Below are 72,089 nucleotides of genomic sequence, written 5' to 3'. Positions count from 1 at the left end.
AGTCTAGGAGAAAGGCTAACAAGAATGGACCCAAGGAAACTTGGGTACCAAAATCAAATTGATTGATTTTGTGGTGTGCAGGAAAATAGAAGAAATCTATGGTACTTGGACAGTGGCTGTTCAAGACACATGACTGGAGATTTCTCCCTGCTCACAGAGTTTAAAGAGAGAGCTGGCCCCAGCATAACCTTTGGAGATGACAGCAAAGGGTTTACTATGGGATATGGCTTGATTTCAACAAGGAATGTCATCATTGAAGAAGTTGCATTAGTTGATGGTCTCAAGCACAACTTACTGAGCATCAGTCAACTATGTGATAGAGGGAATACAGTTTCCTTCAATTCTGAAGCCTGTGTTGTCACTAGTAAGAAAGACAACAAAGTGGTTCTAACTGGAGTTAGAAAAGGAAATGTGTACTTAGCTGACTTCAACTCTACAGATGCAGAATCTATTACTTGTCTCTTCAGCAAAGCAAGTTCAGTTGAGAGTTGGCTATGGCACAAGAAGCTATCCCATTTGAATTTCAAGACAATGAATGATCTAGTCAAAAAGGACTTAGTAAGAGGAATTCCTCTTGTTGAATTCTCAAGGGATGGTCTGTGTGATGCTTGTCAGAAAGGCAAACAAAGGAAAGCATCATTTCAGAAGAAGCTTGAAACAACAATTGATGAACCATTACAGCTGCTACATATGGATTTGTTTGGACCAGTCAATGTATTGTCAATAGCAAGAAAAAGATATTGCTTAGTGATTGTAGATGATTTCTCAAAGTTCTCATGGGTCTATTTTCTTGGATCAAAGGCTGAAGCAAGTGAAATCATTATCAATCACATCAGGCAAGTCAATAATCATCCTGACTTGAAGGTAAGAAACATCAGGAGTGACAATGGAACTGAGTTCAAGAATTTGACATTAAGGCTGTTCTGTGAAGAAAATGGAATCATGCATGAGTTCTCAGCTCCAAGAACACCTCAGCAAAATGGGGTAGTTGAAAGAAAGAACAGATCTTTAATTGAGGCCGCCAGAACAATGCTTGAAGAATCAAAGTTACCAACATATTTTTGGGCTGAAGCTGTTAATTGTGCCTGTTTCACTCAAAATATTTCTTTGATCAATCAAGCTAAAGGCATGACTCCTTATCAGTTGTTCAAGAAAAGAAAACCAACTCTAAACTTTCTTCATGTCTTTGGATGTAAATGTTTTATACTGAGGAATCAATCTGACCATAAAGGGAAGTTTGATGCAAAGGCTGATGAAGGAATATTTGTTGGTTATTCAGCTGGAAAATCTTATAGGGTCTACAATCTAAGAACCAACATTGTTATGGAATCTGTGCATGTTGTGTTTGATGATAAAAAGATTGATGGACTAACAGATGAGGAACATTATGAGAGACTCAAATTTGACAATATTGAAATATATTGTGATGATAGTGAAGAAGAGATTGATGGAGACGACACTTCAAAAGGAATACAAAATTTGCCCCTGAATAATGCACAAAATTCAGCATCCGTTGAAAGACATTGTGCATCATCCGTTGAAGTACTTAATGAAGCATCCGTTGATCATAGCTCATCAACTGATAATCAATTTACATCATTAATTGATGGAACTCCAAGTTCCCTGCAAAGGACCAACAACTCAGGGGGAGTTTCAACAAATCAAAACGCTGTCTCACATCATGACAATACTGAGATCACCTCATCTAGAGCTCATCTTCCACCTCAAAGGAAATGGACCAAGAATCATCCCTTTGAACTGATCATTGGTGATGCATCATCTAAAGTGCAAACAAGAAGAGCTACTCAAGATGAATGTCTGTATAGTAGTTTTCTATCTCAGGAGGAACCTAAGAAAGTGGAAGAAGCCTTATTGGATCCAGATTGGATATTAGCTATGCAGGAAGAGCTAAACCAATTTGAGAAAAACCAAGTTTGGAAGCTGGTACCCAAACCAAAGAACAAGAGTCCTATTGATACAAAATGGGTATTCAGAAATAAGATGGATGAAAATGGCATTATCATAAGGAATAAAGCCAGATTGGTTGCTAAAGGCTATTCTCAGCAAGAGGGAATAGATTTTGATGAGACATATGCTCCTGTTGCAAGACTTGAAGCTATCAGAATCTTTCTAGCCTATGCAGCCCATGCCAATTTCAAAGTCTATCAAATGGATGTCAAGAGTGCATTTCTAAATGGAAAATTAGAGGAAGAAGTCTATGTAAGTCAACCTCCAGGATTTGAAGATCCAAATTTTCCAGACTATGTGTATTATCTGTTGAAAGCACTCTATGGACTGAAGCAAGCACCTAGAGCCTGGTATGAAACATTATCAAAATTTCTTTTGGAGAATCACTTCACTAGAGGTACTGTTGATAAAACTCTCTTCTTTAGAAATGTTAATGGCTCTAGTATACTTGTTCAAATTTATGTAGATGACATAATATTTGGTTCTAAAGATAATAAACTTTGTAAAAAGTTTGCTAAGCTAATGCAAAGTAATTATGAAATGAGCCTAATGGGAGAACTAACCTATTTTCTTGGTTTACAAATTAAACAAGTTAGTAATGGAATTTTCATTAGTCAAACTAAATATATTCATGATCTTTTAAAGAAGTTTGACTTAATGGAATGTTCATCTGCAAAAACTCCCATGGCCACTGCCACCAAACTTGAATTAAATAAGACTGAAAGGTCTGTGGACATTACAAGTTATAGAGGCATGGTTGGTTCACTTTTATATTTAACTGCTAGCAGACCAGATATAATGTTTGCTACATGTCTGTGTGCTAGATTTCAAGCTGATCCTAGGGAGTCTCACTTAATTGCTATCAAGAGAATTTTCAGATATCTCAAGGGTACACCAAATTTAGGAATTTGGTATCCTAGAGAATCTGGCTTTGATCTAATTGGTTATTCAGATGCAGACTATGCAGGTTGCAAAATAGACAGGAAAAGTACAACAGGCTCCTGCCAATTCCTGGGAAACAAGCTTGTATCATGGTTTAGCAAAAAGCAAAATTCAGTCTCTACTTCTACAGCTGAGGCTGAATACATTGCTGCTGGAAGTTGCTGTTCTCAAATGTTATGGATGAGGAATCAACTCCTTGATTATGGACTTCATGTTGATAGAATACCTATCTTTTGTGACAACACAAGTGCCATAGCCATAACAGAGAATCCTGTGCAGCACTCAAGGACCAAGCACATTGATATTAAGTACCACTTCATCAGGGAGCATGTCATGAATGGTACAGTGGAACTACATTTTGTTCCAAGTGAACAACAAATTGCTGACATATTTACCAAGCCACTTGATGAATCAACATTCACAAGATTGGTAAGTGAGCTAGGTATGCTTAATTACTCTTAAAATTCATGTCTTCTTTGCAATTTGAAGTGAAGCCTGAAGTATATTAGTTGCTAGAACAAATTTGACTTTTAACAAAGTTTATTCCATCAACGGATGTTCCCTATCCGTTGAAAGTCAAAATTGCTCTATCAACGGATATTCATTATCCGTTGAAAGACAAGTATATTTCTGGAACTTTTATCCGTCAACGAATAAAACTGAAGTACCTTTCAACGGATGACAATTTACATTATCCGTTGAAATGTCACATCAGACGTTTGAGGTGTCTCACAGCCGTTGATTCTATTTTCTTAACCGTTGATACCATACATACATCTGTATGTATTGGTTTTAAAGGTAGTTATTAGAATACTTACAGTTTATTCTTAAACGGCTGAAATTCACTAACACCTATTTACTGATTAATCCCTTATTTATTTCTTTTTCTTTGAAAGAATATAAGCCCTTCTGATTGTTCATTATTACTTTACACTTTCTTAGAATTTCAAGCATTTACCATTTTCTCTCTGCAAAACCTTCAAGTTATTCTCTGCAATTTCTACTCACAACAATGGCACCAGTCGTGAAGATTATGTCTCAATCTGGGTTCATCTACGAGAAGAACAATTTCATAGCTCTGGTAGAAAAGAATGAAGCCCACTCAGATTATAACAAAATGATGGACTTCATCAAAAACTGTAAACTTAGCTATGCAATGCTGGAAGCCCCAACGATTTTCTGTGAAGTAGTTGAGGAGATTTGGACAACTGCTGAGTTCAACTCCATGGATATGACTATCTCCTTCACTCTCAAAGGTAAAAATCACTGTATTAACTGTGATGACTTACAAGCATGTTTTAAATTACCTGAGAACAATGCCATGACACCACACACTGATAGTGATGTATCCAGCATGTTAGATTCCATAGGTTACTCTCTTAACTCTGCTAATTTAGGGGGTATTAGACGAAAAGGCCTTAGGAAAGAATGGAGTTTTCTTGGGGATGCCTTCATAAAGGTTTTCTCTGGGAAAATTAGTAATTTTGATGCCATAACTTCATCTCTTGTTAATATGTTCTATATGCTTGTTTCTGATAGGTACTTTAACTTTAGCAACTATGTGATGCTAGAATTAGGTACTAGATTAGGTAACAAAGCTAATAGACCTAATAACATCTATTATGCTAGATTCTTTATGTTATTGGCTAACCATGTTGCTGAAAATTTAGTCATTATCAATGAGAATAATAAACTCAAGTGCTGGGCACAAGAGAAAAGAGTTCTTGCAGACTTATTGAGAATGGATCTCAACAGCAGTGTGCAATTGGTATATTTACCAATCATGAATGCACCCCAGGTAGGTGAGGTAATTGCTTCTACAACTCCTACTTCTTCCAACCCCTCTATTTCTTTATCTTCTAGTGTGGCCATGAAATCTGTGTCAATGCCCCAACAGATTTCTACCAAGGTCACCAAATCTAAACTTTCAAAATCCAAGACAAAGAAAACCACCTCTGTTGTTTCTCAAAAGACAACAGTTGTAACAACAACCATTAACCCTGAGGGAAGTGAACAGGGTGTGAGTGGTGAGGGGAGGGGTGAACATCAAAGAAACCCCCAGGATAAGGAAGGAGAGTTGAGTGCTTCCCAAGCTAGCCAAGCCCCAGTTTCTCAAAAAGCTGTGGTGGTTGAAAAGGTTTCTAGCACATCCCTAGTAGCATCCTCCCAAAAGGATGTTACTATTGAAAAGAGTTCCCAACCAGGAACACAGAACAAAAGAGGGAGGGACACTAAAGCCAAACACTCACCTACAAAAGCTTTTATTAGAAGAAAGAAGGCTAGAACCCAATCTTCTATACAGGGTGCACACACTGCACAGATACATCCATCTGTCTCTGTGCCTTCTCAAACTAAGTTTGATGTGACTCCAATAAATGTGGAGTCACAGCCCCATTCTCTCACAATAACTACACATCAATCACCAAATACTTCTTCACCATCTCTGGATGTGGATATGTTATTCCCATCAATTCCTGATTCTCCCTCTTTACAACTCAGGGAGGAGCCCCACTCAAATACAGGTGATCATCATCTTTTAGATGATTTGTTGGATCACCCGCAAATTCTTTCAGATATAATTGAAGGATCTGTATCAACACATATCAAATCAATCTATACAGATTCAACAGTTATATCACTTTCAATTTCATCTTCTTTTCCTTCTTCAACGGATATCACTCATCCGTTGACAAGTGGTTGCTCTTCAACGGATAAGCTTAACAGCAGTTATCCGTTGATAACAACAGTTTCACCTTCAACGGATATTCCACATCCGTTGATAGTCTCTACACAAATAACTGAAATGATTCCAAGTGTAGAAGACATGAATACTGTGCAATCACTTTTAGGATTGAGGGCAGGGACTGAAAATTTGAGTGAGAGGCTGGGTTGCTCCCAGGCAAAAGGAGAGATTGAGAGCACAAAAATGCATGCTATTTCTTCCAGCATGGCAAAAGTCAGTGAGTGGAGTACCACCTTAGAAGGTGAAGGTGAGGGAGTGAGATGTGTGAGCCAGGGGGAGCCCCTGATGCAAGAACATAGAGAAAAAGAGAGAAAAGCAGGTACAGTTGATACAAGGGTGGAACCAGCCATTGCTCATGAGTCAATGATTGTGGATGATGCTGAAAAGGAAAGACAATTTCAGCAACATTACAAAGCTGTAATTGATAACATTTCCTTGGATGCTGACACTTTTACTCATCCTGTGACAGCCTATCAAATGTTGGCTGCTCAGGGCAATGAGGAGGCAGAAAGGACACTACATCTAGTGCACTCAACAGAATCTCTTCAAAGGGATAAAGCTGCTATTAACAGGATGCCTTCTACAGCTGGTGAGCCATCTGAGGAATTTGGAGTAAATTCTGATGATGATGACTCTATTTCTTCTGATGGAAGCATGAACATAGGGGGAGATGAAGACCCTAGTTCCATTCCTAATCTACCTGAATGGGCCTTGACTAAGGAGCATAGAACAGGTGAATTCAATGTCCACTTGGTCAAACAAATCATCTCTATTCAAAAGGCCATTCAGAACACTTCAAATGCAAATATCAAGGCTATCCTCCAAGCTCACCTGGACTCACTGCATCTCATAAAGTTGCAGCAAGTAAAGCAAAATATGAGTCTGGATGATCTCAGGAAAGATATTGCTGACTTGAAATCCTTCACTTCAGAAAAATTGGATTCAGTCATGCCCTATGGTACTTTGCAGGACTTGGTTTCGAGACTGAAAAAGGAATCAGTTACTGAACAAAGGCTGGCCAAGTTGGAAGACAGAGTTCAAGGAATTGAAGATTCTGTGGTCACCCTTCTTCTCAACCAACAATCTCAAACCAATCTCCTAATGCAGCTGGCAAAAGCACAAGGCTTGACCCCTCTCCTTGATGATAACAAAAAGGGGAGAATAAAAGGGAAGGGGAAGGAGAGCCCTCTACAAAGATTCAGATATCTAAAGTGCTAGTTCCTGCCATCACTACCTCTCCAATCATTCAAATCAAGGGAAAACCTGATGGAATTGATTTGATTCAGCTAGCAGCAGCTGAAATACAAATGAAAGAACAATGGAGGAGAATTGATGAAAGGTTGCAATTGGTGTTTGGTTCTACACAAAATAAATCAACATCTGTGAAATTTAGCACAAAGATTGAACCAATCAACATGGAGCTCAAGCCAGTAGGGAGAAATAAGGTTGGAGAGACTTCTTTCAAGAATTTAAAACCTATGGTTCTAAAGCCTAACACTAGATCCAGTATGGACTCCACAAAGAATCCCCTAGACTTTGCTCAGATGCAGGAAGTAGACTTTCCTCTTCCAAAACCTGATGGAGACAAAGTTCTAAGTGCAAGCATCATAAAGAAGAAGGAGACCAAGGACAAGGGTGAGAGAATGAACATGGCCTTTATCTATAGAGAGGGAAAGAGTATCTGTGTGATGCAAGGACATCCCAAATTTCTAAAGGCTAAAAGGGAAGAAACCAGAAGGTTGAAGAAAGAAGCTGTAAAACTCAAGGCTGACAAAAGAGCACAAGCAAAGCTTGAAAAATAGCTAAAGTCAAGCCAAGTTGAAGAAATGAAAGGAATTGAAGTCAGGGGTGAAGAAAAGATTGCTAACTTAGATGAGGTTCTTGGGAGCATATTTGGTGAAAATATGGAAGAAAGAGAGGAATGGCAGAAGGGAAACAGAAGAAAGGCCAAGGCACACAGAAGGAGTGAAGATAACCCTGAAGATACCAAATCTATATCTAAACCACTACCTTCCATACCTGAACCTTTTGTTGCTGATCCCTCAATAAATATCCATGGTGAACCAATCATTCCAAAAGAGGAACCTATTGATTGGGACAACATCACATTGCCTACCTTTTTAACCACTCTACCACTACCAAAGAAACAGAAAAGAAAATCTAAATCTACACCTCCCCTAACCTCTAAGAAATTCACTCAAAAACAAAAACCTAACCCTAAGCCACCCATTTCTAAAGATGATTATGTTCACATCTGTGACATAAAAGAAGCTTCAGACATTAATCTCTATCTGGATGAGCTGGAGGAAGTAAGGGGAATAGCTGCCTACAGACAGCTACCAGAGAGATTGGTGTTCAGATATAAGGGAGCTGGGGAAAGAACATGGCCTCTCTACAGGATTCTAAATGAAGGCTACTCTACCTTGATCAGAGTCTTTTCAGCCATCAAAAAGGATTCTGGCTTTACCAGAACAGCCAAGACTGAAATTCTCAACAAGATTGCCAACATAAGGAAGACTTGGAGGGAACCAAATGCTTTGCCCAGAACCTTACTCATACAAGAAAGGGGAACTAAAATTCACAAATCACCTCATTGGTTGATGGAATTTAGAGATGACAAAGGAGTCAGAAGATTTTTCAGACTTGAAGACCAACTCAAGATTGCCAGCAATGGAACTCTCAAGGAAATGCAATCTAAGTTGGATATCAGTGATGAAGATGAAGCTGAATTCTTCAGACAACTCCAACTCCAAATTGAGGAAAATGACAAAGGGCTAGGAAAGAAAACCAGGGAACAAAGAAGAAAATGATGATTTGCTCAGGCTAGAGGAGCACCCTTGGAAATACTGTAAATCTTCAATTACCTCCTAGTACATACACTTTTGCAGCACTTTTATATTTCTACTTAGTTTCAATTCAAATATTTGTTAAGTGTTTTGTTATCATCAAGTTAACCCTGAATTTATGCCTACAATTCTTATAGACATAAATAGGGGGAGATTGTTAGGAATATATGTGCATTAGTTTGATGATATGTTTAACAAAACACTTAAGTAGAAATTTAGTGTCTGTAGCCTCAACGGATAAGACCACTTTGGCTATCCGTTGATGGTGTAGCTTTACTTAGAAATAAGTCTAGTATTGTAGCATATTTCAGTCTCTGTATTTAAAATGTAATTCTTAGAAGTTGAGAGAAACTATGAGTCATGTTGACTACTAGATGATATGCAGATAGGAAGGCCAATTGTAAATATTTCATGCCTTGTAATTTTGTATAAATGAAGTGGTATCAACGGATGACTTAAAGACCTTCAATGGATGAGAAGCTAAGCTTCAACGGATGTCTCTAAAAGCTTCAACGGATAACATCCTTCAACGGATGAGAGCATCAACGGATGAAAGCTTCAACGGATAACATCCTTCAACGGATGAAGTCATCAACGGATGAAAGCTTCAACGGATGTTCTGCTAATTAGCCGTTGATAAGTGGTAGTTGTACCTACAAACAGAGGCACATGGGTTGACAGAGAAAACTGAGATGTGGTAGCCGTATTTCAGGATCAACAGAAAAAGCAGCCGTTCTTCTTTAGTACAAAGATGCAATAGTCAACAAAGTACTTGATTGAACAGGAAAAGAAGCAAGTGAAGAACTTATTTTACTATTGTAATTTTATATTGTTTTTCACTTGTACACTTGGTAATATATAAACCAAGAAGAAGCTAGTAATTAGAGAGAGATTTTCCAGAGCTGTTAAGAAATATCTTGAGAGAAAATTCATCTAGTTTGTACTAGGATGCAGCTGTGATCAACATTGTTGAACACAGATTTTCTAATATACCATCTCTGGTGGAACAACAAATCCACCAGAAAAGTTTTTAAAGTTTGTTGTGTTTCTTACATTTTGTGTTTGAATATATATCTGTCTGCATTAGCTCAAAGCAATTCATACACTTGTTCATCTAGAACACACTGCTTTAATAAACTTCTCAAAACCTGAAAAAGTTTTGAGATTTACATTCAACCCCCCCCCCCTTCTGTAAATCTCATTGTTAGTCCTCTAGGAATAACAATATGTTAAGGGTTTGGGCCTTGGATTTCAAGGGAAACTTGGATGATCATCTACCGTTGATTGAGTTTTCTTAAAATAATACTTACCATGCTAGCATCGGAATGCCACCATACGAAGCCTTATATGGACGTAAGTGCAGATCACCATTGTATTGGGACGAAGTAGAAGAGAAGAAGGTGTAAGGAACTGAATAATGCAACAGACTAGAGATGCAGTAGCATTGATTCGGAAAAGGTTGGAAGACACCCAAGATAGATAGAGGAAGAATAAAAATTTACATCGAAAGAATATGAATTTTGAGATAGGGTCATTGGTATTGTTGAAGGTATCACCTTGAAAAGGGTTAGTTCGATTTGGACAGAAAGGTAAGCTCAGCCCAAGGTTTATAGGACCATTTGAAGTTTTAAAGCAAATAGAAAAGGTTGCGTACGAGATAGCGTTACCGCCATAATTGCAGCATATTCATAATATGTTCCACGTATCCATGTTGAAGCCATATATCCCTGACTCAAATCAAATAATTGAGTATGAACCAATCGAGCTTCAGTCAGACTTGTCCTATGTGGAACAACCAATCCAGATATTAGATCGTAAGGAGCGTGTACTTAGAAAAAGACTATTCATATAGTTAAAGTACTTTGGAGAAACCCTAGGGTAGAAGAGTCTACCTGGGAGTTAGAGTCAAATATGCTTGACAAATATCCTCACTTGTTTAAGTAGTTAAGATTTCGAGGACAGAATCTTTTTAAGGGGGAAAGGATATAATGACTCGTATATTTTATATTATTTAAATGTGTAATTATTGCGTAATTAATAAAATAAAAAGTTGTATATTGATTTTGACAGCTGTGTTTTATTTATTACTATTTATATGTGATTGTTGGGTTGCGTGGATTATTCGTATGATTGTTTGTTGAACCATATTATTTTTGTTTCGCTTTTAAAAGTGATTTTATGGAAAATTTATTTTCAAAAGTATTTGGATTGTCTTAAAAATTGTTTTTATGATTTCATAATTTCAATAATTATTTTTGGGATTTTATAAAATTTAGAAATCAAAATTTCATTAATAATTTCTCTTTAAATGATTTTCCGATTGCAATTATTTGAAAAATCAGTATTTAATTCCAGAATTTCTCAAAAATTACAAAACTCATGTTTTATTAAGTTTTTAATATTCTGAGAATTTTAAAATTATTTTGGAGATTTTTGGAATTAAATTCATCCGTGCGTTGTTTCATTTTATTGTTAAAATGCGGGTCTAAGTTGCATTTCAAAATTTATTTAAAAATTTTGAAATTCATGTTTTATTAATTTCGGGGTATTTATAAAATTGTAAAACTTGTTTGGCATTTTTCTGGAGTATTTTTGCTCGGAAATTTATTCGTTAAAAATCTATCTTCGGGACAAACCGGACCGCGAATCTTTGTATTTATAAATGCTACGTGTCAGCTATTCAGAATTTGTCAGCTACGTGTACAAATTTGGTGAAGGAGAGAACAAAAAAATAAATTAAAAATCTGTACCCCCCCCTGGTTTCCTCACGCGCCCTCATCTCTCTCTCGATCAAAAAAATCTCTTTCATCTCCCCTCTCTCAAATCTCTCTCGCTCTCACCTCTCCTCCCTATTTCTCTCTCCTCCTATCTTCTCTCCTCTCTTCTCTATTTCCTCATTTCTTTATTCCGTCGCAGCCGCCCCTTTCCTCTACGATTTCCCTTGCTTCTTCGGTGGTTTTTCGGTGATTACTCTAGCTTATTCTTATTTGATTACATGTATATAATTATATATATATGTGCATGCTAGTTCTTCTTGTTATTCTTGCTCCACCGCTGTCCCTCTCCGTTTCCGGTGAGGGTGGTGGCGCGTGGGGTGCCCCTGGCCGTGTGTGTGTGTCATGGGTGTGTGTGTGTGTTAGGGCCCTGGGAGCTGTTGTTTGTGTTGCTGCTTGCGTTTCCGTTTGTTTTTCCGACTGTGCTCCGTTTGTTCCAGTTAGACTGTGGTGCGCATATTTGTTTGGCTTGAAATTGTTTATTAATCTTATTTTTCCTTTTCTGCAGAAATTATTTGAAGGAATATTTATGATATTAATAATAATTCGTGCAGGAAAATACTTTCGAATAATCGGTAGAATTTATTCGGATACCCGAATATTTTCGGGCACCAATAAATTTTTCCGCCGTCCGCGATAATTTTTTACGAGCGGACGGTGGGCGATGATGATTTTTATCTGAGTCCTAAATATTTTAAATAAATAAAATAATTCATATAAATTATTTTTGGAATGTAACTAACTATTCGTGTGGCGATTCGTAGTGGATTATAAGTTATGAATTGGATTTGTTGGGAATTGACGTCGATTGATGTTTCGACGGGTAGGTCTATAAATAGAGGAGTCGCTGTCCAAATTTTTTGAAAATTATGTTAAATAAGAATTGAAACTTGATTTTTACGTGTATTATTATTACGTGTACAATATTATATGAATATGTACGAGTCAGAAATCGTTATCATTGGGTAAGTGTCTAGCGAGGATATGTCAAGCATACCTGGTCGTCTAACCTAGGATGTTTCGATTATGTAGGTTCGAGTCGAAGAACCCAGTTGTTAAACTCGATCTAAAGTCAAGCCAGTGTTAGTTTTAAAGGTTCACAAGGCAAGTACCCCTGAACAAATCTTTTACAGTTCAGTATATATGAATAATTGTTGATATAATTTTCGTACTGGAACGAAATATTTTAAGTTACGTATCCCCCGTGTTTAAATATTTTTTATTAACTTACATTTTGGGGGAAAAGTGACTTATGAAAATGTCTATCTCTAGATTGTGATTAAAACTGGAAATGATTTTGGAAAGTGTGTTGTGATATAATTGTTTTAAAAGAGATAGGTATAAGTGATTTTGGAAACTGGATAAAACGGATCAGATATTGGATGATTGTGTAAGAGGCCCGTAACAGCCCAACGGGTTTGCGTAAGAGGCTAAGTTGGTTGTGCGCCATATTTAAACCGCTTAGTCCAGCGTGACAGAGACCTAGCTAGTCTCTGAGTTCCGGAACAAGTTGTGGTGGGATAGACTGATCAGCTGTCCCTAGGATTCGTCCAATTATATATCTGATTTTAGTTTAGTGGTTCCCGTATCAGAATGGATGATTTTGTGTTTCCTGTAATGGAACAATAGATTTATAAATGAAAATAGCATGCTAAACTTGAACTCTGATATTCACACAGCACACCACTGATGATACGTTTTTATAGAGCATGCTAGTTGTTGATATCCAGTTTATACATGTTTACTTGTTTTCGTAAACGAGTTATGATTTCTATTCATTTACTGTTTTTATATACACTACTTTACTTATTATTCATATAGTGGTACTGTTGAGCAATTGATTCCTCACCCTTGTAGCTTGTTTTTTATTTATATGTTGTAGATGTCTAGAAGACCAGTCAGACCAGGGCAGAATAGAGTGTCAGCCCCCTCCAGTCCCGGCTCCTCTGAGGTAGTTTGTATCAAACCATGAGGTTTGATGAGTTGCTGTAATAAGTTAGAGTGTCGGGTTGTGGAATAAATTAGTTGTAGTGTTGTAACCTAAATAATACTTGAACATGTATCAGATCTTGGTTTGGGATCGTGTTTATATAATAATGTTTAATTAGTAGTTTATATTTGTTGTTTGTTATATTTTAGTGATGTCATCCCCTGACCCCGGGGTTAAGGCCGTCACAGATGGTGAAATGTTTGACAACATCATCAATTGCAAAACTGCTAAGGATTTCTGAGATACATTTTAAGTTATATGTGATGGAACTGAGCAAGTAAGGGAAAACAAAATGTAACTTTTGATTCAGCAGTATGAGAATTTTCATAGTGAAGAAAGTGAGTCACTCACTGACATTTTTAGCAGGTTTCAAAAACTGCTAAATGCTCTAAAGCTGCATGGAAGAGTCTACCAGACAAAGGATTCAAACCTCGAATTCTTTAGATCTCTACCAAAGGAATGGAAGCTTATGACAGTCTCAATTAGAAATTCCCAAGATTAGAAGGAATTTACTCTGGATAGACTGTATGGGATTCTAAAGACCTATGAGCTTGAAATAGAATAAGATGAGCAGCTGGAGAAAGGAAGGAAGAAGGGATGATCAATTGCACTGGTTGCTGAGCAAGGGAGAGAAAGAGGTGAAGGTATAAGCTATGGAATCTGCACCAAACCCTAGAGTTTGTGAAGGCAAGGGAAAAGGGCTAGTAGCTGAACATGAATACCATCTTAGTCAAGATGATATGGATGACATAGATGAACATTTGGCTTTTCTATCCAGAAGGTTTGCCAAGCTCAAATTCAAGAAGAATTTTGGAGCATCCAAGCCAAACAGAAACATGGTTGAAAAGTCAAAATTCAAATGGTTCAAATATGTCTTGAGTGGTCATTTTGCAAGCGAGTGCAGAAAACCTGATTCTGATAAAAAGAAGTTTGAGTCTGCGGATTACAAGAAGTTGAGTGTAATGATGCTATAAATGACATGTCAACAAAATTATATCACTTGCGTGTTACACTCAAATCATTCTCTAAAGAAAACACTAAGATAAAATAGAACAATTATTTTTGAGTGAAAGAAACAATATGTTAGAAAGTCAATTTGTTGAGTTTGAGAAATTAAAGATAGAATGCAAGATTGCTAAAGATGAACTAACTGAATCTTTAAAGAAAGAGGAGATTTTAAGAAAGCAGCTTGAATGAGAACAAGAAGTAATTAAGGCGTGGAAATCATCCAGTGATGTCCATGCTCAAATTACTAAAGTTCAAGGTATAGAGTCTTTCTGTGATGATCCCTGGAAAAAGAGCAAGGAGAAACTGAATCCTAACTTGGAAGAAGGACTTTCAACGAATGTGGATTCGACGGATAATGAAGATTATCCATCGAATGATCAAAAGTATTATCCGTCGAAAGATAAAAAAACACATATGTCGAGTGATAGAAGCTAGTTAGCAAATCCAAGCTAGCTAAGTTTAATGAAAAATATGGATCAGTATCTAAGAACTTTGTTACAGGAGAAACTAGTCAAGTCAAGGGAAATAGGAGAGTAAATGTAGGGCATCTGTCAATCAAGCAATTGAATGACAGGCTGAAGAAAATTGAGGTTAAAGCATAATCTAAAAGGAAAAACAATAGAAATGGGAAAGTAGGAATAAACAAACATAACAACTACACAACTGACAAATATGCACCTGGAAAAATCTGTGTGAAGTGTGGCAGTGTTAATCATTTGTCTATTATTTGCAAAATTGCTATGCCTGCACCCATGTCTGCACCTCCTTTATTTCCTAGTATGCCTACAATGTCTGTGAATGTTATGCCTGCAAATAATTTGATTGCACAATTTACTAATATGCCATTTGCACAAAATCCTTACTATGCTGCATTTAGTATGCCTCAAATGCCATTTAGCATGCCTTACTGGAATAACATGTTTGCACAGAATATGCCTTTCCATATTAATCATCATGTGTATGATAATTCTTCCATGATGAATGATTTTAAAGGTTCCACTCAAATGACTAGGGATGAATCTCAGATGCTTAAGTCAAATGAGGATAAGCCTAAGAAACCTTAAAAAAAGGCTAACAAAGCAGGACCCAAGGAAACTTGGGTACCAAAATCAACTTGATTTGATTTTGATGTGTGCAGGCAAATAAAAAGAATTTTTAGTATCTGGATAGTGGTTGCTCAAGGCGCATGACTGGAGATTCTACCCTGCTCACTGAGTTCAAGGAGAGAGCTGGCCCAAGTATCACTTTTGGAGATGACAGCAAGGGTTATACTGTGGGATATGGCATGATTTCTAAAGATAATGTCATCATTGAGGAAGTTGCCCTAGTGGATGGACTCAAGCATAATCTGTTGAGTATCAACCAGCTTTGTGATAAAGGCAACTCAGTAACATTCAACTCTGAAGCCTGTGTTGTGACCAACAAGAAAAGTAACAAAATGGTTCTCACCGGAGTGAGAAAAGGAAATGTGTATCTAGATGACATCAACTCATCAAATGCAGAATCTGTCACTCATCTTTTCAGCAAGACAAGTCAAGATGAAAGTTGGCTATGGCACAAGAAGTTGTCCCACCTCAACTTCAAGACTATGAATGAACTTTTCAGGAAAGATTTCGTAAGAGGTATTCCTCAAGTGGAATTCTCAAAGGATAGATTGTGTAATGCCTGCCAGAAAGGAAAGCAAATCAAGGAATCATTCAAGAAGAAACTTGAGTCAACAGTTGAAGAACCTTTACAATTACTGCACATGGATTTATTTGGACCAGTCAATGTGTTGTACATATCAAAGAAAAGATATTTCCTAGTAATTGTGGATGATTTCTCAAAGTTCTTTTGGACATATTTTCTCAAATCTAAAGATGAAGCTAGTGAAATCATCATCAATCACATAAGGCAAGTCAACAATCATCCTGATCTCAAAGTTAGAAGAATCAGGAGTGACAATAGAACTGAGTTCAAGAATTCTGTGATGAGTTTGTTTTGTGAAGAAAATGGGATCTTGTATGAGTTTTCAGCAGCAAGAACTCCACAATAAAATGGAGTGATGGAAAGAAAGAACATATCTTTATTGAAGCTGCAAGAACAATGCTAGAAGAATCAAAGTTACCAACATATGTTTGGGCAGAAGTTGTGAGTACTGCATGCTACACTTAGAATATTTCTTTGGTCAATCAATCAAAATGCATGAATCCCTACCAATTGTTCAAGAACAGGAAGCCAACACTAAACTTTCTTCATGTCTTTGGCTGTAAATTCTATATATTAATGAATCAAACTGAGCAACATGGAAAGTTTGATGCTAAAGCAGATGAAAGAATTTTTGTTGGTTATGCAGTTGGAAAAGCATACAGAGTCTACAATCTCAGAACCAACATTGTTATGGAATCTATACATGGTGTGTTTGATGATAAGAAGATTGAAGGACTGCAAGATGAAGGTTTCCATGATAGCCTCAAATTTGACAATGTTGAGATAATTTGTGATGATACTGAATATGAAAGTGATCAAGAAAAATCTATAGGGACAATGCCGAAAAGTTAGTTACAAATGAAGCACATAATTCAACCTCCGTCGAAAGACCAAGTACATCATCCATCGAAAGACAATCTGCATTATCTATCGAGAGGCAAAGATCAACATCCGTTGAGCCATCAATAGGATTTGAAAATAATTTTGCATCATACAGTGAAACTACCCCAACTTCAGGTCAAAGATCCACAAACTCAGTCACTCATCAAGGAAACTATGAGGTCTCTTCATCTAGAGCTAATCTACCTCAATAGAGAAAATGGACTAGAGATCACTTTTTGAATTAATTATTGGTGATGTATCTTCTGGAGTGCAAACTAGGAAAGCAACTCAAGAAGAATGTCTATACAATAGCTTTTTGTCTCAGGAAGAACCTAAAAAGGTAGAAGAAGCTCTCTTGGATCCTGATTGGGTTTTAGCTATGCAGGAGGAGCTAAACCAATTTGAAAGGAATAAAGTATGGAAGTTGGTACCCAAGTCTAAAGGAAAGAATCCTATTGACACCAAGTGGGTATTCAGAAACAAGAGAGATAAAAATGGCATAGTAGACAGGAATAAAGCTAGATTGGTTGCTAAGGACTATTATCACCAAAAAGAAATAGGTTTTGATGAGACCTTTGCTCCTGTTGCAAGACTTGAAGCCATCGGAATCTTTCTGGCCTATGCAGTCCATACCAATTTCAAGGTCTATCAAATGGACATTAAAAGTGCATTTCTGAATGGAGATTTGGAGGAGGAAGTCTATTTTAGTCAGCCTCCTGGTTTTAAAGACCCCAACTTTTCAGAATATGTATAATATCTTTTGAAAGCACTTTATGGATTGAAGCAAACACCTAGACCCTTGTATGACACTTTGTCAAAGTTTCTCTTAGAAAATCATTTCACAAGAGGTACTGTTGATAAAACTTTATTCTTTAGAAATGTTAATGGCTCTAGTATACTTGTTCAAATTTATGTAATTAATATTATATTTGGCTCTGTAGATGAGAAACTTTGCAAAAAGTTTTCCAAATTGATGCCAAGTAAATATGAAATGAGCATGATGGGAGAACTAACTTACTTTCTTGGTTTACCAGTTAAGCAAGTTAGTAATGGAATATTCATTAGTCAAACCAAATATATTTATGATCTTTTAAAGAAATTTGACTTAATGGATTGTATATCTGCAAAAACTCCCATGGCCACGGCCACTAAGCTTGAATTAAACACTACTGAAAAGTCTGTGGACATTTCAAGTTATAGAGGCATGGTTGGCTCACTGTTATATTTAACAGCCACTAAGCCAGATATAATATTTGCTATTTGTCTTTGTGCTAGATTTCAGGCTAATCCTAGAGAATCTCATTTAGTAGATATAAAGAGAATTTTCAGATATCTTAAAGGAACACCAAAACTTGGCATTTGGTATCCTAGAGATTCTGGTTTTGATCTAACCGGTTATTCAGATGCAGATTATGCAGGTTGCAAAATTGATAGAAAAAGTACCAAACCTGTCAATTCTTAGGAAACAAACTAGTAGCCTGGTTCACTAAAAAGTGAAATTCAGTCTCTACTTCTACAGCTGAGGCTGAATATATTGTTTCTGGCAGTTGTTGTGCATAGATTTTATGGATGAAAAAATAACTGTTGGACTATGGTCTACAGGTGGATAAGATTCCTATTTTTTATGATAACACAAGTGTTATTGCAATTACTGAAAATCTAGTACAGCATTCAAGGACAAAGCACATTGACATTAAGTACCACTTCATAAGAGAGCATGTCATGAATAGTACTGTGGAACTTCATTTTGTTCCAAGTGAGAAGCAACTTGCAGACATCTTTACCAAGCCACTTGATGAATCCACCTTTTCTAGGTTGGTAAGTGAGTTAGGTATGCTTAATTACTCCTAGGTTGTTTTGATGTCTAAGAAATTTGGAATGCAGCCTTAATAAAATTTGATATTTCTTGTCAAAGATGAAATTTCGGCTAAGTCAGAATTTACATCTCGACGGATGTTCATTATCCGTTGAAAATGAATATCCGTTAAACTTTATCATCCGCTGAAATATCAAATATTATTCTGGGTACTATTATCTGGATGGATAATTATTTAATCCTTATTCATCGAATTGCTTTCAATCTTAGCCGTTAATTCTAGGTATTATCCGTCGAATTTACTTACAGCCTGTAAGTATATTTCGATGGACATTCATTAGAATTTCAACAATTTATTTATTTTTAAACGACTATTTAGGCAAATTTCATTGGTTACTTTATTTTTACTTTTTACTTTTTTAACCGTTTATTTTTGAGAGAGTATAAAAGTATATTTCATTTTCATTTTTACTTTTATCTCTCTTAAGCAATCCCTCTAACTCTCTTCGTCTCCAAAGCAATAACCCTCTTTCTGTAATTACTTTCAATCACCACAATGGCACCAGTAATCAAGATCATATCTCAAACTGGGTTTATATATGAAAAGAACAACTTTTTAGAATTGGTGAACAAGGAGATTGCTGCTTCTGAAGACTATCACAAAATGATAGATTTCATTCGAAGTTGCAAACTGAGTTATGCTATGCTGGAGTCTCCGGTCATCTACTGTGAAGTTGTTGAGGAGATTTGGACTACCGTTGTTTTCAATTCAAAGGAAAAAATTATTTCCTTCACTTTGAAAGGTAATAATTACTGCATAAACTATGATAAAATTCAAGCATATTTCCAATTGCCTGAGAATAATACACTAGTTCTACACACAGACACATATGTAAGCTCTATGCTTATTTATATAGGTTATTCTCTTGAACCTGCCAAGCTAGGTGAGGTTAGGATGAAAGACCTTAGAAAGGAGTGGAGCTTTCTCTGTGATTCTTTCATTAAAGTCTTTTCTAGAAAAATAAGCAATTTTGATGTTATAACTTTCTCACTTGTTAACATGTTATACATGTTACTTAGTGATAAACATTATAATTTTAGTGAGTCTGTTATGTATGAGTTGGGTTATAAATTAGGAGATATTAAAAAGAGGAATAAGAACATCTATTATGCTATAGCTAACCATATTTCTAAAAAAAATTCAATTGAGAACCCAGCAAACAAGTTAGATTGTTGGGTCCAAGAGAGAAGAGTTATTGCTGACCTGAACAGGGTAAATAATCTGAGTGAAGTTCCCCTCATTTATTTTCCAATCATTGAGGAACCTCGGGTAAGTAAGGTAAACAATTATGTCTCTGCTACTTCTCTACCACAAGTTTCTTTGCAGACAACTATGGTTATGGCATCTGTGAGTTTTCCCCAACAGATGCATACCCAAGCCACTAAAACAAAAGTTTCTAAATCCAAGTCTCAAAGACCCCACTCCAGTTCCTCTCAAAAGGGAATAGTTTCAATAACTACCAAAACTTCAGACGGGAGTGTAAAGGGAAGTGAGGTTAGTGAAGGATAGGGTGAACATCAAAGAAGCCCTAAGAATAAGGAGAGTGAGGTGTGTATAACCCATCCTATCAATACTGCAGTTTCCCAACAAACGGTAGTGATTAATAAGGAATTAAGCTCATTGCTAGTTGCATCCTCCCAAAAGGATGTAAGCATTGAAAAAATCTCTCAGCCAAGAGCACAGGCTAAAAGGGTTGGGAACACAGATCAACCTCAAACTTACACAAGAAAGAAGAAATCTAAACACACTGGGGATACACAGGGTGCACACACAGTTCCAACTACAGTCAAAGACTCAGTTAATGCACCATCTCAAAGTCAGATTGATGTGGCTCCAATAAATGTAGAGTCACAGCCAAAATCTGTAACTATAGAAGTACCTCACACACAAAACTCACCCATAAATTCTTTGGATGTGGACATGATTCACACATCAATTCCTGATTTTCCATCTTTAACTCTCTTGGAGAAGCCAAAATCTCAAGCAATTGAGCATCATCTTTTAGATGACTTGTTGGCTCACTTGCCATTTCTTTCTGAAAATGTTCAGAAATCTGTGGAAAATATGAAATCAATCACCACAGATTCTACAATAATTTCAACTCCAAACTCATTCATCTCACTATTTTGACGGATATATTCATCCATTGACCAGTGATTGTATCTCGACTGATGTCCTTAACAGCTATTATCCGTTGAATTTTTCAACTTCTACTTCGAAGGATGTCTTTCATCCGTTGAAAGTCACTACACCACTTGAAATTTCAATAATTGTTACAAGAGCAGATGACTTAGTAGTTGTTCAATCACTACTAGGATTGAGGGAATGGAGTGAACAGAGTGAGAGGCTGAGTTGCTCTAAGGAAAAGGAGAGGAAAAGAGTGAACAAATACAAGCTATTTCTTCCAGCTTGGAAAAAGAAACTGAGAGGAATCCCAACTTAGATGGTAAAGGTGAGGGTGTGAAGGTGGGAAGCCAAGGGGAGCCCTTGATGCAACAAAAGAAAGAACATGATAGAAATGCAGGTATAAATGAAGATGGGAAGAGCCCATTGTTAGTGAGTTAATGGATGTCAATGAGGCTGAAAAGAAGCAGCTATTTCAGCAAGATTATCAAGCTGTCTTAGACTCTATTTCTTATGAAGCCGAGGCATTTACTCACCCTGTTCCCGCTTATCAAATTTTGGCTGAACATGACAATAGGGTTGCTGAGAGGACAATGAACTTGGTGCACACAACAGCATCTATGCTAAGGGCCAAAGATGCCATCAACTCACTTCCTTCCATAGCTGGTGAGGATTTTGAGTATGATTATGCAACATCTGGTGATTCTTTTGGTGATGATTCTCTTGGAGAGGGTCCTGAAGAAATAGGTAGGAACATAGGGGGAGAGACTGAAACTCCAGAATGGATGTTTTCAAAAGAATGCAATCTTCATGAGTTCAAGTCCATCTTGTTCAAGCTAGTTCATGAAACTCAAGCTTCCATTCAAATCACCAACAACACCAGCGTCAAGACACTTCTTCAAACCCATATGGATTCTCTACAATTGCACAAGATTCAAGCTCTTCAACATCATCAAAGCATGGACATTCTGAAACACGATTTATCTCAACTAAAGGAGGATGTCTAAAAGAAATTGGATGTTAAGCTTCCAGAAGCAACTATGCTAGAAATAGTCTAGAAGCTAAGAAAAGAAGCTGATTTGAATAGAACAGTTGAGGCCGTGGATTAAAAAATTACAAATGTGGAGCAATCAATGGTTAAGATACTTGTAAATCACAAAGCTCAGACAAGTCTGCTACAACAATTGGTGGCTGCACAAACTTCAAACCCTGCTCAACTTGATGCTAACAAAAAGGGGAAGAATAATACTATCATTACCGTTAGTAAGGGGGAGTCAATTAGTGAGGGGGAGAAAGTTCACATTCAAGTCAGTAAAGTGATTGTTTCAACAATTACCTACTCTAAACCACCAGTTTTGGATAGCAATGACTATATCAACATTGTAGCAGCTAAGCTCAGGCTGAATAAATAATTGAAGCAAATTGATGAGAAGACTGAAAAAAAATTTGGTCCAATTTTAGAACCTGAAAAACTAGTAAAATGCTTCACTCAATTGAGACCAATTTCAATCAATGAAATGAGCTTGGGAAATTTGGAGAAAGGTCAATCCTCAGCAAGAAGACTTCTAAAGTCCAATATGATTTTACAGCCAAAGAAAAACTACCCAAAAAATTCAAGCAAAAATCCATTGGACCTAGTCTATGCAACTCGCAAGCCTGATGAAAAGAAGCTGCTTGGAAGATCTATTGTTATCACAAAGATCCCAGAGACTCGGTCTTGAAAAAGAGAATTGCTAAAGTCTACAGAAATGGAAAATTTATCTGTGTGTTGGCTGGACATCCTCCATTTGCAGAAGCTAAGAAAGAGGAAAAGGTGAGGCTCAAACAATCGAAAAACAAGCTGCCTTAGATGCCAAGAACCAAGCTAAGAAGCCTAAAACCACAGAAACTGAAAAGCCCGTTGGGATAGCTGAGTCTATGAATGAAGAGAAGCAAGAAGAGCCAAAGCATAAAAGTAGAAATAGATTAAGAAAGGAAACAACCAAAAGGAAACTGGATTTTGGAGAAGAAAAAGAAGAAGAAGATGAACCTGAGTTTACCCAATCTACCACTACAAATTAATTGACTTTGCCCACTTTGGAACAAGCTGAAACCAAGGTCTATCTAGATGTGAATTTTCATGATTATCCAATAACTCTAAGGGATGAACCAATAGACTGGGAAAACCTACCTATCCCTGATCTAAACCTCCTAATTTCAACTACCTCAGCTAAAGAAGAAAATCCATACCAAACAAGTCAGTCAAGTCAATTCCATTTAAATCCAAAAATCTACCCAAACCCAAAGCAACTGTCAATAAGGGAGATCAACTCTACATCTGTGACATCAAGGAGCTTTCAGACCTCAATCTCTATCTGGATGAGCTAGTTGAAGTGAGAGCTATTGATGCTTGCAAGAAGCTTCCAGAGAGATTGGTATTCAGGTACAAGGATGAAAACGAGATGACTTGGCCTCTTCACAGAATTCTCAATGAAGGCTATTATATCTTAGTGAAGATTTTCTCCTCAATAAAGAAGAACTTTGGGTTCAACATTGTTGCCAAAAAGATGGTACTGAACAAATTGAGGAGATAATGAAAAGCATGAGAGACTCAAATGCACTTCCAAGAGTCTTAACTATTTCCTACAGTGGAGATAGAGTGTATTTGAGGCTATTCTGGATAATGGAGTTCAAGGCTGAAAAGAACATCAGAAGATTCTTCAGATTAGACGATCAGCTAAAGATTTCAAGCAATGAAACTCTCATGGAGATGCAAGAGATGCTTGATTAGACTAATGAAGACGAATCTGAATTCTTCAAACAACTTCAACACCAGATTGAAGAGAACGATGAGAAACTGGGAAAGAGGACTAGACAATCAAGGAAACAAGATAAATTTGCTCAGTCTAAAGGAGCACCTTGAAAATAGCTTGTGAGATTTTCTATGAACCTTCCTCTGAATAATTTTCAATAAATTGTAGCACTTGTTAATTTTATCTACTATTAATCAGTATATATTCATAGGGTTTTTTTATCATCAAGTTTCTCTTAATTTATTCCTATAATTCTAATAGACATAAATTGGGGGAGATTGTTAGAAATATGTCATAGGCTTGATGATAAGTTCACCAAAACACCTTAGTAGATTTAATTCAGTATATTTGTAGCTCTCGACGGATGATCACCCTTACATCCAATGAGAGAGTAACTTATGTATCAATAAGTTTTGTAACACATTCCTGCATACTACAGTACCTTGGAGATCTAGAAGTTGTAGGATATTAAAAGTCATTTTGACTACTAGATTGATATGCAAAGTAGGTTGTCTAACTATAAATATTAGATGCCTTGTAATTTTGCATAAGTGAAATAGAGTTAACTGCTATGGAACACTTTCAACGAATGACTCTACAAGGTTTCCACGGATGATCCAAGTCACATTCAACGGATAGTCTAATGAAGCTTCCACGGATGATTCAACACAATTTCAAAGGATGTTCAAATTCAAATTACAGCTGATAGTGAATTGACAATCACATGCGTTGATTAGATACAAATAAAATGTGGCAGCCTATTTACAGGTTTTAGAGAACAAAGAAGCATTTCCATTTCCATGCTAACTTGAAGATATTCAAAGATACTTGATAGAGAAATGAATAAGCATGTAATTAGACTAAGATACTTTTGTCTTATTAGTTTATCTTTTTACTATGTAGCTTGGTGATATATAAACCAAGAGTAGCAAGTAGAATTAAGTGAAATCAAGCAAGTAAGCAATAGACAAGAGAAATAGATAAAGCCGTATATGTGACGAATTTCTCTGTTCTTTGTAATTCTACTTGTAAGCAGCTGTGTACAATTTTTTGTATCACAGAGTTCTCGATCTTAAATATATATCTGGAGGAAAAGGTCAATCCACCAGAAAGTTTTTAAATACTTTTGTCTAATTACTTTGTGTTTGATTACTTCAATATTTTCATTCAATATTTTTGCTTAATCAAACATTGTTATATATTGGAGGTAGAATAGTTCTTGAAATTGAAGAAAAACCAGAATTACATTCAACCCCCCTTCTGTAATTCATTGTTAGATTGTTTAGAAATAACAGTAACTCATTGGGAATTGCTAACGGATAGATTTTCGTTAGCAACTTTTGTTGGTAAAAATGAGATTTCTTGTAGTGTTTGGCGATCAACGAACAATAAAATTCTCAGATGCAACAATTAAGTGGGTGGAACAGACTGTGGAGATTGAGCCTACCTCATAAGGTGAAGATATTTTTGTGGAGGTGTTGCAAAATTACGATTCCGGTAAGGCATTTACTCAGACATGGGGTCACGGTGCCTACCTTATGTCCCTTCTGTAACGTGAATGATGGATGGTGAGTAGTTGTTGCACGTATTCTTTGAATGTAGCTTTGCATCTCAGTGCTGGCAGGAATTAGAGCTGATGTTTGGCATGACGAAAACTGAGTTTGTACCGAGCTGGTTGTTGAATAAACTTAAGACATACACACATGAGAATCTTGCCAACAATGCTTTGGGGATATGGTTTAGGCGTTATAAGAAGCTCTAGGAAGGAAAAAAGCTGGCTCCAACATTGGTAGTTGAGTTGAGTTTGAGGAAGATAAATGATTAAAAAATGTGGCAAAATGGGTTAGTGGCAATAAACAAGGAACATGTAGTAATAGAGGTAGAGGCTGGAATGTCAAATGGTCATGTCCTTCTCAAGGTTAGTTCAAATTAAATGTACATGCTTCTGTCTTTCCGGGAGTAAATTCTTTCTCTGTTGGTATGATTATGCGTGACCATAATGGTCAGTTTCTGGGAGGCAAAGTTGCTACATTTCCAGTGTGTGTGATAGTACTCGAAGCAGAAGCAATAAGTACCCAGGAGGCACTTTCTTGGTTGCGTAATATGCAAAGCCAACGTGTAAGTGTGGAGTTTGATTTGTTGTTAGTCGTCAATGCACTATAGAAAAGTAGTAAGTAACAGCTCGAGTTGGGAACTATTTTGGAGTCTTGCAAGACAACGTTGATGGAGATGAATAATGTTAAGGTAAGTTATATTAAAAAGCCACCTAACAAGGAAACTCATCAATTGTTGTAATCACTTGTTTCTGAATAGCTAAAAAGTGTTCGAGTCTCCTCCCACTAGTTTGTTGAAGACAATTTTGTATGATTCTATTAAGTTTTAATGAAGTCCAATTATGTTTTAAAAAAATTATATGCACCAAAGCAGAACAAATAATTCAACATTAAAAGTTAAAACATACAAAACTTTTTTTGATGAACAAAAAGATATTATTAATTAAGTAGATTATCTTTCAAATCAACATTTATACCAATTGGAACAGAACTCTTATCCGTCAATCCGTCACTCAAATTGAGAAATGATATGATTCTCGAGCTATCTCATCAGCCACCATATTAGAAAATCATTTATTAAATAACATCAGTATTATTTTTATCACCCAAATTTTTTAAAAGAGTGTAGAACAATTATTTTCACTAGATCACCTAAAACTTTTGAAAGTGTGCGGAAACAATTGTTCACATAATTCCCATTAATGTATGTATATGTAATGAACACATATGTAACTTAAAGTATATATTACTCACAACTACTTTATAAATTTGTAACTCCAATCGTTTATAATAATTTTCTTTTGTATAAGTCAACCTTATATATATAACAAACATTGTTATTATTATGGGAAGTCATGTTTACATTTTCTCGCATTATATATACATAAAATATTTTTTTTTAAAATAAGAATAAGAATATAACTAAATCAAAAAAATTAAAATCAATATTATATAATTTTTATCTATAAGCATGAATTCAAAATTCAAACCACACACATATAAGAATATGATTAATAATAAAATAAAATTTTACACTTATATCTAAATCGATAATTACAAGTATTTTCATAAAAAAATAACAAAACATTAAATAAATGAAAAGTAGGAATATTAAGGGACAGTTTGGAATATATTAAATAAGTAACTTTTCACTTATAATAAATAAGTGTCAAATAAGTAAAATATTGCTTATAGGTTTGTTATATGTTAAGATATAATTATTTATAAGTTAATGAATTGTTTGGTAAATTCCATTTTATAAGTTAAAAATATTATTTTGGGTTAAATGGCATTTTGGTCACTCAATTGACCGGGAATTTGCAGTTGGGTCATCCAACTCAAAAAACTTTCAATCACATCATTTTATTCTCAAAAAATTTCATCCAAATTACTCTCTGTTACATTCCGTTAAAAATTTGACGGAATGCTGACTAAACTTGGTGACTTGACTTAAATAAATACGATGTGTCACGTACAGTCAGATATATTTAAGACCAATATTTTATATTTAATACATATATTTAAAATATTTTATATTTAATACATATATTTAAAATTAAAAATATTAGTTTAAGACCAATATTTTTAAAAACAGAAAAATAGATAACCAATTATAATAAATAGAAAATTCAAAAAAAATACTTTACAATTTCTAATAAAAACACAAATACACCAAAAGAAAAAATATGAATACCAATTACAAAACTATTAAAAATGAACAAAAGAGACAACAAAAGAAATATGATAAATAAAAAATTGTTATGAAATATAATATAAAATAAAATAAAAATATAGAGTAGAGATTCTGAGAGAGAGAAGTGATGATTTTGAATAATTGTTGTGTATTTTCATTCTCAAGTACAATGTGTATTTATAGGGACATAAGTTACAAGAGACTAGAAAGTCAAAAGTCTAGAAATAAAAAGTCAAAGGTCTTATACATGAAAGGTTAAAGGTTTTGTACATGAAAGATTAAAGGACATCCATAAAATTTAATTATTTATAACACACCCCCTTAGGTGTCCATTATATGAAACAATATCTCTTTAAAACCATACGCGAGAAATCTTGTGGGTGAAAAACTGTTAGTGTATACTGAAAATATTTATTTGAAGTATGTACATTTATTTCTGGCCAGTTTATTTGAGAATCATTTGATTGTTTACATGTTGTCTAATATTATATATTGTGAACAATCTAGTATCAAATGGGATACAGAATATTAGATTGTTAAATACGGTTATATAATATAATAAGGTTCACAGCACATGTGGTGTTGGACAATCCACTAGTATGGCTGTAGTATTATTTAGATTAGTTTATATTGACTAATAAATAATACTAGTATACTTTGTGTATATTGAACAGGATCAAATTTAGAATTGTTCCCTTAATACTGATTAAGAAGGAGAACTAAGATTCTATGTTATTATTAATGCTTAGGTTCTTAATCCGGAAATAGTAATTGACACGTGTATATTATTTACATGCTTTGATTTATATATGAAATAATTCTTTTGAATTATATCATTATATTTTGGGTGATGGAATTATATACATGGTGGATATTATTTATTAAAGGAATCCATGTCCTGATAATATTTGGGTTAATGATGTCCCCTTGAAAGCTCAAAAAGATTTAATTATGTGAAACCCTGCAGGTGGAATTTATTCTGGCATAATTAAATAAAGGTTGAGTGGATGATCAAGGATAAAAGATATTAATTAAATAAATTATCAGTAATTTATTTAATTAATGGACATATGATATTTTAAACATGGGGAATTTAATAAGTAAATAATATTGGAACCGAATTAATTAAATTACGATATTAGGAAAGGTAGTGCAAATATTAATTCTTTAGTGGAATGAATTAATATTTAATTACATTGGGCTAGGCTCAAGATGTAATTAGAAGGCCCAACCTAATTATCCATGGTCCCTATTGTAGCCTATATATATTCTTATTCTCTTCTTGCTTGGTAATTATGTGAAAACATATTGTAGCCACCAAGGAGCAAGAAGAGAGGATAACTTGAGAAGACGGAGGCCACACTTCGCTCAAGGGAATTTGGGAATACAATAGAAGAGCGTGGAATCAACCATTAACAAGGTAATCCTCTTTTCGTAATCTTTATCGTAAAACGTAGTAACACCCTAAGTCCGTGGTTCTCAACAAAAACATAGTAAAGAAACAAGAACATTATTTCATAATGCGCATGTGATACTGCCTCGTTAAAAACTCACCAGGAAAACCCTTTGGGAAAAAACCATGGTTAAAGAAAAAAGAGTGCAACGCGCATATCTCCCCCCGATGATAAGGTCGCATAAAATATTTGAGTTGATGATATTGTTGATGTAATATGTAGTTGTTCATAAGGCATTGCATGATTTTGTGTATTATTCACTGAGTTGTGTAGCGAGCACATTATATAGTCTGTATAACTTCAATCTTGCTAAATAAACTACAACTTATAGTACCATGTCGAATCACTGTCATACACTTATATAACCAATCTAACGTGTTGCCAGAAGCACGATTTCATTATGAGAAGTCCATGAAATTGTTAATTTTATTGTATTCCAAAATAATAACATCTTCAATAATATGTGAATATATTGAATTGAGACCCGAATTATGATAATCAGAGTAAACACTTCGCACCTGCAAAATCAATTTAAACCTTTTTGGAAGAGGTTAGTGGAGATCAAATAAAAAAATTATGTACCTTTAAGATTTGTATACCATCATCTTATACTAGTTTTAAAGTATACAGTGAACATGGTTCTACCCTTTCATTTAGGACAAGATCATCTTACTCTAGATAAGAATTAGTAGAACTTGTCATCACCTACAGCCAGTAAATTAATTAAACGTACTGAAACATGTATAAAGATAAATCAATAAATTACTGCAATATGATTCATGGTACTTTATGACCAATTTATTTTCAAGTTCCACGGTAGTGGATATCATCTTCCTTCAAGGAAGAAATTATAACTCTGAATATTGTATGATCTTATGTCACAAGTGTATAATCATGTATTTATTTTCATTCTGGGATTTATATCTAATTGACTTCCATAAGTCGTAACTTATGAGCATTCTCAGTAAAATATTTTAGCCTCCACTCAAAAGTGATTTTCCCCTTCAAAACATGCATTGTTTTAGGGAAATTCTGAAGTGATAGAAAAACTTTATAATAAAATAAACTCAATAAACCCAATATATTTTGATTTTGAGGTGAAACTCATTTGAATGTCAATTAAGAACACATTCTAATTTCCATCCACTCTGGCCAAAGATTAACATGAGTTATCACTTATCACATTTCATATTACCCTCAAAACAAATTACTAGGAATACTTCACATACACCTTCTTATGCCCGTACATACTCAGATGTATAAAGTATAATTTGATAAACATTAAATAAAACATCAATATATTTGATGAAATTTTATGTCGGACTACTGGTCTGAAACCCGTAACAATTTGATAGGACTAGTTCTCAAAAACTTGATCTACCGCTTCCAGCGGTTTAGATTCTTCAGGAATATTTTTATTTAATAAATTAAATCTTTCATATAATGTCAGACTATCATGTAATTATATGTACTACACATTTTCTATTCTCTTCTTAATCAAATATGAGATCATTTTGCAACTATCTGACGTTTAAATCTCATATATTGTATATTTTTAATTTATTATTACTGCAATATTCATGTATATCCCACTGACTGTGTGGACTGCAGTTTCAAATAGTTCTTATAGCGCGCTTGTTGCCCAACTTCTGGTGTGCGAACTGCAAGTCCTAATAACTTTTTTCTTTGTAAAAGATTTTTCCTTAATCATTTATTTACATTCTTAGCCAATTTATTTTCCGATCCTCATTATCATCCATAACCTCAAGTTTTAAATATTTTCGATGTCGAATTGAGTAATTATTTCATTTATTCTAAACATGTCATAATATATTGAGATCTCAAAAACTTTTCAGGTACCTTTATATTTTCTTTCATTTGTCAAGTCTAAAATCTTTTCCAGAGATTATTCAAATGTTATCCACTGCTTGATTTATTCATTATAAACCACTGCTCCATTTTTTTCAAGAATTTTATTAATGAAACTTATGAGCTTATCACCCTTCGGGCGTTCTTTAGACACATTAATAGATTGAGGTTATCCTCCTGGATAATTTCATTTGGAGTATTAATAGCTGATATATGTGACATAGTAACTCCTTTTGGTCATCATATATGTCTGGAAATTATTGAAACATAGTGAATATATTCTATGAACTTCTGGTTCATTTTTTTTACTTTGAGTACCAAGATGAGACAAATATTTAAGCTTATATGTTCACCAGCTATTTTTTCTCCCCTGATTTTGGGAAAATGGACTCATTAAACTGAGTCATAAACATGTACATATATATGGCTAAAACCTGATAATCACAAATTTATAATGAACATCAATCGATTTAATTGTACTGGTGGAACTATTTGAGCTGACCAAAATTTTTTCACATTGGGGAGAAAGAACTAGATGGCAAGGTGCGAATCAATATGTGCTATAAGATATTTGATAAATTTGAATGGGCGATAAACTTACCAGTATCATACAAATGAATATTCTTGATGATATCATTAACTAAAAGAATCAAACTCACAAACTTCAGGTTATGAATAACAACTAGGCATGTAACCATGTAGTTCATGCATAAAATATCTTAATGCTCTATATTTAAAGATATACAATTCACTTTCAGAAATATATTTTGTTGGTGATCAATTTTCCTTATGATCAAATATCATACATCTAATTAGAAGAATCTAGGGGTTCTTCAATGAACGTCCATATAAAATTTTAATTACTACTCGCATATTTTTAATGTCGGGATTACTAGTCCGTAACTATATATTTTTCAGTAAACTTCTGGTTACCCTAATGTATATTTTACATAATTTTAGATATATAAAATTGGTGGAGAATTTAAAAACTTCCTCCAAACTATTTTAAGTGCCTTAATAAACTTAAGACTTGAAAGCACAACTATCATTTGTTTTTTCTATATGGTCGATTATTCATCATAAATTTAATTTCTTTTTCTAATCACTTGGGAGAGTATATAATGTTCTATTCTCCTCCTTCCTTCTTTTTTTCAAATATTTACTCAAATATATGATAATAATAAAGATGCTCTTCTGGAGCCTTCTACCTAATATAACGAGTCATCCAATATATACAACACTCCCCATTTGGATGACTCTCATTTGATGTACAACATTAACACCCATGTGTTCATATTCGGGAGATCATAACCATGCTACAAAACAGTTTAAGAATATTATATTTCTTAATATTGTCATAGTCACTTATGGGAATGGTGTGGACTACTTGCTTAAGTTCATATACTGGATAAATTAACCACAAAGATAAAAATACCAACTCATAATTAATAACATTTTCCAATATATAATATCTTCGGGATACTTTTCATCAGCACAAAATTTAATATTTTATTGCATCCAAAAATTAAGAATGTCACTATTATTTATATAATACATCTTTCGAGAATATTATAAATCATTACTCATTTTTCTTCATTTTTTGTCAATGTTATTAAATATCTTGATAGAAAAGCTTAAACATATGATATTTTTCGTTGTTGATGTTCCTTGATGTCGTATCTACGATAAATCATCCAATAATATCCTTCAGAGATTCTATAGGACCAAACACATCAAAATGTGTCTTATAAAAATTTCGTGTTCATATTCACAAAATTTCTCGTTATTATTCACACAACTTCTAATTGTCATTAATCAACTATATTTTTTTGTATAATATAAACAGTGATGAACTCAAGATTTGGGGAAACTATTTATTACAAATAATAATATATAATATCAATTAATCATAAAATGAATGTATAGTGCTACCATATATCATATGCATCGCAAACAAAACTACATAAAAATACTTATGATATTAAACTACCATTTTTTTGATCATGCATTACACATAAAACATATACTAACATATGCAAAAGATATCAGGGTAGTGTGAACATATTTTATGTGTAAATATGTCATAATATGTTTCACCTAAATAATAGTGTATATTGTCACACAAATACATAAGACATACCAAAGATATATTGCATCGATTATAAAATTTTTGCGAGAATTGTAAAAAGGGCCTAAGACATACACACAAATACAAGCTCATATCTAGATAATATGGTAATCATGTAAGAATACATTTAAATATGCAAATTAAACTTTTGCATATATACCAACATAATTGTATGTATTAAACCTCAAATCAATATCTTGCCCTAAAAATAATAATACAATATACATTAATAAAATCAGATCTAATCGGGATCGAAAATAGGTAATTCATATCATCCAAATAATTTATTTGGAAAGATACAAATTATGAAAGTTATGAATAACTTTAATCTTGAAAAATGCTATGACTCATGAAAATAAATATATGACTGATATAAAATGTGAGCAACCAAAACATAATTTAATTGAGTTATTGACTAGATTGGTATTATACTTGATTTTTAGATGTGATTCAGTTTATATGAAAGATGTACTTATTCCAAAGTCACATCAATAATTTACGTATATCACATAATCTGACATATTAAAGGGAGGAATTTAATAAAAATGTTAAAAGTTAAAAGTATTATGTAAACAAATGATCTTTTTGGGAAGTTTTAAATGATTCAATTTTCGAGGTAAAAGGAATCAACATGAGTTTTATGGGCACAACTAAAATATTAGGATTTATAAAACATCATGATAAAAATGAAGAAGATGATATAGATGCGTACCTTATAATCTTAAAAATCATGGTCATTTTTCTGCGGTTGCCGATTTCTCACTTTAATAAACTTCTACAGTTTTACGTTCAATTGAATATAGGAAGAAGAAAAAACTTCGACCCTCGATCATAAGCAACACCTCATACCTTGTAATGGAACAAACCTTAATTTTAACCACTTGAATTTTGATGCTAAACAAACCTCCAAGTTTAGTCTCCTCAAATAAAAATACACCATAAAACTAACGAATCATAGAGCATGTTGTCCTGATAACGTGTTATGAAATATAATATAAAATAAAGAAAAATATAGAGTAAAGACTTTGAGAGGGAGAAGTGATGATTTTAACCCAAAATATTTTATATTTTATACATATATTTAAAATTCAAAATACTAGTTTAAGACCAGTATTTCTAAAAATAGAAAAATAGATAACCAATTATAATAAATAGAAAATTTAAAAGAAAATACTTTACAATTTCTAATAAAAACACAAATACATCAAAAAAAATATGAAAACCAGTCACAAATTTATTAAAAATGAACAAAAGAGACAACAAAAGAAATATGATAAATACAAGTTATTATGAAATATAATATAAAATAAAGATTAATATAGAGTAGAGATTCTGAGAGAGAGAGAAGTGATAATTTTGATATATTGATGTGTATTTTCATTCTAAAGTACAATGTCTATTTATAGGCTTTACATGACATAAGTTACAAGAGACTAGAATGTCAAAAGTCTAGAAATGAAAAGTCAAAGGTCTTATACATGAAAGACTAAAGGTTTCGTACAAGAAATATTAAAGGACATTTACAAAATTTAATTATTTATAACGAAAGTATGATTATGTTAAAATATAAACCACATAAGTTCCTCCACTACTCATTTAAATTGATGTGGGCTTTTAGCCTGATTTGGGATTTTCTCCCAAGTGCGCTTCTTGTGGGCTTTCAAACACACTCCAACACCAATTGAGCTTCTTACTGGGTATCCAAACACACTCTTAGTCCATTGTAATAATTGTATGAGTTAAAGAAATCATTTCTAGTTCATTCTAGAACCTTCACTATAAATTCATAAAAATTAACACCCTTTTTTCCCCAAATCGCAGAATTTCACTCTTCACCGTATCATATTTTCTTTTATAAGGAAGACCTCTTCTTCTCCTAAATTGTGCTAGTATTCTTCTCTTCTGCACGTTTTCTTTTTCAAAGGCCTCTGTTTCATAAGATTTAAAATGTATTTTTTGTAGAGTTTCGTATTTATTAGAACAATATTTCGTATTGCTGAATTTGTAGTTTATGTCACCCGCAGACATACAGTGAGTCACTACCCGGTTATTAACTAACTTATATGTATATTTATGTATAGACATGTCGTATGTATATATTTTTATGAGTGACTATTTCATATGAACACAGCTTTACGGTAGATTATATTTTTTTAATTTAGTTTTCACTAAACCTTATTTGTTTTGTATATAAAATCTGTTCATATGTGTTAGTCAATTAAAAATAGATATGATTATAAAACGTAAACGTGTTAATATGTGATAGTTTGATTAAAAATAGATTATTTTTTAGTGGATGCCCTCGTATATGTTGTGGTAATTAGAATATTAAATATTTTTGATATGTATTTTTCTCTGAAATTGTACACTTTTAAATTTTTATTTTATTTTCAATATGATTGTGAATATTTTATTCAAAAATTTAAATATATGTTTTTGATAATTTACAGTAGACAATGAAGAAAATGCTCCAAAACGTATTATCTAAGGATGGCATGGATCTAAGAGGTATAGTACTATTTAATAAACTAATGTAAAATATTTTTTTTCTAATATTTATCTCATATATTTACTTATATCAAAATTAGTTTTTTACTCTTTTTATCATTCTATTCTTCATACTTATTATTTTATGTTTTTTAGGTGCTAGCAGTCCTTGCCTGCTAAAGATTACATCTTGAGTTACACCTCATCTCTCCCATTCCAAGGTTCTTTTGCCGACGTGAAACATTCGTGCATTACCGCAAGAGCCCGATTTAGTTTTCTAGTTGTCTCAACATCAAGCACATTGTTCATATTCTGAGGGGCATAATCATGAACTCCAAAATAGCCTAAATTCTTGTTGTCAACCTGGTTTGCTGTTGAAATGACGTTTTCTTCTGCCATTTAGTATAGTAGTAGCAAAACGATTTGCCAGAATCATGTATTCTAAGTTATTGAATTAAATATATATATATATAATTAAGATTTTTTTAAGGTTCATTATTTTGCATCTATTTGAAAAGGTTAAATAAAAGTTTGTCATAATTATTTAAATTATAATGATATAAAGAATTTTTAGATGATTTATATAATAAAAAATTAATTTTGGTTAAGTTGAAATTATTTAAACACTATTATTTTATGTAAAAATACAATTTAGTTGTACTTGTTCTTGTTGAAATAATTGATTCAAACTTTTATTTATATTTGTTTTTTATCTAATAAATAGTGTTTGAACCAAAAATGCTTCAATCAATCTAAACTCATGGTTTAGAAAAATGGAATGTGCTTTACTTAGGACTACCTAGACCTTCATCTCTCCACTGCCCCAGTTTGGTTGTTCTTTTGGTGAGATGTCTTTGGAAAAAAATTACTGATTTTATACTCAAGGTGAAGGATAATCTAAGATTGATTCTCAAGAAAATGAAGTGGTAAATGATAATAAGTTTTGGAAAGATTTATTTTGCGAATTCAAACTCTTACAACTATTCTCTCTAGGCCATTTCCTACTTCACCTACCCATGATTCTATAAACTTGCATGATTTGATCGTTGTTAAGACAAAGAATCAGGAAAAATCTTCTGGATTGGAAGGTCTGTGTAGTAGGACTACACTAGTGTTCCACATCTTGCTCACGAGGACCAGCTTCATGAAGACAAGGTTGAGACTGATGTGTGACACTATGAGATGCCTAATTTTACTCTTTTTATTATTAATGGGGAAAAAATTAGGGAAAAATGTTGGGATTTATTTGGTTAAGTTCGGAATCTGAACGTGTTTTAACTCAGTTTAAATTATATTGGTTGGTAAGTTTAACATTCCTCTAAGTTGGTTTAATTTGTTGGTTTCTCTGAACTTGATTTTTACTGATTTATTTGGTTATTATTTGGTGAAGTAATTTTGCCACTTTTATGTTGTCAAGTCACAGAAATGTTGTTTTAAAATGATTATATATTTAACTGGTGGATTAGAACATGCTTTTATGTGACATTTTGTGGTGTAATGATTATTTGTATGTTTTTAAAATTTATGTTGTGATGCTGATATAGTTATATTTTTTGTTAAGTTTACTGGATTGCAGGTTTTGGGGGGAGTTCTTATTTTCAAATATATTGGGTAGTCATAAAAAGGGGACACGGATGATACGCTTAATTCTAGCAAGCTAGATATTAATGTTACATGTTATTGGACTAACTTTATTTTACAAAATATATATTACTCTTGTTAGCAAGCTTATAGGAGATCAAATAGAAACTCAGAACCTTTTTTAACGCTGTGTTTCAGAACTTTGAAAGAAAAGAAAAGAAGAAAATACTATAAATTTTGATAGGAAGGGAAAGAAATAGAATTTTCATAATTTTCTCCTTAGTGTTCCTGAACACCTTTCAAAAGAAAAGAAAGTGAGATAAAAATTTACTTCCTTTTGTTCCCTAATAAAGGAGAAAAGAAAAGAAATTATGATAATTTACCATTATATCACCAATTTAACAATTAAATTAGCACACAAATAGTTCTTTTATTCAAAATTCAGTGTAAGTTAAATCTTTCACTATTATTGATGTCACACTATAGTTCTTGTTTTTTCAACATGCAAACTACACTTTCAAGTCTAAATGGCATATCCTGATGTCCATGTACATTAAACTACTATCAAGAATAGTATCATATTATCTGTTCCCAAATACAAACAACAACCTTGAGAAGAAAAAAACATGACACAAAAATTTAAATATGAATATATATAAAAACCTACAAAATAAAACATAAGAATATAATTTTTTTTAAACTTAAAAATCATCAAGCATCATCCTTACAGAAGCAAAAGCAAATAGAAAATAATAAAAGAAAGCACGTGAACTAGAATAAATAAGTCTAAAGTAAAAAATCATAGGGTTTATGATTCAGACTTTCTATGTCCAGAACACAACATACTCTAATCAAGATGCATCACGTTCAATCAACACGTATAATATAGCTTCTCGCACTTGAGTTGGACAACCAGAAAGAGCTTGTGTGTTGTCCTCATTCTTGATCAAGAAAAGATAATATTTGGAAATTAACTTTAGTTTCAATTCCATAAGCTCCAATACATTATAAATCTCCTCTCCACTATAAACCCTTTGACGAGATCGATCCATTATAATTTTACTATCTTTGAGTATAGCATAACCTTCTTTGATAGCCTCTCCGACCACTTCAAGTGAAGCCATAATTTTATATATCATTTCCTTTTCTTCATCACATTTTCTTTTCTTATTTTTTGATGAATTTGAGCGCATTTGCATCTCTTCTGAAGATGGAATAGAAGAGATAAACACGTCATTATCACCAATTAAATCTTCCATAGTGACTTTTTTAGTAAATAATAATCGATCAACTTCCTCGAGTGTTTCTGGTTCCTCTAATGTTTCCATTAATAATCTCTTATTTTTTTCCTTTGCAATTCCAGCAGCAGCACCAGTCGCTCTGTCCTTAGAAAATAATACTGACAGGTTATTGTAATTGTATATCTTCTTTGTTTTCCACTTCACATCATCAGGCTTTGCCTAATTTGTGAAAAAAGATATAAAAAAAACTTACTGCTGACAACAGTACAATAGATAAATAACATTATAATTTATGAACCATATTTATTAGCATATAAATCTATGATCAAACTTTATGGCAACAAAACTGGCCAGTGACTGATCACAATATTTATGAAGAAAATAACAATAATAACTCAGATTAAATCATTTTCATTTAACTGGTGAGACGTGAATACATACCTCTATCAAAGCATCTCAAACTTCGTTCTCTGCTTCAAATAACTTGGTTTCATAATTCCAAACAATTCCGCTCAATCCTACACCGCCGAATAAATCATAACATTGTGTAAAATGATCTTTGAGTGTATGCAGGTGATTTTTCAAATGAGTTTTATAGAAATCCATATTAAGCTTCTCACACAACTCTTTAACCATGTTTGTGTAGGCACTAGAAGTAAAGGTTCCATCAATTCTATTTCCAAGATAATCTTGTGTAAGCATAGACTGAATAAAATATCCATCCATTTGAGGTGTCCACTTTAACATTTCTCTTTTCACATTATCTCCTTTAGACTTTTTCGTCATGCCTAAATTACAAAAAGAAAAATGCGATGAAAAATAATTTATTATCAAAGCAGGATTCAGCCTACAGAAGTAGTATACTAGAAAACTTAAAATGAGATTATCTTTACTTTAGTTATATAATCTCACATATATATAATAGCAACAAAGTGGCTGAATATTAAAAGTGGAAATAAACGAGATAAATGAATATAATGGAATATCTTGTAATCAGACAGTCAGATGAACATTAAAAACTGATTACTAACAATTTGCAAATATATATCGGCATATAATATTAAAATTTATCAGAAAATACATGAAATTTAGCAAGCTTACACAATAACAAAAAAATATAATGTCAATTACACTCATATTACAAAAAAACTAAAAATCTAAGTAGAAATGTTAGTTTCATTATTAGGATAAATCACATAATCAGCCCATATAGCTTTAGCAATTTCATTTCGAATTTGTTCTCCTTGCAAACTATTCTCATTCGTGTCTCTTGGAGCATAAAATTGTGTTCTGCAGGTGCATTTAGAAATTCTTCCATCACTTATTTTTTAATTTATTTATCACGGTCTTCCTCGCAAAAGAAGTTGTGAAGAATGCAACAAGCTAAGAAAATTTGAGATTGTGTTTTACATAAGTAAAACAGTTCAGCGATACTTCTAACTGTGGAAAGTTTTTTCTTAATCACACCAAATGCCCTTTTGATAATATTTCTCAATGACGCATGACAGAGATTAAATAATTTTTTAAATTTCTGTGGAGCATGACTTGAGTATTCTTTCAAATGAAAGTGAACTAATCTATACGGAGAAATTAAGCCACCTCTTTAAGAAAGTCCCGAATCTATTACATAATATTTACCTATATTTAAATGAGTTAAAATATTATAATACTAAAAAATAAGGCTAAAGAAAATTGAAAATTTATATTTTACGTTTCATATTACCATCAGGGATGACTAGCTTATCCTCTCTTACAAGCACTTTTTTTACTACTCTTGAATCTAATGCAGTACATTCCCAATTACACGCTACCAAGAAATTTATTGTTGGATATCCCTTTTCGACTACGGTATCTTGGAACATCCTTATTAAGTACTTTCACGCGAACATATGTTCCATTAATAGCCCCGACACAATCCTGAAATTTTATTTCCTATTCTAAATAGTAAATTGAGATTGTACAACAAAATGTTCAAATCTATTTGCATATTTACCTTAAATAAGGATAAAATTGACCATTTTCTTGAATCTCTTTGGGAGTTGTTTTCCACTAGGCTGTTGTAAGTAGTGATCTTCTATGGGTAAAATCGCCTTCAAAACTCGATGAAAAGACCTACTTGTACTTGATTCCGAGCGACAATAAACCCACGAGATTATGCGATTTCTTACATCAATTCCTACTCTATGCAAGAATTTAGCTACTTATTCTTCAACTGACATTCGCTTCATAGGTCGAAGGCCGACAACTTGTACTAAGACATTACATAACTTTAAAAAAACACTTATGTTCATATGCATAATTTTATGTGCTTTACCACTTGAAGAAAGGTTATTCATGATTTCTTCACGCACCTTTTGTCTACGTAAATATAATTCCCTTGTAGGTAAATTAACCCTTTTATACTTGAGTCTACGGCGTGTAATAAAACCAAGCAACAAAGTTAGCAAATGAACATCAGCCAATTGCCTACTTCGAACCCAATGTCGGAGTTCTGAAGCTCTCTCATATACAGTGTTATCCATCTTAATTCATTAATAAATAAATATGCTCAATATATCACTTTCTTAATTTATAGTAATAATATATGTGGATTGAATGTACTAAAATGATAGTGCATATTTTGCATTCGTATAGAAATTATATATGCATATAGATAGAAAATTATACTTGAAGATTCATCATCACATGTAAGCAGAACAAAAGGGTTAACAGGACAAGAACTACAATATAAAGGTGGATAAATTGAAAAATTGTGAGTCAATACACATCACATAATCTATGTGTATAACAACAAACATAATAAATATCAGTGATATTGAAGAATGTTACCTTAAGAAGATGATATAGAACTGGCTGGATGGATGTGATGGAGTAATTCTTTCTAAATACTAGTAAAATCTTCTTATAAGAGGGATGTTCCGCGAGAAAAATCTTTTGATAAGTGTTGTCCATCAGGAAAAAGTGAAAAGATACGCGGTAAAAATTGGAATATATCAATACACGTGAAAAGGGTAATAAATGCAAATAAAATTATCGCTACTTCCGTCGTTTTCGTTTCTCCCCCAATCTTCCCACTTTTGGAAAGAAAATATTTGGAGGAAATCAACCCCTTATTTTCCTCAACTATCTTTACCTTTCTTTTATCAAAATATTGGGGAACAACCTGCAGAAAATATATGTTGAGATTTCTCCCCCTTCTTTTCTTTTCTTTCACAAAATTGGTTCGGGAAGACAGTGTAAAGAAAGTTGTCAAATTCACGCTTTATCATTATTACAATATGCATATCTACTGTTTCCAAAATATTTTTTTTGTTTATGTATAGGCATGAATTATAATTTCTTAGAACAAATTTGTAACTTCATTTGATATGAGTGTTTCCAGAAATATGCACAATAAATATTTTTTTATCCCTCAACTGATGTAAAAATGAGTGATTACTTTAAATTCACCTTAAATTACTCCCTTTATTTCATTTACATAAATATGTTTTTTATATAAATAATGAATAAATTTCTCAAGGATGTTAGATACATAGTTTGCCAATAACTTTCATTTAAATTTTTTACATTATATTGGTGTACCCGTACTTAATTAGTATTGTTTCAACTCTTTATTAATAGTTGAGACACTTTAAAACAACACCTCATGTACCAAAGAACCAAATTCTGTAGTTGAAATTATTTTTAAATTTAGTTCTCATTATCTTATTTTTATACTCATTAGTAATTATGAAAACATTTTTAACCCTAGCATGTAAATATCATAATTATGTTAATACTTGTATTTTTATTAAAAAATTATGTCCTAGCTAAATATTTTTTAAAATTTCAAAAATTTTACTATATATTTAAGTAAGGAGATTGGATCTGGTCGTAAGAAGAATGCTTATTTTATGAATTTGAGTCATTGCCCCTACAATAAATCTCAATTAATTTTGGCATATTTGATAGTTAGGAAACTTTTTTTAACTTTAATAGGCATCACACAAAAAAATAATAAATAATGAATTTATTGTGGTCTAGATGTGTTTGACAAGGGTCATTGCTCTTTAAACTTATGCATTTTTTAAAGTCTTATATTTCTTGATATCTCATTCAAACATTCTCATTCAAACGTTCATCTATACAACCGTGGAAGGGAGAATAATCCTGCTAAGGGTCTTACTCTAGTGAGAACCATTTTAAAATGAGATATGAGATCTAATTTTCACCATTCAAATTTAAATCTACTTACAATGTACACCATTCATTTTAAATCTCATTATCATCTCTAACCATCATCTCCCCCATCATCTTCTTACTCCTCCAACCACCACCACCACCAAACAGAAAATCACGACCAGAGAAAAAAAAATCACCACAACCGACTACTGGCTTCACCCACCAGATTCAGCCACCAACTCCATCATCAACTCCAATCACCAATATCATAGCAAAAAAATCACCAGATTTTATTACAAAATACCATAATTAAATTATACCCACTGCATCACCACCACCATCATTTAGACACCCCAATTATAGATGAATCACTAACTATAAGAAAAAATCACTAGAAAATATATATTATTTTATAATTTATTACCTAAATCAAGAATCACAACAATATAATCACTCCATATTTGATGTTGGCAGCTGGGCACAATGGTTGGGTGGAGACTGGGCGTAAAAGGTTGGGCGGCAGTGGTTGGCGTGTGCGTGGAGATAAAGGTGGAGATGATGAAGATGGGCGAAGGAGTTATGCGTGTATGGTTATATGGATATATGAGAGAGAAAGAGAGGCAGAGGAGAGAGACTGTAGGGAAGAGTTGAACAACAGGGGTGTTGGATAGCGAGATTGGTCGTTGGTTGGTGGGTGGGGTTGGGGGATTAAAATAAAATTTAAAATATAAATTGGATGGCTAAGATTTAATTTAAATGTAAAAAATTTGTGGCTGAAATTAGATCTCATGTCTCAGTTTAAGATGGGTTCTCATTTCTGCAATTGCCATCCTACTAAATAGTGTATTATAAAATAAAGTGATGAATGGCCACTTCCAAAGGCACTTTAAGTTTGTTTTAAAGAACTTTAAGTACAATGTCGTAGAAGAATACTACAACTTCCAACAAGCATTGATAAAAACCAAAAAATGTTGATATATGTGCCAAATTGGCTATTGCAACATTCTAGGGGGGTACAATTTTAACCATTGGGAAAGGACTCTACGGCAACACCGGCTCACCCTATTATAACACTCGAATATGTGTTATAGTAATAGGCTACTGCGTTAACAGGAGTTCTAGCGGGAGTTGACCAGTGGAGCCCACATGCAGGGCCCACTTGTGAGGGTATTGATGCACCCCTACTACAATGTTTTTCATGTATTTGTAACATATTTATACTAATCAATATCAACAATATTAAAGATATATTATAACGCTTTTACTAAAAAACTGACAAGACCTGTTTGTAAGTATTCATTTCCCATGAATAAGACACTAGTCTTAAAACCAACATAAGAAACATTTCCCTACTGCATTAAGTTCAACCTAAAATAAATAACACCACCATTTTACTTCACCATTCTACCTTCACCACCATAACCTACCAGTGTACCATCACCATACTATATAATATAGCAACCAAACAAAGCAGAAAGCAAAAGTCTTAAGAAGTTTATGTTACAAAGTTCAAATTCTTAAATAACTTAGTATTGGTAAAAATCATAGAAGTATGGTAGTAGTGATATGACACATCTGACTAAGTAGAACCTTCTCCAGTAGCGAGAATTATCATGATAACAGGAGTGCCATCATCGTGGTCACTTGAAATTATGGCACATAGCTCTTTCATATTGACATTGATGCTAGGATTTGCTTCACCTAGTTTCTTCAGAACCCAATTAAATTTCTCATGCATCTTGTTCATCTTTGTGTCAACTTCTTATTCTTGCATCTTTATCTTTTCTTCCATTTCTTCGGCAACTTCTTGCCTGATCTTTGTTACCAAGTCACTGATTTGCGACTTCATTGGGCTAAAACCTTTGACATGCTTGACAGATCTCCCTACAAGCCAAGAAGGACCCTGTCCTTTTACATCAAAAAAAGTTCATCGACATCATTAGTTGGTCCAGATAACTCAATTCCCAGAACATTTTCAAATTTTTCCTACCAAATAAATCCACAAACAAGTCAATTCAAATACTTGTAATCAAACTATAAGACTAGAACGTGATGAAAAAAATAAAAATACTTACAATAATGAAGTTAGTTACTCTTCCATCAGTTTTATACTTGCGACCAGATTTTTTCTTATAAGTCTTAACAAAAACAGTTTCTTTTGAATCCTTAACTTAGATGAAAAATTAAGATAACTAAGTGATAAATTTATATGTATAAACTTGAGGTGATAATACAGGTAATAAAAAATTTTAGGAACATCCCATCTCGTGTCGAAGTTTTAAAAATAATTTAATACTAACAGTGTGTGTGTGTGTGTCTACATGTGTATGCTGACTGTTAGCATTTCTTTGCGCCTTGATCTACAAAAAATATCATAAAATTTAATTCGGTATAACTGGATACATAAAATAGATGATCATCAATTGTTTAAATTATATGTATACTTGACTGTCTTGATCTCCCCAATACTGCAACAACAGTTTGAATTCCTCGACTGAAATTTCATCAGTCTTGCTTGCTAATCTCTCTTCCTTAATAAAATAAGCATTATAATGTTTCGTCTTGGTACGACTCGTGTACCCCTTCCAATCTGTATTAATTGACCTCAACACCCATCTTTCCAACTCATCAGGAAGTATGTACCATCTCTTACATGTAAGTCAAACATAAATTATTAAAATATTTTCTACTATGACTAATATCTTTAATATAAGCAAGACAATTGAGAAAAATTGCAGTTATAAGTTACTTTGACACAATTCAGCAAAGTGGTCTTCAAATCAGGAACATCTTTCAAAGATTTATAAGTAAGTGGCACACACTTCTTTAATGTCCCTAGAAATTGACCAAATTCAGACACAACTTTGTCATTGTCGAATATATGTTGGAATTCATTATTCTCGTCCAAGACAATTCTTTTGTCGAAGGGCCTTGTATGAACTTCATTCATAATTATTGTTCATATTTTTTTTTAGAAACTTCAACTTCAAATAATAATTACACATATGATCAAATATACTAGATTATCACCAAATCCATTTTACACAATATTCAAGTACAAACTACAAAGAAAAATAATTTTGAATTAAAGATGCTAATCTTTTTCAGATTATTCTCCCATATCAGGAAATACATCTTCTACATCAACTCGCTCATTCGTAGTTCCACTTCCACTATCCATTTTTGCATTTTCTCGGTATTTTGTGCATGTTGATGCTTCCGTATAGCTACATGAGCAGCCATTATTTGTACTCCCTCAATTTATGATAATTGGATTTGTGTAGCAGGCTCTACCAGAACTGATGATTATGGTGCCTTGGTTGATGCATCCTTCTGAGAGGCAGTTGCAATATTGTACCGTGAACAAGTTGTTCAATTACCACCATGAGGCTTTTTCTTCAGTTCTTTTATGTTCTCTATAGTGTAGAAAATAATAATGCAATAAAATTAATTTACAGGGATGATCAACATAACATTAAATTAAACTAGTACTAGACATGACACACCTTTTCTTTTTTCATCTATTATCATCTTCTTTATTTTCCCCTGCTCAAGGATCATATTCAAAGCCTTCCTCTTAAATACTATCTTTTCCTGAACTTTTTCCTTTCATCTCAACTCTAATATTTGTCGCTAGTGTAGGTAAACCTAGAATCTTGTACACTTGATTGTTAATAGTCACATTAATATCTCTTTTTTTATACTTTATAAGTGGGGGAGGGTGAGATGGGTGAGGGGTAGGTCTTGTAAATAAATAAAGATGCAGATAATAGATTTATTAAGAAACATACTATATTGCATAATGATGATTTAAACAATGCATTCTTACTTCAAATTCATTTTCAGGCGGGGGGGGGGGGGGGTTGGTGAGGAAGGTCCCGCAAACAAAACATGATGCAAATGTTAAAATTTATACGCAATATATTATACTTGAGTAAGAAAAGTAACATAATGCAGTCTTAATTCAATTTCATTTTCCCTCATATTTTTATCTTCATTTGGCGGATTTTGTAAATCCAATTTCTTTGTCACACTTGCAACTTTCACAATTGCATCATGAACCTTTTGACCATCATGGAAATATGTTCATTTTGGATGATTTTTAACCTCTTGAATATTCAACTGTGTTAACTTGCAACTGACTCAATCGTGTTGACCTCCTAGGACTATTGACTTCTTATGGATTATTAAGGCGTGCTGACTTCCGAGGACTGTTGAGTATATCAGCTGCCTTCTCCTTTTTTTGTTGTTGGAGTTGGTGAGTGGTCATAAACATTTGTTTCACTAGGATTTTAGCTACAATAAAATAGTCATCAGAATTAAAAGCAATTGATATGTAGGCAAGATTGGAACAGTGAAAATTATACAAATATAAATAATAATACCTGCAAATAGGTTTGGCCTAGGTCGCATCACTACATGTGGCCGTATCCGTTTCAAAGGCTAGATCTTATGATCGACCACATTATCAATATAAAATCTAGGTAGCCCAAGTTTTTTACAGCTTTATCAAATTCATTAAGATCTCCATCATTGCCATAAAATTTCTACCCTTCTTTTTTTGTATATATTACTCCGATTACATAGTATTCGAGGTCATCCTTAATATTCTATATTAGTACCGTATAAGACCACCTATCATGCTAAACATACTTAAAAATAGCCAGGTCTCCTCCAACATAACTACTATTATGTAATTGACCCTTGTGGTGGAAACAATCGTCTTCCATCCTGAAAAAATCATACATAAAATAACATTAGAATCGGTGGATGATAAGGCTATCACCAATTCTAGAGAGCATACATATTCTGCCACTTATAAGAGAACAAAGGCTTATAAAAAGATAGCCACTTGTAGGGTAAAATAAAAATACCCCTAAAATTGTCACTTTTAAACTAATAGAAAAATGCAACTTAATCAGCCACTTATAAACTACAAAATAAGACACTTAAACAACCACTTATCAGAAAACAACCAATTAAAATAAAACCACCAAAGCCTAATTGCTATGATTACAATTTAAGCATAAAAAGAAGCCTTACAATTTGGTCCAGGGGTTACTTTGCCTAATGGGTGAGGTATGATTGCTACAACATTTAGATTATTTTTAAAAGGAAAGTTATAAAAATCAAGTTAAGGTATATATGTGCTAAGATGTGAACTTGGCATGTCAAATGTTCAGACATGATCATATTACTGTTTTAATAATTGTAATTTTTCATTATTTTTCCAATATCTCTATTTACATGGTTTATTTTTAATTTTCAACTTTATGATATATTCAATTTTCACGCTACCTGAATGTGGTCAATTTTTGTTAGGTTTTCTGCTCAATGTGTTGAGTCTCTAAATAAATTTAATCACATATTTGAAATTTAAAGTTTTATCTATTTACTATTTAAGTAATGTGGTAGTTTTTTTATATCTATCTAGTAGTTAAGATTTATCTAGTTGTTTCTAAAATCTGTCATGTTGAGTACTATGCAAGGCTGGATCTTTTTTTAAATAAAATTCTAAAATTACTCGACTATTTGTTATATTACGAGAAAAAAATGATGTTGATGTCATAAACCAAGTCTCTTAATTTACCCAAATTGGATATCTTGAGTTTTCTCACTTATCTCAACAAAATATACACATTGTTGGTCGTTTAAATCTCCATTCATGCGTAGAAAAAGACTTGGGCCTCAAGTAAAGTTGTTTCCCCTATGCTGTCGGGATTACTGTAAAAAATGTAAGTTACGAGATAAAGATACTGATAATGGTTAAATCCGATTTATGTAAATAGCGAAAAAGAAATTCAAGGTATGAATCATTCATGAGTTACTGTGGGAGTTGATCAGGAGCATCAAAAGAAGAATGTGGTTGTTCATGATAAGTTTAAGGCTTGATTTTGTTAAATATATATTTGTATTAAGATGACTATACTTGGTAAACTGCTTGGTGGTTAGAATTTCTTTCAATGTGGTGCTTATAAACTTTTATATGACCTAGGATTTGAATCTTTTCTTGTGAATTTACCTAAATTTTACTTAGATTTAGTATCCTCGCTTAGTTTAAGAGTTTTATATAAATTTGCATGTCGATAAACTTTACTGTTTGGTATCTTTTATTTTCTAAAAGAAAATAACCCTTATCTATAACTTTTTAGGTGAGAGGTCCTAATAATTTAGATAATTTTGTGACTTTAGATCATTTAAAACTCTTACTCGGTGGTAATTCTGAGATTATTGAGTTCATTCCTCTTTTAACAACCCAAGTGATCACATAGCTCATTTTGTATATTTTAGATTTGTTTAATCAATACTTGTCCCAGATTGTGGCTTGAATCTAATTTCTATACACAAGATGTGTTGGTTGTTTTTGTAATAATGTCTGGATGGAAGTTTAATTTGTGTGAATTGATTTTGAAGAACATGTGGGGTGTTTTCTATGCAAATCCCAATACTGGACTTCTTATAGTCTGTTGTTGACTTGAGTGGGATGGATTTGAACTTTAAAAGGATGTTTCTTTGTTTAATAAAAAGTGTTTTGACCAAAAATGCTTGAATTATTCTAATCTCAAGGTTTAGAAAAATGGAACTTTGAAACTATGATTTAATTAGAATAACCTAAACTTTTTTTCTCATCATCCTCCCTAATTTGGTTATTCTTTTAGTGAGATGTATTTGGAAAGTAAATTTACTAATTTTATACTTAAGGTGAAAGATAATCAGAAATTGATTCTCAAGAAACTGGATGATGAGGTAGTTGATAATAAGTTCTGGAAAGATTTATTGTGGGCCTTTAAACTCTTACATTTACTCGCTCTATTTCATTTCCTACTTCACCCACCCATTGTTCTGTAAACTTGCATGATTTGATCGGTGTTGCAATAATAAATATGAACAAAGCTTCTGACTTGGAAGGTTTATGTAGTATGACTACTATACCAAAAGTTGCTGACGAGGACCAGCCTCATGAAGACAAGGATGACACTGTCGTGGATGAAACTTTTGAGATGCCTATTTTACTCATTATCATGATTAAGGGGGGAAAAGAATTAAGGAATTTTTTTATTTGGTTAAGTTAGGTTTATGAAATTGTTATTAGCTCGGTTAAGTTGTTTTGGTTGGTACATTTAACTTTCCTCTAAGGTTGTTTTATTTTTTTTATTTCTCTGAAGTTGGTGTTTTCTAGTTTATTTGGTTGTTATTTTGTGAAGTAGATTTTCTAGTTTTATGTTGTCAAGTCAGACAAAACATAAGATTTCCAACATGATTATATATTTAGCTGGTGGATTTGAACATGCTTTTATGTGATGTATTATGGTGTAATGAATTTTTGTACGTGTTTAAAATTAATGTTGTGATGTTGATATATTTATAATTTTTTTTAAGTTTACGAGGTTGCTGGTTTTGGGGGTTATTTATCTCATTTCCAAATATATTATTGTTAGAGCGAAAACACGCGCTAATATTCACGCAAGTATACGCGTTCGTAAGTAATATAGAATACTTTCTAGTTCGTTCCCACAGAGACTCAGACTAAATTATTGTCTAATTAAACTCACTCACCAATGTATGATTACTTCTCAATGTTAAGACACTAACACTTAAAATTGTTGATTAAATATTAACTACAATTAACTACTTAATTAATCACTTAACTAACACTTCAATTTATCAACAATAAAACACTCATGAGATCACAACTTCATTATTACTTCCTTCAATAGCCCTTGTTATTACCTTTAGCATGTGACAATGATGATATTAATCGAATAACACGAAACTGATAAAAGCCAACTTTTATTGTACTAATACCATTCTACCAAGCATCCACAATTAAGATAGAAGTTGAATAGTCATCAATTATGTTGAGTTCCTATATGTCTACAGAAATTGACAACACAACGATTTAAGCACAAGTTATTCCTTTTGATTACATAGGGCAAATAAAACTGTTAGAGTTACCCACTAATCATGCACAACGTACATGAACCTATGCTAGCATGATAAGTTCTAAATCTCAAGATCCACCGTCGCTTCACAAGAGATTAACACCCTATCTTATATGTTCGCGACGCACATAAGACGACTACGCACAACAAATACTAGATATCATACAATCATCACACACTAAAGTATTAAACAATTAACTAAAGAATTCCATAATAAATCCGTTGCAACCCCATGATCACGATTAGCCCATAATAGCACTTATCGTCATCATGGGTTCATATGAAATCATGATAAACAAACACAAGAAAATAATAACTAAACTAATTATATTTAAAACAGAGTACGTCACAAGAGTAAATAAGTTCAAAGCAAGAAAACTAGCATCCAACGTTACAACGAAACAAGAATCACAAGAAGATATGCTTCCTCTTCGTTGCGGTGTGCTAAATCGGTCTTCTTCCTTATCTCCTTCGCTCCTTGCGTAAAAACACGATCTTCTTCAATCCCCCCTTGTGAAAACGTCTCAAATCTACTTATATAATAGTCCCATAAAACTCAGATTACATAGAAGTGGAAACCAAACAGAAGTAGAAGTCCTGAAATAATATATTTTTTCCCCGACCCTGCGCGGCCGCTCAGCATAGCTGAGTGGGCGCTCAGCTTGCTGCGCGGCCGCTCAGCAATGCTGAGCGGGCGCTCAGACCTCTACTGGAAAAAATCTGATTTTGCTCCGTTTCTTCGCCGTAATCTGCCCGTTTCTTTCCTTTCGCAATGGTGAACACATGCCAAGGCTTATTCTTGATGATTCCTCCCCCGAAATGCAACTAATACCCTGAAATGCATAAATACTAGAAAAACGCATCAAATACACAAAATACTTGATTTCAAGACACCAATTTAAGCCATTTTAAGACGTTCTAAGTGGTATAAAATGCCACTTATCACACCCCCAAACTTAAATCGATGCTTGTCCTCAAGCGTCACAGACTCAAAAACAAATAAAAAACATGCATGAATGCAATCTATATGAAAATACAGCGATCCCCCCTTACTACGATTAACCAACCAAATTGCAACATCTCAACGAATGCAGTTAGACAACTAAAGATCAATAAACTCATGCAAACGGACATACAGCCAGAAACGTGGTGTGTGCAAATGCTTAATAGATATGCTTCGGAACTAGACCAATTATTATGACTAGACTATGCTCAAGGCAATCCAATGATTATACAAAGAATAAAAAAATTCTAGGCACAAAGTGATATACAACACTACAAGAATTCTGGAGCTTATTACGGAATCGTGCTTTTTATTCACAACACAAATGCTTATTTGACCGTGCAATGAGTGAGGTCCACAAAAGACTTATACAATGGTATCCATGTAACGAGCGTTAGGTTAGCGGATCCTAGACTCTAAAAGCCTTAGGTCACTAGGCACAAAGTCCCCTAAGAACTTAATAACTCGAATACCAAAGAGCCCACTCTAGATCAATTATGCATAATTTTTTTTTTATTTTTTTTTTATTTTTTTTTATAACTTCTGAGCAAGTGCGTTTCGCTCCATCTTGCTCAACCCTAGACTACTCGCACCATATGCGAGCCGGCTACTAGCCATTTGACGCCTAGCCACAACTAGCAACAAATTCCATTTTTTTTTCTCCAAATTTTTTTTCTTTTTCATGCCTTTATCACTAAGAACCTATTATCGAATTCTAAGCATAATAAGTAGATTGACCTCGAAAATAACCAAATCATAACAACAATCTAGCCCTTACGCATTCTCTAAGACTTAGTGGAATTACAAGTGTTTCTAGCATGCATATCAACCTACACGACTTAATATCACTTTAATGCTATCACTACACTCGCATCAATATCACAATTCAGTCGATAAATCATTGCAAAAGGGATCATGGTAAATGCATGAGCTACATGACATACATAACAAAAACTATATGGCATAAATTATGCAACTATATGAACTAAACTATCATGAATATGCAGCTATATGACACACACACAATATTCCTTAACTACCACCCCCAAACTTAAAATCTTCACTGTCCTCAGTGAAGGTAGTAGAAAGGAACACAGGGTATACCTACTCGGAGTCATCATCATCATCACCCTCAGTGGGTGGAGTATCAGGTGGCGGGTATGCAGAGTCCTCACCAAAAACTGGCCACTGGATATCAGCTCCAAGGCCCTGAAAAGCAGTCCCTAACGCAAGGGTGAGCTCCTGAGCAAACCTGCTCTGCGTCTCATACATGGCATCCATCCACCGTGAAAGCGTCTTATACTGAGCATCAGCCAACCCAGCACCCTCCTGAGCTCTCGAAGAACCAGCCTCATCACGCCCTGGCCTAGCCATAGTAGCACCTCGTGCTGGACGCCCTCCTGGAAGGTGATAACCCAGCCCATGCTCCTCAGGCTCACCACCGCTCCACTCCTGCATCCCATTCAGAGTGCCAGAATCAATCGGAGCTGTCGGCAACTGCAACTGCTCATGAGCCGACCAGTTCACTCCCACTGCTTGGCATAGCTTCGTAACCGTGGATGCATAAGGGATGTTCATATGCTTCGCTCCCCTCAAAAACTTCAGAATTCCTTGGTAGATAAACTCACCAAGGTCCACATAGTACTCCTCATTCAGAAATCCCCACAATAACTGTGCTCTCTCAACTGTGACCTCGTGTTCATGCGAAGAAGGCAAAATATTAGCACAAATAAATGCATTCCATGCACGGGCATACCTGTTCATGGCGATCGCCGGAAAGTGACGATACTCATTAGTGCCGGTCCTGAATGTCCAAACTATGCCCGGTCGACAGAGAGTCGCACAAATCAAATCTAAGTCAAAATCCTCAGCAGTCTTTTCATTCCAGTTCTCCTCCCCGGGCTTCCTCTCTCGTTGTCCAATCACACGGCGAATCGCCGCAGGGTGTTAATCAACTGTCAGCCCTCGGACCACAGAAAACCCATTCTTTTCGGCCTTCGCGTTCGCATAGAACTCGCGAACCACACTCATCGGCACTGCTTCGGGCGACTCGCAGAAAGCTATCCACCCCTTCTCTGCAATCATGGGCAGCAACTCACCATCCCTCCCCGATGGTAAAAACCCTCTCTCCTTCAGAATCGGCTTCCCCAAAAGCCTAGTGTACTCCTCCTCCGTAGCTCTGTCAGTTAACCGAGGTCTTGCAGCAGTACCCCTCGATGAATCAGCAGTAGGAACTGTGCTGCTGCTGTCAATAGTGCGTGCTCTCTTGGGTGCCATTGAGTCGTGAAAAAAAAATGTGTAAGAACTGAGTTTTGGTGTTTTGGAGAGAGTTTAAGTGTAGGAATTTTGTGGGAGATATGTAGGATAGGTGTATGTATATATAGGGGTGGATTAGATTAGGGTTTGGGAATTCAGGGTTACAATGATGGGGTAGTGGGAACAAATCGTGGGTTTATGGGCTACAACTATTTTTTTTTTGTGAACTGTAAAAAAAATTATGGTATTCGACCCCTGAGCGGTCGCTCAGCAAAGCTGAGCGGGCGCTCAGCTTGCTGCGCGGTCGCTCAGCAATGCTGAGCGGGCGCTCAGGGGGTCACTGGAATTTTTTTTTTCAGCCCCTGTTTTCTGATTTTTTTTGTGTTTTTGGATAGGTTATTAACTTCTAAGGGTTCCTGTACAAACAATTCATGGGTTGCCTCCCACGCAGCGCTTCTTTTTCGTCATTAGCTTGACATTTCGTACCCTTCTCAAGTAGTCAACAAAATGGCACTAACCACTTCTCGGTTTGCCATGTCCCCATAGTAGTGCTTCAACCGCTGACCGTTAATCTTGAATGCTTGGTCCGGATCATTCTCAAAAATTTCCACCGCTCCATGTGGAAACACAGTTTTGACAATAAAAGGTCCAGACCACCTTGATTTCAACTTCCCAGGAAAAAGTCGGAGCCGAGAGTTGAATAAGAGAACTTGTTGCCCTGGAACAAATAACTTAGGATGTAGCTTCCTATCGTTCCACCTCTTCACCTTTTCCTTATACATTTTGTTATTCTCGTACGCTTGAAGTTGAAATTCATCAAGTTCATTAAGCTGAAGCATTCTTTTCTTAGCAGCTGCATCTAAATCCAGGTTCAACTTCTTCAATGCCCAGTAGGCCTTATGCTCAAGCTCCACAGGTAGATGACATCCCTTACCGTACACCAACTGAAATGGTGACATACCAAGTGGAGTTTTGTATGCTGTTCTGTAAGCCCAAACAGCTTCATCGAGCTTTAAAGACCAATCCTTCCTTGACGGACAAACAACCTTCTCTAGAATGCGCTTTATCTCTCTGTTAGACACTTCCGCTTGACCATTTGTTTGCGGATGATAGGCAGTAGCTACTCGATGATTCACATTATAACGCTGCATCATAGAAGTGAACTTACGGTTGCAGAAATGCGATCCTTCATCACTTATGATTACCCGAGGTGTTCCAAACCTTGTGAAAATTTGCTTATGAAGAAAATTTAGCACTGTCTTTGCATCATTTGTCGGTAAAGCTTTAACTTCTACCCATTTTGAGACATAATCGACTCCCAGCAAGATGTATTGATTATTATAAGACGAGATAAAAGGCCCCATGAAATCGATTCCCCAAACATCAAAGACCTCGACTTCAAGTATCACATTTAATGGCATCTCATCCTTCTTCGTCAAATTTCCCACTCTTTGGCAACGATCACACCTTAAAACAAACTGATGAGCATCCTTGAACAAAGTAGGCCAAAAAAAACCTGCTTGCAGAATACGAGCTGTCGTCTTCTCACCACCATAGTATCCACCATAAACCGTGGAATGGCAGTCTCGTAATATCCCCTCCGTCTCACAGAACGGGATACATCTCCTGATGATCTGGTCAGCTCCCTGTCTAAACAAATATGGTTCATCCCACATATACCACTTCACCTCATGCAGAAACTTCTTCTTTTGAGCGGATGTCAAATTAGGAGGCATTACATTGCTGACGAGATAGTTTACAATATCTGCAAACCATGGTTCTTCCTCCTGAACTGCGAACAACTGCTCATCCGGAAAAGATTCATTGATTAACGTTCTATCTTGTGAAGTAGAATCGTGATTCTCCAACCTAGAGAGATGGTTAGCTACTTGATTCTCAGTACCTTTCCTATCCTTGATCTCTAACTCAAATTCCTGAAGTAAAAGCACCCAACGAATGAGTCTCGGCTTCGAATCCTTCTTGGAAACTAGATAGCGAATAGCCGCATGATCAGTGAATACTATTACTTTCGTACCAAGTAGATAAGATCGAAATTTCTCGAAACCAAAGACTATAGCTAAAAGCTCCTTCTCAGTAGTGGTGTAGTTCAATTGGGCCCCATTTAAAGTCTTACTCGCATAGTAGACCACATGGAAGAGATTTTTCTTGCGCTGTCCCAGAACTGCACCTACCGCATAATCACTCGCATCACACATCATCTCAAACGGTTCTATCCAATCTGGTGCTGTAATAACTGGTGCAGTGATCAAACTCTTCTTGAGAGTCTCGAATGCTGCCACACATTCATCATCAAACTTGAAAAGCACATCTTTCGCAAGCAAATTGCACAACGGCTTAGATATCTTTGAAAAGTCCTTGATGAATCGCCGATAAAAACCCGCATGACCAAGAAAACTACGGATTCCTTTCACAGAATTAGGTGGGGGAAGATTTTCAATGACTCCCACCTTGGCCTTGTCCACCTCCAGACCCTTGTTAGAGACCTTATGCCCAAGAATAATGCCTTCACGCAACATAAAATGACATTTCTCCCAATTGAGCACCAAATTAGTTTCCACGCATCTTTTGAGTACGGCGCGCAGATTATTCAAACATTCATCATATGAATGTCCAAAGACGGAGAAGTCGTCCATGAACACTTCGACATTATTTCCAATCATGTCAGAGAATATAGCCATCATACATCTCTGAAAAGTGGCTGGGGTGCCACATACCCCAAACGAAACTCTGCGAAAAGCAAACGTGCCAAATGGACAAGTGAAGGTAGTCTTTTCCTGATCCTCTTGTGCAATACAAATCTGATTATATCCTGAATAACCATCCAGAAGACAAAAATACTCATGACCCGCCAACCTGTCAAGCATCTGATCAATAAATGGAAGAGGAAAGTGATCCTTCCTTGTGGCTTTGTTCAATTTTCTATAATCCATGCATACTCTCCATCCTGTAACTGTTCGAGTGGGGATGAGCTCATTCTTTTCATTTGCGACCACAGTGATACCTCATTTCTTAGGTACACATTGTACGGGGCTCACCCACGAGCTGTCAGAAATAGGATAAATGATGCCTGCATCTAGCCATTTCAGAATTTCTTTCTTCACCACCTCCTTCATGATAGGATTCAGTCTTCGCTGCTGTTCCACAGTTGGCTTACTACCTTCCTCTAGCAGAATTTTATGCATACAATATAAAAGACTTATCCCCTTGATGTCTGCTATGGTCCATCCAATAGCCGATTTGAATTCTCTCAAAATCCTTAAAAGCTTGTCTTCCTCACTACCTGAAAGGTCAGATGAAATAATAACAGGTAACGTAGATGAATCACCTAAAAAAGCATACCTCAAGTGTTCAGGTAATGGCTTGAGCTCCAAGGTAGGTGCTTCCTCTATTGATGGTTTGAGCTTTCCTTCAGCATTCTTAAGGTCAGAAATACCAAGAGATTCAAACGGTATGTCCAGCTTTCGCTTCCAGGGAGAAGCGTTCAGATATTGTAATTGCTCATTGCCATCTTCCTCATCGCTGTCAAAATCCCCCACTAAGGCCTTTTCCAATACATCAGACGTTAGCATGCGATCGAGTTCCGAAGTAATTGCAGAATCAATCACATCCACTTTTAAGCACTCCTCATCTTCTGTAGGGAATTTCATTGCCTTGAATAGTTGAAGGTCACATCCTGATCTTGTACCCGCATAGTAAGTTCACCTTTTTGCACATCTATCAAGGTACGGCCAGTAGCCAAGAAAGGCCTTCCCAAGATTATGGGAATCTTCTTATCTTCCTCAAAATCCAGAATAACAAAATCTGCAGGAAAGAAGAGCTTATCCACCTTGACGAGCACATCCTCCACTATGCCCCTTGGGTAAGTAATGGAACGATCAGCCAATTGTAGCGACATGTATGTGGGTTTTGGATCAGGCAGATCCAGCTTTTTAAAGATCAACAACGGCATCAGATTAATGCTTGCTCCCAAATCACAAAGGCACTTGTCAAAAGTCAGATTGCCAATGGTGCAAGGTATGGTGAAGCTTCCTGGATCTTTCAGTTTTGGTGGTAACTTTTGCTGCAGAACAACGCTGTATTCTTCCGTGAGAGCAACGGTTTCAAGGTCATCCAGTTTCACCTTCCTTGAAAGAATAGTCTTCATAAACTTCGCATAACTAGGCATTTGCTCCAGAGCCTCAGCGAAAGGTATATTGATGTGAAGTTTCTTGAACACCTCCAGAATCTTCCCGAACTGTCTATCCAGCTTTTTTTGCTGCAATCTCTTAGGAAAAGGTGGTGGAGGATAGAGCTGTTTCTCCCCTGTATTAGCCTCAGGCAGAGTGTGTTCAACAGTAATCTTCCTTGGCTCCGCCGCTTTCTCCTTTTGCTGAGATTCTTCATCTCTAATTTCAACTTCTCCTTCTTTTGCCTTTTCAGCATCAGCAACTTTTCCAGACCTTAAGGTAATAGCCTTGACTTGCTCTTTAGCTTCCTTCCTGCCTGGTACTTCCGTGTCACTGGGAAGGGTGCCAGGTTGACGATTGAGCACTGCATTGGCTAATTGACCGATTTGATTTTCCAAGGTCTTGATAGAAACCGCCTGACTCTTGCATAACAGCTTAAGTTCCTCAAAATCAGCACTAGTAGGTGCAGCTATACTTCCCTGTTGAGGATATAATTGCCTTGTAGCATACTGCTGTGGTTGCTGGAATCCAGGTGGGTTAAACTGTTTACTCACTCCTTGCTGATATGGTGGCTGAATAACATTCTGATTATTTCCCCAGCTGAAATTTGGATGATTTCTGTTGTTAGGATGATAGGTTACTGGCACAGGCTGCTGTTGTCGCTAATAGTTATTCACATACTGAACAGATTCGTTGACAAGAGAACACTGATCCGTAGCATGAGAACCTGCACAAAGCTCACAAACCATAGCTATTTGATTAACTCCATATGTAGCCAGAGAATCAACCTTCATTATTAGCGCTTGGAGCTGGGCTGCAATAGCGGTGGCTGCATCAACTTCCAGAATACCTGCTACCTTGCCTGACATCATCCTCTGAGTTGGGTTTTGATGCTCATTTGCAGCCATCGTCTCTATAAGATTATACGCCTCAGTATAGCTTTTAGCCCATAAAGCGCCTCCAGCTGCTGCATCGAGCATGGGCCGAGATTGGGCCCCCAAACCATTATAGAAACCAGTGATCACCATCCAGTCTGGCATTCCATGATGTGGACATTTTCTCAACATTTCCTTGTAGCGTTCCCAAGCCTCGCACATAGATTCTGTAGGTTGCTGCGCAAACTGAGTAAGAGCACTCCTCATAGCAGCAGTCTTTGCCATCAGATAAAACTTCACCAGAAACTTTTGCGCAAGATCTTGCCACGTAGTGATGGACCCAGCTGGTTCAGAATGTAACCAGTCTTTAGCCTTGTCCCTCAGTGAGAATGGGAAAAGCCTCAACTTGATAGCCTCATCAGTCACGCCATTGTACTTAAAAGTGCTGCAGATCTCGACAAAATTCCTTATGTGCATGTTGGGGTCTTCAGTTGCCGCTCCTCCAAAAGAAACAGAATTCTGCACCATCTGAATAGTGCCCGGCTTGATTTCAAAGGTGTTAGCTTGAATGGCCGGATGAAGGATGCTTGACTGAATGTCATCAATTTTAGGCCGAGAAAAATCCATCAGAGCTGGATCAGCTTGAACAATACGATCTCCCATGTTTACTGGTTCTTTCTGCTCAGTTCCTGAATCCGAATCCTCAAAATCTAACTTCTCCGGAATATCAAGAACTTCGTCTGTCTCCTCAGCTGTATCTAAAGTCCTCTTGCGAGCACGAGAACGAGTTTGCATAAACGCTTGCTAAAGTACCTGAAACACAACCGAAAACAATAATTAACTACTATGTCCTAATCACTGAGTCCTAATGACCAATGATGGTAAGTACATAAACTAAACAAATACGCCGAGTCCCCGGCAGCGGCGCCAAAAACTTGTTAGAGCGAAAACACGCGCTAATATTACGCAAGTATACGCGTTCGCAAGTAATATAGAATACTTTCTAGTTCGTTCCCACAGAGACTCAGACTAAATTATTGTCTAATTAAACTCACTCACCAATGTATGATTACTTCTCAATGTTAAGACACTAACACTTAAAATTGTTGATTAAATATTAACTACAATTAACTACTTAATTAATCACTTAACTAACACTTTAATTTATCAACAATAAAACACTCATGAGATCACAACTTCATTATTACTTCCTTCAATAGCCCTTGTTATTACCTTTAGCATGTGACAGTGATGATATTAATCGAATAACACGAAACTGATAAAAGCCAACTTTCATTGTACTAATACCATTCTACCAAGCATCCACAATTAAGATAGAAGTTGAATAGTCATCAATTATGTTGAGTTCCTATATGTCTACAGAAATTGACAACACAACAATTTAAGCACAAGTTATTCCTTTTGATTACATAGGGCAAATAAAACTGTTAGAGTTACCCACTAATCATGCACAACGTACATGAACCTATGCTAGCATGACAAGTTCTAAATCTCAATATCCACCGTCGCTTCACAAGAGATTAACACCCTATCTTATATGTTCGCGACGCACATAAGACGACTACGCACAACCAATACTAGATATCATACAATCATCACACACTAAAGTATTAAACAATTAACTAAAGAATTCCATAATAAATTTGTTACAACCCCATGATCACGATTAGCCCATAATAGCACTTATCGTCATCATGGGTTCATATGAAATCATGATAAACAAACAGAAGAAAATAATAACTAAACTAATTATATTAAAACAGAGTACGTCACAAGAGTAAATAAGTTCAAAGAAAGAAAACTAGCATCCAACGTTACAACGAAACAAGAATCACAAGAAGATATGCTTCCTCTTCGTTGCGGTGTGCTAAATCGGTCTTCTTCCTTATCTCCTTCGCTCCTTGCGTAAAAACACGATCTTCTTCAATCCCCCCTTGTGAAAACGTCTCAAATCTACTTATATAATAGTCCCATAAAACATAGATTACATAGAAGTGGAAACCAAACAGAAGTAGAAGTCCTGAAATAATATATTTTTTTTCCACGACCCTGCGCGGCCGCTCAGCATAGCTGAGCGGGCGCTCAGCTTGCTGCGGGGCCGCTCAGCAATGCTGAGCGGGCGCTCAGACCTCTAGTGGAAAAAATCTGATTTTGCTCCGTTTCTTCGCCGTAATCTGCCCGTTTCTTTCCTTTCGCAATGGTGAACACATGCCAAGGTTTATTCTTGATGATTCCTCCCCCGAAATGCAACTAATACCCTGAAATGCATAAACACTAGAAAAACGCATCAAATACACAAAATACTTGATTTCAAGACACCAATTTAAGCCATTTTAAGACGTTCTAAGTGGTATAAAATGCCACTTATCAATTATGTAGTCATAAAAATGGGGTCACTGATGATCACGCTCTCAGCAAGCTATTAAGAGTAAGCTTAGTCATTCTAACAAGCACGCAATTATTATATGTTGTTGAACTAGCTTTGTTTTGCAAAATATATTAATAAGTTAATTTACTCTTGTTAGCAAGCTCATAGTGAGCTAAAAGTACTCCACCGAAAATAGTTCAGGATCACGTAGAAAGTCTAAACCTATTTTGAAGGAAGTTGTTTAACTCACATTTTGTCATTATAGAAATTTCTACATTTTAAGTTTCCATAATTATTTCCTTATTTATGTACAAGTATGGATAATAATTTCTGAGAATAACTTATCAACTGCATCTTCTATACATGAGTGTTTCCCAAAATATGCACATTCAATATTTCTTTTGTCATTAAACTTATGTAAAATGAGTCACTGCTTTAAACTCACCTAACATTTCTCCCTTTATTTCTTTCACATGTATAGGATGTTTTCAATAAATAGTGAATACATTTTTCAAGGATATTAGGTGAATAGTTTGCCAATAACTTTCATTAAAAATAGTTATATTGGTAAAAAGCGGGCAAAAAAGGAAACACATCTTATGGCTAGAATTTTGTCAAATACTATATTTAATTAAATGAAATCATTTTTTCATCAAAAAAATTGTTATGCCGAACGTGAAAGTCGTTTTCCATCAGACGGCTTCAACAAGTAAGGCAGACCCCCAGTAGTTAGGTGTACCCATACTTAGTACGATTTCAAAATTTTATTAATAGCCGAGACACTTTAAAACAATACCTCATGTACCAAATTCTTAGTTGAATTAACTTTGAAATGTAGTTTTCATTATCTTATTTTTTACTTCTAAGTAACTATAAAAACCTATTTTTAACCCTTGCATGGAAATATAAAATTTATGTTATAGCTTATATTTTATTAAAAACTTATTTTCTAGATAAATATTTTTTAAAATCCAAAATCATTACTATAAATTTAAATAAATTTTGTGAATTGGACTCATTGCCCTCCTGCAGATAAATCTCAATTAATTTTGGCTTGTTTGATAGTTGGGAAGCTTTTTTAAACTTTAAGGAAATTCCAACAAACTAATTTTAAAAATAATGAATTTTTTGTGGTCCATGTGTGTATGATAGGGTCATTATTTCTCCGCTTTTTATAGTCATACATTTTTTTAATATCTCATTCATACGTTCATCTATACAAGTATGGAATGGAGAATCACTACGCCATAGATGGCCTACTGTAACCTTTCTTCCTAGGGTTGCAAAGAAAAACATTATAATAGCCTTATAAACAAATATGATCGCAACCCCTCTTTTTTGATGTTGCCGTATAGTTATAATGTGTTATCAATATAACATATATATATATATATATTATTTAACTAAATAATAATTATTTACATGGGAATGAATTAATAATTGAAATATATATTTTATTTATTTTTAAAAGTTATAATATTAGTGGAGTGATTTATAATATATTGTTAAATTAAACATTTTTTCAAAACTTAACAAGTCGTTAGTGGATTTATTAATAATATTTATATATTTTTGAATTTCTTCATTTTTCATAAAAAAATATTTAAAAAAATATTTATTTAAAGAAAAGATAAATTAATTATTTAAATTTCAAATGAAAAGATTGGATCGGGCTGTTTATTTTGATTAGAACTTGGGCCAAGAGATGAAAGGGGGCGGGAGATGGAAATTGGGAGCGGGTGGTTGAAATTTTAACAAAAAAAAAAGAAAGCGACAAATTAGGGTTTATTGAAGCATAAGTTTGAGTATGCCTCTCTCCCTCCTCCGTCTTCCTCTCCCTCGGCGTCTCTCTCTCGGTATTTAGAAATTCATTTTTTTCTCTTATTGTTAATATGGTTTTCGTGACTTGCTTTCTCACTTTTAAAATAATATGGTCTAGAGATGGATGTTTCCAAGAGGGCTTATTTGTTCGGGATGTGTTCTCGTGTTCGGGATGTTATTCTAAGTCATGATTAGAACACCTTATGCCATGGTCCTTAAATCGCTTGGATGCATCATTATACTTTACACAAAATCCTCTTTTATCATCACGTATTGCTAACACGGTGTTAGATATTTTTGATAATGTCACGTCTAATATGATTTATGTTTAGTTTTCAGATCTTACTTAAACCGGACAAATCAGTACTTAACTGAAATCAGCACTTATACTGAAGTCAGAACTTAAGTCATCAGTACTTAAGGTTCAGGAGATATCTATCAGAAGATAATATCAGGACTTAAAGGAAACGTTCTGATAAGGAAGGCGGCTGATTGAAAGGAAAAGAAGATCAAGACAAATGTAAGAAGAGATATGCATGAAGAAGGAATTCTATGAAGAATAGGATACTTGGAAGAAAAGATATCTGATTGATATATTTTAGGAAGCAGAATTATATTCCATATCAATTAGTGATTATCTTGTAACTGTGTAGTATATAAACACAGACATAGGGTTTACACTATAAGTGTTATCATTATCGAGAAGATTATTCATTGTAACCCTAGCAGCTCTCGTGATATTTGTTCATCACTGAGAGAGGACAGTTCCATACTGTAACAGAGTTTATTATTTTGAATAAAGTTTGTTTTCTGTTACTTGTGTTATTAGAATTCGATTTGATTGTGCTATACACTGTATTCACCCCCCTCTATAGTGTGTGTGTAATAACCCCAATTTTTGGGAAATTTTGAAACCCTTATGAATAGTATTTTTGCTGAATGAGAAAACTTTTCATGCCACACTATATAGGGGTTCTGATATGGATATTCTGAGATTTTATTAGTACTTTATATGGGATATAAGTGTATGTAAAGATCGTCAGAATCCAAATCCGAACACTTTGATTTTTCCCGGAAATCCAATAGATACGGAAAGAATTGAGTATAAGGTAACAGGATAAAAGGATTTAAATTAAAGGATTATAATAGAGGATCATAAAAAGGAATATAATGTATTGAGAAAGGTTAAGGGAACCTAAGTAATAAGATCCCGGGTATGATCCCTCAAACGATAAACGAAAACGAAAGTTAAGCGAACAGTATAACAGATCAGCGGTCATTAGGCAAACAATTAGGAAGTTAATCAAAGGGATTAGAGAGGATGATGTCACCCAACCTATGAGAAGAGGACAAGGAGGGGAGGATGACATCATGAGGATGACACAAGCATGACATGGGAAGGAAGGAGATGTGGTGGCTTTTTAACCACACAAAATCAAGGGCAACTAGGTAATTTACTAAAACAAACACAAAAATCAAACCAACCAAGCCAAGCAAATCATTTTTCATCAAAATCAAAAAGAAACCAAGGCATTGTTCTTCATGCTCTCGGCCAAAACAGAACCAGCACACTAAAACTGCTGTATCTCCTTCATTTCTCACTCAAATATTGTGTTCTATAGCTCATTGGAAAGGTATTGAGATGACCTACAACTCTTGTTCACAAGTCTCGTCCAAATAATCATGGTAAGACCCTCATTTTTACAGTTCTTTAAATCGGACTTTTAGAATCTTCAAAGCCTAACTTTGTGTTCTTGATTTCTTTGGAAAGATCAAGCTTGTAGGAGGCTCCCTAAGGCTTCCTAGCAACTTAACACCTCCCAAGGAAGGTATAAACTTCAAACCCTAGCATTTACTTTATTTGTTAGTAAGTTTAATGGTTGGTTTTGTGAAATGAGAAGCATGGATTGTGATTATTAGTAGTTTGGTTTGATTTGGAAGTGTTTTGGTAATTGAAGCTTGATTATAGTTCATAGGTCTTGATTGTGGTTGTTTGAGTTGAAAACCTTGGAGATTATGGACTGATGTGGTATGGTTTTGGTGAAGTTTTGTTGTATTGATGGTTATGAGTTGGTTGGTGGTTAATTGGAGTAGTTTAAACATTGGTAATCGCGTAAACATAGCCGTCGTAATGTCCGATTTACTTTAGACTGCTTTTGTTCATAACATTTGGACCCGAGAACTCCCTGCTAGATTATGACCATTGCCATGTTTAGATAGTTCATGTTACGAGCTTCGTTTTGATATGTAGTTCGTTTGATTCCGATGTACGGTTTAGGAGAAACGACCGTTTCAAGTAACGGCGTTTCGCGAACGAATCATTTCCCCTCGCCTTACTTTGAAACATAGGTTAAAGACCAAAAAGGGTTAACTAATGTATGAAACAATTATGGTAAGAGTGTTAGGCAGTTGGTAAGACACTCGCGAAGGAATCGCTTTAAAACTCGTAATGGTTAATTTATTAAAAATGGTGGAGCCGAGGGTACTCGAGTGACTTAAGAGAATCAATAAGCGCAAAACAAGCGTTAGAGTCTAAGTTAGTTAAAGTATAGATTTACAAGTGACTTTGGTTTAATTCCAACTTACTTATTGTTTATAGGTTACCAGACTCGTCCCGAGCCTTTTATCACCCCAAGTCGCTCAGGCAAGTTTTCTACCCGTTATAACTGTTGTTGTGATGAATATATGTATTTGCATTATCTTGCGATAGATGCATGTTGGTTAATTAGCAAATGATGCAATATATTGAAACATGCTGCTATGGTATATATATATGCATGCCTGTTTCGCATTTTTTCCATATATATCTGTTGATTCAGTTGATAATACCTATGCTAGAGGATAGCGGTAATTTGCATATACCCTTAGTACAGGGACCCAAAGGTGAAAATATTTTCTAAAACCGGGAGTCGAGGATCCCGAGTAGATTTTGTATATATGGATATAAATATATATATATATAGATATATATATATATATACTTATATATATATATGGTCATAGTTTTCAAAACTATTAATCGAATAAGGTTTATTCGATAACTTTAACTTTATTTTATTATTGAATATTATTTCGAATATTATTCGAAGGCGTATGACTCCTTTATATTAAATGAATATTATTTTGAATATTCATTCGAGGACTTATGACTCCTTTTATTTTATTAATGAATATTATTTTGAATATTCATTCGGGGACTTATGACTCCTTTTATTTATTTATCTGAATATTATTTGAATATTCATTCGAGGTCTTATGACCCTTTTATTTATTTATCTGAATATTATTTGAATATTCATTCGAGGGCTTATGACTCTTTTATATTATTTATTGAATATTATTTGAATATTCATTCGAGGGCTTATGACTCAGTTTATATTATTTAATGAATATTATTTGAATATTCATTTGAGGATCTATGACTCCGATTATTTGCTGAGGTATATTCTTTATTTTATTAAAGAATAAGGTGTCAATAATCAAACTTATTTTCGATTATTCAAATAAAGATAGTACTTTCATATAAGTATATCTTTGGTTATTTAATACTCGTTTCAAGTATAAGTTTTAATACTTCTACTTCAATTATTTTTATAAAGATTATTCTTTATGGGAATATTATTTAAATAATAATATTCAGTCATTTTCTAAATATTCTGGGGACTGATTTACTTCATTAAATCAGCTTTACTCCAAACACTCTATAAAGTGTTTTCGAGTCTTCAAATGATTTTTAAAAGTTAGAGCGGATCCCAAAACTCATTTTTATATTTAAGATCTTCCTTTTAAGGGGATTTAAATACTCGCTCAAAACCTGAGGGATCCGGCTCTGTGGTGTGTTTTATATTCGCAACAAGGTTGCTGTTTTGTTAAATGAATTGATTACTTACCCAACACTCGGGAAGTAAAATTCTTGGAATAAGTTAATCCATTAACAGGCATCGCCTGGGAAATATCGGTGAGTTTTCCTTTCCAACTAGATACGACTTCTTGGTGGAGCCGTATCAACAAGTTCTACTTGGGGAAAGGGGGAACGAGCTTTACGTTTCAGAGTCATGGATTTCATCTGAACTAGGAGTGGCGTAAGTGGTCGAGTGGCGCCGGCCCAGCCTTATTATATTGGCCCAAATGGCCTGGAAGTTCCGCTAAGGCGGTCCATTCCTTAGGAGTTCAGTGTTCGGTTGACAAGTAAATCCGACAGGTTCTCCTCTACATGTAGAAAATGGTGGGGTTGTACTACTACGACTGATCATCGTAAGTGGTCTTCCTGGCGCGGCAAACTCCCGTAATGAGTTCATCATCCATTTGGATAATTCTGCAACACTACCCGTAGCATTTCGATCGAAAGGCTACTAATGGGTGGTTGCCGAAGCATTGACAGGGTCAAACATTTTTATTGGTGTATCCATTGAATGAAGTATCTCGTAACTTCATTTCTTTTCAAATATTTCAAAGATCAAATATTTTCAAGTTTTATTTGTGGTCTCATCTATGGGATGACCTCGTGAATCTTATTATACTTCGAACAGTAGTAGTTCAAGTAGCTTTATAAATGATATAAGTATAGTGAAGTATTTGGTAACTTCATCCCTTGTTTTTACTTATATCTAGTAAGTAATTATCTTACTCATGATAAAAGATTCTAGTAAGTATCCATTTAGATACTTATATTATTGTTATCACTATATATTATCTTGCGAGCTGTAAGGCTCACTCTTGCTTTATTTCTTCATCACACAACAACAGTTAGGAAAGATGGCCAGACTCCAGCAGACCCAGCGCAAGCGTGTGGGAAGCGTCCCGCGTCTTCCCGATGATGTTGTGGCTGCTATAGCTGCAGAGGTAGATCTATTGGTAGATCAGGCATTCTATTTTTGAGAATCAAATTATGTATAATTATAACTTGTGGCAGATAATGGCAATTAACTGTAAATTTATCAAGTAATCATTTTGGGTTGTAATAACTTTTAAATTGTGGATTCAAAGACTTGTACTTATTTAAATTTCATCTCTGAGACTATAACGGGTTGTGGTGTGTGTTAGTGTGGGGTCACAGCATAAGGTTATTATTATTAATTAAGTGAAGTGATATTGTGGAAAGAAAGACCGTGACGATCCGGATCCCCGACCCCGGATCTGGGGGTGTTACAGAAGTGGTATCAGAGCTAAGCGTTATAAACCTCAGAGATGATATGACGTTAAGATAATAAGTTCACAAAGATAATAAGAACTCTTGCCAAGTTCATAGTCGGGCTACCTAACGTAGTACTGACAGTTAAAACCCTTATGGGAACCCTTATAAATATCGTGATAGGAGCGTAGTTCGTTATCGTATATGGTAGCGGGACTCCGAACCCTGAGGTTGAGGAGCAACAGCGCGATGATGTTTTATTACTAATTGGAGATCGGATTGTGGATCCGATAGAGTGTCCTAATGCAGGACCGGATGATGTTGATATTGAGGATGTAGCGGTTGAGGATGTTGTCCTAGAAGGGATAGTTGTTGAGGAGGATCCCATGGAGGATCCTGACAAGATTGGATAAAGGACCACTGATGAATTGATGACCATGGTTAGGTCGACTACCAGAGGTAGGATTGGCCGGTCACTACCGGAGGTTCGTTCAAGTTTGTAAAGATAGTAACCCCTTTAACGCGGCTTACTCGTAAGACTGAGAAGTTCGAATGGATAGAGAAATGCGAGAACAGCTTTCAAGAACTGAAGCAGAGGTTGGTGATGGCCCCTATGCTGGCATTGCCGGATGGAAAAGGAGATTTTGTGAAGTGTAGTGACGCTTCGCACAATGGCTTAGGGTGCGTGCTTATGCAGCACGGTAAGGTAATCGCGTACATGTCAAGATAATTAAGGTAATATGAAATTCGATATCCCCGCCCATGAGCTTAGGCTCGTGGCAATAGTTTTACCCTAAAGATTGGAGGCACTACTGTAAGAACCCTGATTTTTGTAATATTTTAAAACTTCTGTGAATAGTAACTTGAGCTAATTAAGTAATACGTATGAGGATCATCATTAAATGATAGTGGAATTTTGAGAATCCGAGATCATATTCTTGTTTATCGAGGAAAATAAGTGAATGTAAAAGCCGACGGAATTCGAAGATTCACAATTATACTACGTGTTTTCGTATCCGTAAAGAATGGCGTAGAACCGGGAATACTACGTAAAATAAATAATATATCAAGGTATTTCTATGATCAAGAGAAGGAATGGAATTGGTTATAGGATTATAAGCGATAAAAGAAATCGCTACGAAACAAGTCGTTATACGTGGAAACTATCAGAATGGAACGACGATTGCATTTACAATAAATAAACGAATGAGAAATTAAATCCCATGCAAGTTGGCCATGCATAACCAAGTCCTAACTAGTAGTTAGGAGTGTAACTAGATGATTAGAAGCTAACTAGAATAGTTAGTGGAATAGTGTTGAATAGTGATGGGAGACAAACAAGTACACAAGCCATACTTCTCCCTTTTCTCACTTCACCACACAATCAAACCAACCCATACCTTTGCCAAATTATTGTCAAATCTGCTGCATACATCCCATATATTCATTATACACTCCCACACTTTAGCCACAAAGAAAACAACCACTTTTCCCTCACTTAAAGCTCTCCCATTTTTCATTCCAGCAGTTCGGATTTTCTGAGCAAGGGAGAAAGAAAAATTCATAACTCAAAATATACTCATTCAAATATCATGAAATTTTTATCATAGCTTCTCTATATCATGGGTAAGCTTCGTACCAAATTTCAGCCTCAAATTAATTTTTTTTAATTTTATAAAAATGTTTGAATGAGGTGCAGAAAGGTTACTCCGAAATTTTAACTTGTTTCTTGGTTTTGTTTCTTAAGGATCTAGCCCTTCTAAGTGTTTTCTAAGAAAACCAAGCCTCAATCATCCTAGAACTAACCTTCCTAGTGTCCAAGAAGGTATAACTTTCAACCCTTTAAGGTTTTATGGTTGGATTTAAGAGTTATGTTTGTTGTAGTGTTAAGATCCAAAGGATTGTGTTTGTTTGAGTTTGTATTGATTATGTTCTTGCTAAAGGCTTGAGATGTTGAGTTGTAATCCATGTATGTGGTACTAGATAGAGCATATAAGGTTCATGTGGGTGGATCTTGAGAAGTACTTGTGTTTATGATGGTTATAGGTAGTGATTGTGTTAAGATCAAGTAGTAGAAATTGAGTTTGGGCATTCTTGCACTTGATCTGTTTTCTGCAGGACATTCGGCCATGAAAATGGTTAAAATTTGAAAACCACTGACCATGAATAGATAGATATTGTTTTTTTGTTTCTATACATGTGTAGATCATCATGAGGGAGATTTACGGTTTAGGAGTTATGGTCGTTTTAGTGTAAAACATTTCTGCGATTAGCCAACTGCACTTAAGTCCACTTGCATGGTGATTTTGAAGGACTTAAAATAATTCTGAGATTCTGGAAAACTTATAAAAAATGGATATGACAGTAGAGAAGACTGTACAAAAAGAATTTTGAGAAAATATTAATTTTTCGATTTTATAAAAATGTTTTGGTAAAGTGAGCGCAAGCGAGAAACGCATAAAAACCTAGTTTTGACGCGCGGTTTTCTCACGTTCGAGCTTAAAACTCGAAATGGACTTTCTAAAGCGAACGATCGATTTCAAAACTCGACCATGTTATAAAGTGAGAATATAAGTGTTGAGAATGTGACGATCGAAGATTCGTTATACTTGAGTAGTTGCGAAAGTTGCTTAATAAAAGCGAGACGTTAATCGCGTACTAACTTAGACCGTTGGTTCTTGTTTATAGATCGCCAACCAAACACAGAGACCATACCACTTCGATTACTCGAGGCAAGTTTTCGAAACCCTATCTCATACTATCCATGCTATATATATACTGTTGTGATATTGATGCCATGATTTACAGTTCAAATATATATATATGCTTGTCTATGATATCAATGCATACGAATTATGCGATTGTTTACGAAAACAAATTTCATTTTACACGAGTATGAGAAGTTGAAACGTATTTTCAAATATAATATATGATAATGGGAGTTGAAGATATTTTAATAACGATTTAATTCCGGAGGAGAGCCGGACGCGAAAGATTTCTATTTCGATAAACAAAGTACATTCGCGTAATATATATATCAAGCGAACGATTGAGATTTTGACTTAAACTTCGAGAAATATTGGTTTATTCATTTAAGGGACACCCTTACTTGATTGATTATTTTATAAAGCGATATTTAAGGGATTATTAAATATCCAGAAAGTATTTAAAAATATACTGAATAGTTTATAAATAATTTTCACGTTATTTAATAAAGATTTAAAACTATTCAAAGAGCAATTATAGGATACCAAATCATGTTTTTGATTATTTGATTAAGGTGTCTCCATTCGTTGGACCTTATTCACAAATATTTTGTATTTAAGGTTTTTATTAATCATTGAACCTTAATTAGAAATACTTTGTACTTAAGATTTTATCAATTCATTAAATCCCTCTTATATAATTATGAGACCTTAGATATTTAATATCTTCGGACTTCTAAAAACTTATTTAAAAATAGACATAATTCCCAAAGGTACTTTCTAAATTATTCAAAACTCTTGAAAGAGATTAATTATTTGAAACGTATCAAAACCTTAGGGAACTTAGTCTTGAAGCATAAGAGTTTTGCTTCCTCGTTCAATAAAGAACAAGTGAGTAATATACGTGTCACCCTACTACAGATAAGGATTTGAAAATGATTTTAAATTCAAAAATCCTACAACTCCCAAAGATCAATTGAGTTAAAAGTGATGAATAAAACATCTTATTTACAGGTCAACTTTTAACGACCTATTCCTTCGAAAAAGGATTTTGAGCAAAAGATATAACTGTTTTGGGACTGGAATGTGGCCTGCCCGGCACAGAGTGGTATCGGGCAGTGACCAGGCGCGGAGTGGCGCATTATGCAAGCGCGGAGTGGCGCATTGTACGGTTATATGGTCTATGTGACCATTGACTTTCAGACTTGCACGACAATGGGCAACCACCGTGTAGTGTCTTGATGAGCCCAAAGGCGGCTAGGTTTGTATTCCTTCTACTAGTAGAGAAAATTTCGTATCGGCTGATCACCGATACGTGGTTTTATTCCAGTATAGTCCCTTTCTTCCATTTTGGAAAAACTGTTGTGAAATATACAACAGATAGCCGATAAGGCTGAGTTTTAAATAAGGATATTGATGAATATATATCAAATCCATTTGAGAAATCTGCTGATAAGGCTGAGTTTAAATAAGGAT

The 72,089-nt window shown here is 34.6% G+C and overlaps 1 long non-coding RNA gene and 1 other non-coding gene across 4 annotated transcripts; one reads left to right on the top strand and one right to left on the bottom strand.

Annotated features, from left to right (window-relative positions):
- Nucleotides 1–37,584: 37,584 nt before the first annotated feature.
- On the bottom strand, nt 37,585–41,407 carry LOC141664093 (uncharacterized). Of its 3 annotated transcripts, none has more exons than XR_012551829.1 (3): nt 40,972–41,407; nt 38,584–38,930; nt 37,585–38,361 (listed from the first exon to the last, which is right to left on the bottom strand). It is a non-coding gene; the product is annotated as an uncharacterized LOC141664093 (long non-coding RNA). The 3 variants fall into 3 exon arrangements; XR_012551831.1 differs by lacking the exon at nt 40,972–41,407 and adding an exon at nt 40,136–40,932; XR_012551830.1 differs by having other exon boundaries at nt 37,589–38,361; nt 38,584–38,660; nt 40,972–41,404.
- Nucleotides 41,408–58,730: 17,323 nt separating this feature from the next.
- Nucleotides 58,731–58,837, top strand: LOC141669474 (small nucleolar RNA R71). Its single transcript, XR_012553758.1, has one exon. It is a non-coding gene; the product is annotated as a small nucleolar RNA R71 (small nucleolar RNA).
- The last annotated feature ends 13,252 nt before the right edge of the window (nt 58,838–72,089 follow it).

This window comes from Apium graveolens, chromosome 6 (assembly GCF_009905375.1).
Source record: "Apium graveolens cultivar Ventura chromosome 6, ASM990537v1, whole genome shotgun sequence".
Lineage (NCBI taxonomy): Eukaryota > Viridiplantae > Streptophyta > Magnoliopsida > Apiales > Apiaceae > Apium > Apium graveolens.
Note: the sequence above shows the minus strand (reverse complement) of the source record. Positions and strands in the feature narration are given on the sequence as shown.